Source organism: Carex rostrata, chromosome 4 (genome assembly GCF_964058835.1).
Source record: "Carex rostrata chromosome 4, lpCarRost1.2, whole genome shotgun sequence".
In the NCBI taxonomy this organism is placed as follows: Eukaryota; Viridiplantae; Streptophyta; class Magnoliopsida; order Poales; family Cyperaceae; genus Carex; species Carex rostrata.
The window spans coordinates 6,106,836-6,178,924 of NC_135921.1; the positions used below are offsets into that span (position 1 = coordinate 6,106,836).

At 33.1% G+C, this 72,089-nt stretch overlaps 4 protein-coding genes, 2 long non-coding RNA genes and 1 pseudogene across 7 annotated transcripts in view; 4 read left to right on the forward strand and 3 right to left on the reverse strand.

Moving 5' to 3' along the window:
* The first annotated feature begins 12,256 nt into the window (after positions 1 to 12,256).
* LOC144553194 (uncharacterized) lies at positions 12,257 to 12,808 on the forward strand. The gene has a single exon (XM_078301294.1). The coding sequence runs from the start codon at positions 12,257 to 12,259 to the stop codon at positions 12,806 to 12,808; it is 552 nt and encodes a 183-aa protein (XP_078157420.1).
* Positions 12,809 to 14,294: 1,486 nt separating this feature from the next.
* Positions 14,295 to 18,187, reverse strand: LOC144552938 (uncharacterized). The gene is made up of 3 exons (XR_013511275.1): positions 17,896 to 18,187; positions 15,883 to 15,992; positions 14,295 to 14,562 (listed from the first exon to the last, which is right to left on the reverse strand). It is a non-coding gene; the product is annotated as an uncharacterized LOC144552938 (long non-coding RNA).
* Positions 18,188 to 19,278: 1,091 nt separating this feature from the next.
* On the reverse strand, positions 19,279 to 19,611 carry LOC144553195 (uncharacterized). Its single transcript, XM_078301295.1, has one exon. It carries the CDS (start codon positions 19,609 to 19,611, stop codon positions 19,279 to 19,281), a length of 333 nt encoding a protein of 110 aa, XP_078157421.1.
* Positions 19,612 to 25,111: 5,500 nt separating this feature from the next.
* LOC144552760 (subtilisin-like protease 4 pseudogene) lies at positions 25,112 to 27,707 on the forward strand (annotated as a pseudogene).
* Positions 27,708 to 48,888: 21,181 nt separating this feature from the next.
* On the forward strand, positions 48,889 to 52,658 carry LOC144552940 (uncharacterized). 2 transcript variants are annotated; one of them, XR_013511277.1, is made up of 6 exons: positions 48,889 to 49,070; positions 49,500 to 49,595; positions 50,629 to 50,688; positions 51,077 to 51,284; positions 51,712 to 51,876; positions 52,305 to 52,658. It is a non-coding gene; the product is annotated as an uncharacterized LOC144552940 (long non-coding RNA). The 2 variants fall into 2 exon arrangements; XR_013511276.1 differs by lacking the exon at positions 48,889 to 49,070 and having other exon boundaries at positions 49,227 to 49,595.
* A 4,323-nt stretch (positions 52,659 to 56,981) lies between these two features.
* LOC144552604 (Tetratricopeptide repeat (TPR)-like superfamily protein) lies at positions 56,982 to 58,844 on the reverse strand. The gene has a single exon (XM_078300593.1). The coding sequence runs from the start codon at positions 58,686 to 58,688 to the stop codon at positions 57,135 to 57,137; it is 1,554 nt and encodes a 517-aa protein (XP_078156719.1). The 5' UTR covers positions 58,689 to 58,844; the 3' UTR covers positions 56,982 to 57,134.
* A 12,725-nt stretch (positions 58,845 to 71,569) lies between these two features.
* The window catches only part of CYCD6;1 (Cyclin D6;1), a 1,945-nt gene continuing 1,425 nt past the window's right edge, over positions 71,570 to 72,089 (forward strand). Inside the window, exons 1-2 of the mRNA XM_078300606.1 lie at positions 71,570 to 71,821; positions 71,926 to 72,012. Of these exons, the coding sequence (XP_078156732.1) occupies positions 71,645 to 71,821; positions 71,926 to 72,012 (264 nt within the window). The 5' untranslated portion in view covers positions 71,570 to 71,644. The remainder of the gene's footprint in view (positions 71,822 to 71,925; positions 72,013 to 72,089) is intronic.

Consider the following 72,089-nt stretch of genomic DNA (forward strand, 5'->3'; position numbering starts at 1 on the left):
TGGTACCAATGTGCCTCAGAAGCAACAATGACTAAAAAGTTTTAAAATCAAAATACAAGCATACTGTTCATAGTCTTCTCTATTTCATCAGGTGTTGTTAGCATCCAAGAATGGTATTATCCCCCACCAACCAGAAGTGTTACCACTGGTACACTTAGATAGTCCCAAGGTCCATGAATCATTCTGACAGGGGAGAGACTAGAGGAATCAAGTCCAGATCTTCTGGTAGCCACTTCTCAAATTGTACCTTAATTTGTTCCTTTACTGTCGGTCTGCCCCTGCCCAATAATTGACCAAATGACAAATAGTTAAATAGATGGTATAATCAGCCTCTGTCAAGAGTTTCAAAAAAATAGATGGTATAGTAGCTTGTACACCCAATCTCCCACTGTGAATTTCAGTTCTGTGTGATTAGAGTCTAAATACTTCTTCATTCTTTGTTATGTTTTTACCAAATTGGCCGTCAATTGTTTGAGAACTACAGTTTGTCGATCCACATTACTTTTGGGTAAGCTTCCTAGGGCTAATTGTGGAGGTGAGTACCCATACAGTGCTTGGAAGGGAGTAGTTTTGATTGCAAAATGTATCAAAATTGAAGGAAGTTGTTGGTTTCTTAGTTATAAGTATGAAAATGAGTATCCTATTTGCAATAATTGAAAACATCTGTGGCCCATACAATTATGTATCTCCATTGTGTACTTTCGAATCATTCCAGCCACCCATTGTTACTCACTAGTCAAAAGTGTGCTAGATCTACAAGAAAAACATTGTAATTTTGTCAATTACTCATTACATGTTAGCTAATTAGCTATGATTAATCTGTAAAATAAGTAATAAAAACCATTTTTATTACTTGGTTTTCTCAAATATCTTAACAAATTCACATTTTTTTTGCCACATATATTAAACTATTTCTGCCAAAAAGATTTAACATTAAATAACTTACAAAGACCTATATTAGTTTCTCAAATATATAGGATGGTCTGATTTAGGCATGCAAGAATCATCCCTCTTGAAATAATTATGATGAAAACCTAATGCATGCAAAATAAATTAATCTGGTACATCATGTTAATTTTTCCACATAACAAGCTGAAGCATTTAGTTCGCATGACTGAATTAAGCTACAACAAATGTTGACAACATAAGTATTGACGACATTTTTTTTTCAATTAAAATTATTGACGATATTTTATTGAAAGCAGTGTTTTAAATAATGGTATGCGGTTATCGGATGGATAAGATACCGCCAAGCGATTAATCATGAATAATCGGGAATAAACTGTCATATTTAGAAATAATCATTTGCATAGTCAGAAAATTCATGATGGTTTGGTCACCGCTAACTATTAATCGACATAAACGGATGTTTTTTACAACACTGATTGAAAGTAGTGACAATAACATTTCAATTGACATTCAACATAATTTCTATATGAAAATGTACCTGTAGAATAAATTTAATAGACAAATTAATGCACCAAAAATAATTCAATTGTTGATTTCTCCACATAGGTAGTTAGTGAGAAGCTTTCTGACTAGTGCCAAAAACAATATTATTTTGCAAACAAAACATTAATCACTTCGGATCCATATCCTCTGCATTAACGTAACTTTTGAGTTTAAGTATCTCCACCGTCCCATCATTTTTACGGTTCAGATTTAGGTAGTTCTGCCCGAGACCTGACCATAATAAAATACGTCGTTCCCAGCTTCCTTCTCTCCATTCCGTTAAAAAAAAACATAAAAAAGAAATCTCCATCCCGCCTACTGTGATGAAATCCAATTTATACCGCCTAATCTCTCTCACCTAATTTCTCAATTTCTACCGTCTAATCTCTCCGTCCTGCCAAATCTCCATTTCGCCAAATCAAACCTTCTCTTCTCTCCATCCCGCCAAATCTCTCTCGACGATAGCAACAATCAATTTGGGGACAGCGATGTAAGCTTGGACAAAACCCTAAATTATCAATTCATAAACTGCAAACAAAATAGCAAAATGAATTATAAAATTCAGCAACACAAACCTAAAGTAGCAAGAAGGAGAGATAAGGCAGCGAAGGGAGGAACTGGTGAACAAACGATGAAGACCTTTGTGTTTGTAGGAAGGGATGCAGCTTGGAGGAACTGGAGAGGGCAAGCGACGAAGGAGAAAAGAGCAATCTCCGTACGCGACTGGAGAAGGATAGAGGGTCTAACTTTGGACGGGGTCTTCGGGTAGGCTATTTTAAATCTGAACCGTAAAAACAATGGGACGGTGGAGATGCTTAAACTCAAAAGTTACGTTAATGCAGAGGATATGGATTCACAATCACTTCTACATTAAAAGTTACCTAAGTAACTAGGTGCCTAGGTTACACTACGTAATTTAGATCCCTGCAACAGTACATGTGCTCCATAGCTGCAACTCTATACTTAACCAAAGCGCGGCCCAGAAAATAAAACAACAGAAATTTTTAAAGGAAATGACTCAAGCCCATGTGGCCCAACTTCATCCATTCCAAACTCTGAGAAATTTCCGCAACCTGTAAATTTCCCATTTTTCATTAATATTTTCTCCACACAGTGACACAAAACGAGTAAAACAGGAAAAGAAATTGAGAGAGATCGGGAGACAAAAAACCATGTCATATCATTAAAAATGGACCGAACGGTATATAATCGAAGTTAATTTATTTAGACCGTCATATCAGAACCTGTGTTAACAGGTTTGTGCATGAGAGACCATCTAATAAAAAATGGTCTATACTATTTTAGAGAAGAGACATTTGGATACTTTTTGTCCCTTATTTGAATGTATTAGTGAAATATTCATCATGCAAATAGGTGCCTGGTTGGTCACTCGAGACACATATTTAAAACTCTGTGTAATACATAGTATGAGTTTCATGTGTATCTAATAATAACAACTAGCATTTTTGGGAAAAAAATGTTGGGCCCCAAAAACTGACAAGGTAATTTATCTTTTAGTTATCCAAGTTGAAAAAGATTGAAGTACAACCATAAGCCTCTGCAAATTAACCATAACATCAATGAATTGACTAAAGTGTTTAGTTCCGTTTCCAAATTCATAATTGTACAACAAGACAATTTCATGTAATTATAAACTTTGGTATTCTGTAAGACCTTATTTCATGTAAGCTTTAGGAAGACTGAACCAGGCACAAAAGTAGGGAAAATTCTTCAAATATGAGGAAAGAACTAAAATTATTGAATTTGGATCAACCTTATTTATACATTGATGACCATTAATTATTGTAGTTTGAATAGAATCTCAAGGCAACAAACCAAAGCTGATGTGAGTTTGCCGACAACAGAACATACATGTGTCTAATTTAATTCTTGACCATTGATTTTGATTTTCAACATAAATGTGTTGAGTATGTTTTAGAATACATAAACTATTTGATATTTGATCTTGTAGTCCTCCAAGTGAACCCTTTTAAGAATTGATTAGGGATTGTCAGATCAGAGTATCAGACCTACTGCGTCGTTATAATTTTTTATTTTTTGTCCTCTCAGTTTATAGGATAAATGTAATTATTTATTAAAAGAGCAACCAATCTCCAATCCCAAGAAATCTGAAATGATAGAAGTACAAGATAATCCAATCTCAAATTGAAAACAAGCTGATATGATAGAAGTTCAATTAGCCACAAGGAAATAGTGTCACTCAATCCGCTCAAGCTGATATCAAATTAATTGGCCTTAATCAATACTAATCTTGATATAGAACCACCTCCCTGCATTCTCTCATGGAACATATACATTTCTCATTTTTTAACCACCTAAATTATGGTATTGTTATTAGAAGGGTTGGTTTAACTTGCGGGGTAATCATCGAAATGACACTTCCTGTCCCTGAGTACTTGGCACCTTAATATACTTTTCTAAATTTGTGTCTATATACACACACACACATCTATATCCATTCTGAATATATTTGACTTATGTATGTCATCCAAAAATCTATTTCTGTGGTTCTGCACAGAAATGTTTCATACCCCTGTTCTGAATCATTATCATTTGATGTAAACATTTCGTAAAATATTTGAAATTTCTGTGATTGTAAAGCAAAAACTGGAAATGGAAACCTAAATGAGCCTTTTTAATGAATAGAAAGTTGTCACAGATTGGTTACGAACGTCATTTTCAGTTCGCAAATAATGTCTAAAGTTCAAACTCATTATCTTCCATATTGTTTATGGTGGGTTCGCAGACAATGTGTGCGAATCAAAAATTAGAGTGGAACTTTTCCTACTTCATAAATTTGCAACATCAGAATCAATTCTGTTAATTTTGCATTTTCTATTATCAAATTAAGAAATGCATAAATAGACAAGACACACTTCAACAACAATAATTAATCAAAATCCAAGATTAAAAATATCCATCATATTACTTAAACCAAAGTAGAGACACTTCATAACAAGGGAACCAGAGAGACAGCATAAACTGGAGCCTAGTTCCATAGACATCACTGAAGAATCACTAAATATTCCCTAAACAGCAAAGCAAATAACACCACAGACACGACATAACAATACTTAAAAGCAAATAAACCGTTCCAAATACTCGGAAGAAACAGAAAAGAAAATAACACTACCGACACAACTTAACAATACTAAAAGGGACACGAAACGAACACAACAAATGCCAACTTGAAGGTCTCCAAGAGGCTTACTGAAGCAAACATTACTAACAGAATTCTACCAACAAGCCTACTGCTCTGGCCCTTGCTTAGAGCTAGTTGCCTGATCCGGATTCATGTCCTCAGGATCAACACTGTTAGTCCCACCAGGACCAAGGAGTAAGTTGCTCATGCTAGGGTTGCTAGGACCAGCCTGGTCTTGAGCACCTGAACCTGAATCAAAACCCCCAAAATAATTCTGGCCCAAATTACCAGTTCCCCATGGAACAAACTGGCCTTGTGAGGTAGAACTGTAAGGCCCAACAAGGCCCTCTAGTGAATCAGATTCAAATTGGTTTGATCCAAGGTTGATTCCTCCAAGAGGATTATTAGGCTGGAGAATGTTTGAGTTGAAATTGTTTGACATTGGTTGGTTATTCATGCCATAGCTTTGACCAAATCCATTAGGGTCAATAAACAAATTACCAGTGTTTGTGCCATAACCAGCAGTACTAGGATTTTGAATGGCACTGTTGGATCCAAAACCAAATCCATACTGCACTGGCATTAAGGCATTGTTTACACCTCCAGAATTGGGAACTAAACCAGGAATTGTTTCAGGGGCAGCACCCAAACTCAGATCTAGCCCACCAACTCTTGGATTAATGCTGAGGTTAGGTTGTATAGAACCAAACATTCCCGGTTCAGTTGGCCCCACATTGGTTTGGTTTGTTTGGACTGAATGAGAACCATCAGCAAAGGACCTATTACCAATCATTGGACCCTGAGTTTGACCTGGATAATTGGCGACGTTAGCATGGGATGAAGATGCCGCTTGAGCTCGCAGTACCTCCTTTTGCCTTGCCACAATCCGTGCCTTGGTTTGACACAGAGCTTCAAAAATCCGATTCAACTCATCGATCTGGAGTTCATTGATTCTCTCGGACCAGTTACCTTGTGGTATTGCTTCTGCAGTCTGCTTTAGGCGTTCATTGAGCATTGCCCGTCGAAGATCTGAAGCATCTAACTGACCTTTGAGATCACTGTACTGCTGGTTCAGATCGTTGATCATTGCACGTTGGTACATGAGTTCATTTCCAACAAGGGCTTGATTGGGTTGGTTAGGTTTGTTGGAGAGAAACCGGTCAAAGACTGTATCAACGTTTGGACTACCAAAGGTATATGGCCTTCCAGCTGGTGAGTTGACGAGGATCCCCACTTCAGCACCACATAGAGTGGCGAGCTCACAAGCTTTTTTAAACAGGCCCTTGCGGCGCTTAGAGAAGGTCACTTGTCGAGCATCCTCATTTGCTATCCGCCTTAGATGTCGTTGTCGAGTGCGTGGACCATTACTTGGCTCACCCTGATCAGCCATCAGTTGATAGCAAAAAATATTTTTGGCTAAAGTTGAAATAAACAGAAAAAGCAGAAGGTATATGAGAACTTTACTCTCTTGTGAAAAGAAACAATGCACAAGGGTATAATATTTATAGGCCCGGAGGGTAAAAGGAGATTGATGTAGTAATTATTATATGGTTTAACCAAATAAGTAGAAACAATGAACAAAATATATTGTCATTCATCACAGTGAATATTGATTTTAAGCGAGAAAAGGATTTTTCTACGAGGGGCAGACAGCTGAAATTCAGATAAGCACATATGTCCAGTTGAAGTTAGTAATAGTCGTTATTCCAATCGAGAAAGTCGTTATGCTGATCGAGAAAGTCGTTATGACTTCCTATAACGGTATTACCGGTCAAACACCAGGTCCATGAACATTACATTTTCATTGATTAGCACATTTTTTAGATGTTTGGATCTCCTAGAACTTAATTATTTGTTGCCTTGGTGTGAATTAGATGATGCTAGTGTATAACAACAAAAATGTAGTGATATTCACTAAATAGAAAAAAAAAATGACAGACTTGAAGGCTAAAGTAGTGATATTCACTTGAATAAAAGAAAGTTTATTAGGTATTCAACATACAATGCACCTCTTAATGATTAATACCCAGTATATGACTTGTATATTTCAAGAGTAAGAAGGTTTATTAGGAAAGTAATAATAAGAGTACTAGGATGCTATATGATTTTCTATGCATGGTAATACGTTTCAATATTTCTGTTGTTATAGAGGTTGTTCCTGATGTCTTCTTTTCTCAGTTTAGAAATTTTTAGTTCTTTCTTTCTTTTTCTTCATCTACTAAAAAAATTGTATTGTGGCAAGTTCAGTGACATTGCCTGGCACCATATTTGTTTGCTACAACTATGAGAATAATCCCTGTACAATGTCTTAACTCCAAATTTCATGTTTTCCTTTCCTAAGTTATACTGTGTTTCACTTTATTCTGGATTGTGGGGTCCAATTCATTATAAATTTCCATGAAATAGCCCTTACAGTAAATATTCTTTATCTAACGTGGTGCTTGGAGGAACTGTAACTTCCTATTTTGATATTCCTGCCGATGTTTCTTTTAAGGTCAAAATTTAGAAAACATTTGTTAAATATGTTGGTTATTTGTAAAATTCATAAACTGGCTGCTGTAACAGAGCAAATGGAATAATTTTTATACTCAATTCCATTCCATCTCCTACGTGGCAAGAATTGTAATTATACCAGAAGCAGATTATTTTTTTACAGGTCACATACTTTTGTGGAATAATTTGCTTCCAATTGAGATTTTCTGAATAAGGACCTTAATTACCAGAAAAAGGTGAGCGACTAATGCTCAGCGCTAATTTGTAAGGCAGTATATCAACTAAATAGATCAGTTGTAGAGTGCCCTTAACTATGTTGAATGAGGTCTCATCCAGAATTAGCGGAGCGCAAAAGCCAAAAGATAATGATTGTCATTTGCCACATATCTGGTCCGATCCATCAATGATCCAGCTAGGGTATGCATACAATTATTACATGGTACTCTAATGGTCTAAATTTAAAGTATTGTTATACATATGAGCTAGGTAATATTGTTCAATTAGTTGAACCATATGAACATGTTGAAGATTTCGTATATAAGTGACTGTATGCTATAAACCTTTCTTTCGGTAAGTAATATAATTAGTTTTTGTTATAGTTGTTTGTGTAGCGCGCATTTGTAACATAACAAAATAGGCTGAGCTTAGGTAAGGCCATGATTGTTAGTTATTATTGTATTTTCCTTTCTCGTATTAGTTCAATATGAACTTTTGAAAATCACCCGATCCTGACTCAGATCACCCGAGGCGGAATGGAATCAGCTTGAAGCGAGGTGAGCTTCTAACAATTGCCTTGACAGGGTGATCTTTGGTTAGAAACTGGTCTGACTCGTTTTGAACCGGACGAGTAGCCCGAGTTTACCGATTTCAGCTTGAGTTTTACCAATTTCTTGGAGTAAAAACTGTTATACTATCGAGATGAATAATAAGAGAATGCAAGACTGGACGGGATAAAAAAAATTAATTCCAAATGAACTTGGTGCATATGATTTTGTATTGTACTGTTTAATCTGAACATAAAGATTCTTGTGTGCCTGACAAACCACTAATTACTCTTTGTTTGAACCTGATCTTATTTACTACTGTTGGTTTTCTGGGTTAATAATTTTTGTAGTCATGTATGACACGGGTTGGTTCGACTCATTTATACCAATTTGCTTTACTAACATATACACACAAGTACTTAGCATAGAATTAATTTCTATGTCAACTTGGATTGACAATTCGCGTATAGCCTGTACACCGAGAACTTGAGAAGTAGTTTTAATAATATAAGAAATATATATATAAAATAAAACTAATTTTTTTGTTAACAATACTTAAATTATCTATAAATATAATTGCTTAATTTATTTTGTCTATTCCACTTGTGGATAAACGGAAATGTTACAACTTTAACCTAAAGTTCGTGGAAACCCATTAAAAGCTTGGGGTCTATATATATATTAATATTTTGGTTTATGCTCACAGTTTCTCGTGATCCAGCCGCTTGTTTTATATTACTAGCGGCCGATGGGTGTACTAATTCGTTCACAGTATAATGTATTATAATATATATAATTTAACTTAGCAATATATGATGTTCAACAAAAATAACACGGAGGTAATTATATATTGAAGTGCATTCAACTTTTATTTTTACGAATCATAAATTCACATTTTTTACTTATTTAAAGCTCAATTGGACTGCAATTATCACTTTAGCTAGTAATAAATGCTGTTTAGTCAAATACCCGAATAAAATCTAATCAAGTCAATCCTCTTGTTACTTTTCTTCAAAATTCAAAATAAAAATAGGCGCGTTAATATCCTTTTAGCAAGAAATAACTCGAAATATATATTCAAATCTTAATTTGTTACATTGAATGTATTCTGCCCTGCAATTAATTCTTAGGTACGTACGTTAAATTTAACTTTATTGTCTTTAATTAGTACGAGCACTGAATATAGATTTTTTTATTATTCACTTGAACTCACGATATAAGTGTTATATATTCATGTTTATTTTTTGCTAAATATTTATTTGGTGTTCTATCTAGCAAGTAAAGTACAACAAGCATATTTGCCCCACGCAAATTACTTATTAGTGTTTATGGGTTTTAATTGTAAACTTGTAATAGCATGCTAGCTTTTAGATTTTTTTTTTTTTCATCAACATATCCAATTAGCATCAGACCACCACATTCTACTAATTGTTAGTGGATTGTTTGATGTAGCGAGCCATTATCGTCGCTTTTGCCACATGACGTGATACTGATATCTCACAAAGTTCAAGTCTATATAATAATGGATCAAGCTCAATAAGAATGTCCAGGAATTTTGGTTTTAGGGTTTTGGGTTAAGGGTTTATGGCATGTTAATTCATATCATCAAGGTATCTCAAATTTTGAGTTTGGATTCTGACTGTCCATTAGGAGTGTTCATTGGATCTGGTTTATCTGGTTTTCGACCAAATTGAAAAAACTAAATTAAATGATTCGGTTTTTGGATTTAAATGAATCTATTTGGTTGAATTTTTTAATTGCTTTGTTTATTTATATATAGTTCAATTTAGATTTTTCAATGGGTTTCTTTAACCACACTATGTGCAGCATGTAGCCCGAAATTTTTAAATATACCACTATTCAAAACAAAAGATAAATAAAAAATCACTGAATTTTGAAAATTTTAAATTTAACACATCCGCAATCTCAAATGGTGGACATCAAATGCCATTTGATGTCCACAATCTCAAGTGGCTGATAAAAAATGGGGTCTGCAACTCGAGGTTGCGGACGGTTTATTTAATTTTTATTTGACATCATGTCTGGAGCCAAAGTTCTTTTATTCATTTGTTAATTTTTAAAAATAGAAGGAGAAACTTATAATTTGAATATGTTAGAAGGAACATCAAACAAATTGGATAAAGTATATTATAATTTAGATGTACTAGAAGCACTATGAAATATTTTTCAGACAAGATTTTTTAATATATTTCTAAAATCTCTTCTAGAGAAATAGATGGAGTACTTTAGAATTGAAATATATTAGAAGAACCACAATAATATCTGTATATAGCCAGAAGTGAATTTTGAACCAGGATCAATAACTCAGATCCAAAATATTTTTATTTTTTCTAATAACACACCAAGAAATAGTTTAATCTTTTTACAGTCGGAAAAAATTCTACTTGAAAAATATTTCGTAGTGCTTCTAGTATATCTAAATTATAAGATACTTTATCTATTGTATTTGATATTCCTTCTAACATATTCTAACTATAAGTTGTTATTTCTATTTTGAAAATTAACAAATGGAATTAACCTTTTGGCTCCTGCCAGGATCGATGTCAAATAAATAAAAATGTCCACAACCTCAGATTGCGGACATCAAATTTTATCCGCCATCTGAGATTCTGAACAATCTTTTAGTGTCGTCTATTTGAGAAGAAAATAAATCTGCTGTAATTCTCGGGGAATTATAGGACACTGTAATTCCAATCCCAACCGTTGGTCTTTCTCGAGATGTGTACGTGAAAACATACTTTTTTGTAACGTTTTTGAGATCTACGCATGAAAAAAATTGAACGATTGATATTGGAATTTCAGGATCCTGTAATTCCTCCCGGAATTACAGCAGATTCGTACTCATTTGAGAATGCATGCTTCTCATAGTGAGAAAGATTTAAAATTATAATAGTACTCGTAGATCAAGTGCAATCCTCATCAGATGGACTGATGGAGTACTTCAAAAAAAAAAAAAAAAAGGCAAAGAAATAAATAAGTGAATCGAATAATTGAGGAGCGACGTCACTATAAAATAAAATTAATTGACAAGTGCTTCTTTTTTTTCTTTTTTTTTGCTTTGGGCCAACATTAATTATGTGAATTATATGAAGTCCACTTTGAAGGTGTTATGTTATTTCGGCTCATATGGTTCAGGTTGTACTAGTACTAACACATCTTAATCAATTACTTGATTCTAGAAGCATTAATTTAAAAATTAACCAAAGTGGTGTGCAAACTAAACTGTCTTTTTTCCTCTTTAATTATCATGGTTCTCTTGTGGAACTAACCGATGAGGTACTCTGTGTGGTCCAGTGGAGAGATCAGGAGACTCACAAACAAAAAATATACAATACCTTGAACTTTAACTTTAAGAATACAAGAATATATATGTTTTATTCACGAGAATAAAAAATTATTATTTTCAATAGTAACACCACATAAATTATTATTTTCAAGGATATAGTCATTACTAACGGAATTATCTGCGAAAGGACATAATATGTTAAGCACTTTCGTTGCGAATAATTAAAACATATTCTTGTAGGAAAGCATAGATTTGTTTTTCTTTTTCATCTTTTTCATATGGAAAACATGCATCATAAAAATTAACATTTGTTAATGTCACATAAGAACCAAAATGCTAGATCTTTCTGACTCAGACCATCATCAGTAGATTTTTTTTTTTTTTTTTCTTATTCTGTGGACACTTTTTTTTAAAAACTATTTAATTAACATATGCTTGATAGAAAAGAATTTGGAAATATACACTACGTATTTCAATTAATCGCAAAAGCATTGGATGTTTCGAAACTTGCTTTGTATCTATATATGTAATATGTCCCACAAATATATTGCTTTAAATATACCGATACTCATATGATCATTTAAAATCAAATTAAAGTATAAAACATTAATTTCATGTTATACAAGTAAAGGCTTCTGTGAATTTTAACATTAATTTTTCATGTTATACTCATATGATCATTGAGCGGGAATCAAATTCCAATTATTATTTCGACCAACAATTTCGCTATAGATTCCCGGTTCTAATCTCATAAAGTTTTTTTTTGAAAGTTAGATGGCTTGACGCCACTAAAAAATTGTATTAATAATCTAATTTAAATATTGCTTCTCTAAAAGCATGGGAAAATTCAGGTCGGCGATAAAAGGTGCCCATAGTTTTTTTTTTTTTTTTTGGTCACTACCCATAGTTTCATTCATATATAGCTTTCTTAGCCCACAGCATTAACTATCTAAAGCCGCTTTAAGTTACATACCTTAAACATATAAATATGCATGCCTATATACATGTTGTATCAATTAATTCTCCACAACAAACTCTATTTTATCTCTTTTAGTGCCACGCTCACCCCCACACACCATGCCTTACTCTTATCATCTCAAGTTTGACATCAAAGTTGTTAAGCTAGCAAATATAATTGATCAAGGACTAGAGGGGAAGCTCTTTATGCGGTACTACATCCCGACATTCAACAACAGACGGATTCAGGTCGACACGAGGGAGATCCAAAATTGGAAGATCGTTTTGTGGGATGAATATGCGTCTTTAGAATGTAATGCAAACTTGGATCAGATTGAGCAGGTAATGAAGTCGAGTCATATCACATTCGAACTAAGATGGAGGAGAACTAAGCAAGTTTTTATGGCGAGATCAAGGCTACTAGGGAGCGGTGAGATTTCATTCATGGAAGTGGTGAATTCAGAGGCAATGAAACTGAAGAAATGGGTTAATTTGAGTGCAGGAGTTGTGCAATTGGATGAGTCTAAGTTGCCAAATTTGCTTGTAGAGATGGAAGTTCAAGTAACAAAAGATGTAGGTCTAAATGAGAAGAAGTGTCGGTTTTCTGGTAATGATTGTGATTGCCTTGGATGTGAAATAGATATGTTTCATGTTGAAACATTGGTCGACTGATGGATAGATCAATATGTCACTCTTTTTGGTATGATAATTTTAATTACCTTGTAATTGCTAAAGTTTTATGAAAAATATTTACTGATGAATAAATTGATCGAGATTTTGTGATCATAAATTATATAGGTATTGGAAGTGTTACCATGTTTGCAATGACTGAAGAGTGGTCTAATCTTATAGGCTAAGATTTTTGGTGGAACCAGATTTTCAAACTATGAGGTTTAAACACACATTGCTGAGAATGGGATCAATTTTACAGTACTTGTGACATTTTACTATAAATTATATATAAAACCTAATATAAATTGAAAAAATTGAAATAAAAAATGGGAGTCAATTGCCGCCCCCCCCCCCCCCCCCCCCCCCCCCCCCCCCCCTTTCAATATTTACTTTGATCAGCTCCTGCTCCTCTAGGAGTGTCAATGATATTGTTTTACTCATTTAATCTATGAGTAAGGCTACGGTGAGTTGCGAAGTAAAGCGACTATTTTACTTCACGCAAATATTTTGTAATTTTAAAGTTCAAAACGTCGATCCGAACTGCTCAACATGATCTCCATATTGAAATGTTCTTGGAGACCAAATTTTATATTTTTTGGAATTTTTTTACTATTTATTAAGCCACTTTCAAAATCGCCGATCCAGTGGTCCAGAAATTTTTACTGTTCATCCGGATTTTAAGATTTTCAAAATGGCTTAATAAATAGTAAAAAATTTCAAAAAATGTAAAATTTAATTTCCAAGCATATTTAATATAGATTAAACATCTAACGGTTTGGATCGGCTATTTGAACTTTGAAAATAAAGATATTGCGTGAAGTAAAAACGTGTTTTACTTCGCAACTCACCGTAGCCCAACTTTTTAATCTATATATGTTATTTTTAATAAGACGGGTATGAATAAGATTTTTTTTTGTTAACATAATAAGTTAGGGTATAGATGAGAAAAACTTATAGTTAATTTCTTGAATAAGGGTATGGATAGAGTAAAAAAATATAACATCATTTATGATATTATTGGTTTGTATGTATAATTATATAAATTTAATTATTATAATTAAATTGATATATATGACATTTTATTTTGTTTTATTTAATTAATAATTTATATTATAGAAATAATGAGTTCAGTAATTATAATTTTTATATTTTATGATAATAAGGATATGATGTGTGAAATATATTTGTTTGATATAATTTGAATCACTATCATCAAACACAAATCTAATTTACTCTGGGATTATTGAGGCACAGTCTTGCTGGATGATAACTTTAATTATGTTTTCCTTTTCATGTGGTCTCATTTGGTTCGAGAATGTTATATTTAAGGATTATTTATTTTTGTTATAAGATATCTATCTGGGCTTTTCAGCTTGTAATTGTCACACCCCAAATCAGGAATTCTGGATTAAGGTGTGATCAACCTCGCCTCGTGCTTAATTAATCATTAAGCACGCAAGGCTAATCATAAATAATAAATCAAACAGCAGCAGAAGCAAAATAATATAAATGTCAAGCATCAGTCACATAGCAATAAATAAACATACACATACATAACATATAATTCGATCCATTTCGGATCCAAATAACACCATCTATAGAAGGGGATACATGATCTATCGAGCCCGTATATATAACACAGGAAATACGGGACTCGTAAACCTAATCAAAAGACTAACCCTAACTAGGTCAAGTGGTATGGCCCTCGGGGACAGCTCCTGACATCTCCTGCTGCGGACCGCCAGAACCTGTACCTAAAACCCACGAAACAACTTGTGGGTGAGCGACGAATCGCCCAGTATGTGACCCAGAACTATCCCCTCAGGGATCCTCTACGGTCAAAGCACTTTTATTTATAAAATGAATGCAATTAAAAATATGCACATGTGTGAACCTATATTAATAGCTAATAGAATTTACAATACTTTTGAATGATACCATGATGCGATTATTCTATTATGCCAACATGCGAAATAAACCCAAAATAAAATCAAAGTGTAATATCAGATATAAATCAAGTCGGAATCCAGTACTCCTTGCACTGTGTGTCCAAATACAATAATAATAATAATAATAATATGGATAAAGTAATCACCCCGTGCCGTGCCAATAGGATCAAAAGATCCAAACAATATAATCCAAGGACTATGATCAGTGCAATGATACACGTTGCCTAGTGACATCGAGCATTGCTCCACAAGATAATAGCACACTAGCCGATGGTTATATCAAAATCCGGTGTGTCATCTCGCCTAACGATTCATCACCCAAACATATCCAATAGGAGAAATCATACAATGCAAGTCGTAAAAAGTTAATCTCTTTCCTCATGAGCAGAAGAGAACTCTACCGTCCGGCCAGACCAATAGGACACCACACATGGATTCTACCCAAACCGGTGCTGGAACCTCGTACAAGATTCTACCCAACACTACCCGGCTTGGAATCCCGTTTTGGATTCTACCCAAACCGGTGCTGGAACCCCGTACAAGATTCTACCCAACACTACCCGGCTTGGAATCCCGTTCTAGGCAAAGTAGCTCCTAATGTAGGGAAGGAATAAATCCCGAATCGTATCGTGCCACAAAACTCGAGTCCGGAACTGCTCACGCCAAATAGTAAAATGATCGAAAATGATACATAATCAAGTTTATACATATAATATAAATCCTAAAGCCATCCAAGGATCAAGTGACCCTCAGCTCAGTGGTTGTCGGGCCGTCCCATGCCAAGTGACACCAAGACGGAACGAAGTCACTCGGCTCTGCTCAGCTCTCACCAATGCATGCGTATGCACGTAATATAATAATAATATATTGTCTCCACGAGAAGAAGACAAACTAGTATCCTAATATTCTAATAATATAAATATAGTATTATTTAATTACTCTACTCCTACAATACAGTAAATTCAGGTTTTTCGGGGCTTATGCAATTCTACCTATAGTGCAGAAAAGGATAAACATGCTCTACAGTTTTAATGCAACTACTTAAAATAAAGTGCGAATGTCAGGTCAGATGGATCGACTGGTAAGAGTACGCCCACGAAAGAAAATAATTCAGATATCCCACACCTGAGGGGGCTGGAGTCTCTGTCGCTAGTAATCAGCGTGCTCCGCGTATGCTCCGGACTGCGGGTCAGTCGGATCGGTCCACGGGTCGGACTCGTACGGAGTTGACTGATCTGTGATCACGTAATTTAAACTAATTAAAATCTATGCTAATTTTATTCTAACCCTTGTCCCACTTAATGTGTAAGTCAACTTCTCGATTATTTCAATTTTATAAAATTACCGATTCAGTCAGTCTGACTGATCCGATTAGGCGTATATTAATTAATTAATTTCATGTCATCGAGCTTAGGATAAATCTTAATTTATAAGTTCGTCGACTATTGATCATTCACTTTGGTCTAATTTAATCTAATTTAATCCTAATTAAATTTATATTCTAATGATTTAATTTGAAGATATCTTGCTTGTGTAAACTCAAATGTCGAATTATTCGTAATAAAATAATTGTTCAAGAGTTACGGTAAGTTAACGGGTTTTACTTAACTAATATATTCTAATTGCCTATCTACTTTGATTTATTTTAAACGGACTACAATTAATTTTAATTGATCAAAATTCGGTTTCGAAAGTAAATTTATAATCAAAAATCTCTAATGCGAATATTTTAATAAAAATATATTGATTGTATGATCATTGCAATTTTTATAATCCGTTTTAATATAGTTTAGTCATTTTATATTCTAGATGTATAATTCTTTTATAAAATTTTAAAAACGAAACCTTTAATTATTGTACGCGTTTTCTAATTAATTTATTCCTAAGTCGAGCAATTCGTTATTTTTATAACTAAATTAATTTCTACGTTTAATTAGTCGTTTCGAATCTATGTCCAATAAATACTCTCTGTTGCTAAATGAATTGGTCCTTTAATAATTAACAACTAATTTTCGTACAACTTCGAAAAATGTTTAAAAGAATTATTTTAACTTTAAAAAAAATTTATAAAACTTTTATTTTAGTTTAATGTGTTGGGTGTTTTAATTTGGTTTGTTTCGGGGTCATACAGTTGTTCAATCGGGTTATTTTAGTATCTGCTCAAATTATGTTATGAGTCATCATCGAGGCATCAGACCCTAGACGGTATAATCATCTCCCCAGCTATTTAGGTCTACGTAAGCTTCCGATTTTCTTTTATTCGATTCCTTATCTAAAATCTAAATTTTATTGCCACGTTTTAAATCCGACTAATTACGCATCTTGGTAAGCCAAATTCCGTAATTTTATTTCCAATGCCAAAGTCCAATTTCAATTTATTTTATATTCCAAAATTGGGCCCAAATATTCATATATACACATCATGTCATTAATCAAATCAATTCGAAGGCCCAATCATTTAAATCCATTTATTCACAAGCCCAATTCATTAAGGCTCAAGCCTTCTTCTATTTTATTTATTATTCAAGGCCCAAGCCCAAATAATTATACATCAATTCAAAGCCGAATTCATACTTAATTTTTTTCAGATTTTGCATAGAGGCGCCTCTACTTACTTTAATTACACATTCAAGGGTTTTCTTACATTAAGCCCCTCCATCTTAATTTAATGATTATAAGGGCTGATTTCTTACACAGTCAACCCTCAATTCTACTTAAATTACTTATAGGTCCCTGCCAATTCAAGTTTTGGTAAATATACCAGTCAACCATATCTCAGCAACACTAGAGTCGCAACATCACACATAGACAGAGAATTCGGCCAAGTAACTAAACAAGCAAAATCACATGAACAAAGGCATCACACAAGGGTTGTAACAACCAACAAGGAAAAATTATAGCAATGGTCCAGATCAGAATCAAAACAAGGCACAAGCCGGTACTATATCAATTATCGTATCGAACGCTCAAATTCCATAAAAAGGCCGGTACCGATTCAATATAGGAGCACAAACGTCACAACAACAGTTCAAGGGTGTACCGGCCTCGATCAATCCACTGGTCGGCCGGGAAAATCAACAACCCGAGCCGACCTTCAATTCAACTACGCAAACCAGAATTAAGAGGTGTTAGACTAACCGAGAGAGGCCAATTCACACAAGAGGAAGTCACAAGCAAGCCGGTGCCAAGAGGGGGTCTTGTTTCACAGCTCCTCAAATCCGACAAATCAACGAGTCTCAAACACCTCTAGAAATTAGCAAAGACAGCACCACGAGTAACAAGAACACACTCACAATCAATCAACGAAAACCCCAAATTTCCAGGGTTTTCAGATTCTCAGATCAGAGGCAAAAATTGAGAGAGAGAGAGACTTGTCTCAACACATGAGAAAATAGAGAGAGAGCAACCAATAACACAAGAGGAGAGGGGAGCATATATACCCGAAATATGAGAGACACCACACGCACAGGGGCAGAAGGGAGTACGGCCAAGCTCAGAGAGTAGGCACGTACGGATGGCACGAATCCTCCACTGGGCAGGTGAAAATCGCGCACAAGTCAAAGCACTCGAGTGGGAGAGGGATGGGTTTTCTGACAGCCGACGGGACGGCACAAGAGAGCGAGAAATCACTTCGGTTCCTTCTCCTTGAAGGAACCAGAAAGAGAGAGGATCTCAGCGGTGGGGGCCGTAGCTCAGAGAGTGAAGAGAGAGCCGAACTAGGGTTTTCAACGGAGAGGAAAGAGATGGCAGAAAGAGAGACGGAGGGATTCGCGTGGGGTTAGGCTGTAAGCGAGAGAGAGAGAACGAGAAACTGGAGGGGAAAAAGAAAAGAAAGAAGAAAGGGGTCCGGACCCGACCCAATTATCAAAGGGGGTTAAATCCCATCAATTCAAAATGGAAGGTTTAGATGGTCTTCAAGATGCGTGCTAGATTACTAGATCAACGGTTCCAAAAATTCCGAAATTTAAATAACTTGATTGTTTGATCTAAAATTACGTTTCCATTGTAAATTCGAATCAAGATTACATAATATATTTTTATAAGGTCGTATGAATATTTTCAAGTATTTAATATTGAATTTTAGAGTCCGAATTATTTGATATTAATTAGTATATATATATACTTATCCAACTCAATTCTATGTATTTAACGAACGAGGCTTGTAACGTTTATATAATGTTATTTGTACAAACATTTGTGTATTTATTCTCTTAATTGGAACTTGACATATTTATTTATTTACATGAACCGATAAAATTTGGTTTACTTTCTTTCTTAAGTTTTGCGATGGTAATGAATTTTTAAATTCATGAATTACTCGCATAATTACCATTAATTTATAAAAATTTTATTTTGAAATTTTAGTTTCGTTTTAAATAACCAGATTAATCGAATCGATTTTTAATTTAGTTAAGGACTTTTATTTACTGTAAACATAAATTTAGCAATTAATCGTGTTTTAAAATTTCGGAATATAACAACCTCCCCCCCAAATAAAAAGTTCGTCCCGAACGTCTGGGACTACTCTGTCGGTGCGAATAACTGCGGGTAGCGCTCTTGCATCTCATCCTCGAGCTCCCAAGTTGTCTCACGTGGAGTGTGATACTCCCACTGCACTAGTACACGACGAATAATTTGCCTCCGTAGCTGTGTATCATGCGCGTCCAAAATGCGTATCGGACATGCCTCGTAGGTTAGATCCTGTGCTACCTGTAGCGACTCGTACTCTAGAACATGCGACTCGCTCCTCAGGTAGCGTCGCAGCTGAGATACATGAAAGACATCATGTACACCAGCAAGAGACGAAGGTAGTGCAAGTCGGTACGCAGTACTACCGACTCGTTCAAGAATCATATAGGAAGTCCTTTGATCTAATGGAATGAGAGGGATTTGAATCTAATTGATCAATAGATCAATTTGGTTAGTTATGTGAGATTAGGAACAATCCATCAAGTTCAATTTATTTTGGAAAATTTGATTTAAATTTGATTTAGAAAACTCTTAATGGTCAAGTTGATCTGGAAGAATTGAAACTGGTTAGAAATCACACGATCTAATAGTACAAGGAGTTTCATTGAGTTGATAACGAGGAGGGTCTGACATAATAGGATTGGTATATGTTGAAATTAGATAACGGATTAGAAATTAAAATGATTAGATGGAGTTACTCAGCGTCAAACCGATAATAAATTCCACTTGGATTCTACTGCGAGAAGGTCCCTCGAAAATTTTGGAAAAAGGTTTAAAGTTCATAACCAAAGTGATATATAACTGACTTGTTAGTGTCTTAGAGTTTCGAAAAGGATTCAATATTAAACAATAATTAAAATACAAGTGATATGATTTTTATTTATTTATTTATTTAATTATCTTTATAATTTCCTTACTTATGTAATTAAGGAAAATCCATCACAATACAATTAACAAAGGTTGCAATTACAGTAGCAGACTATTAATCAAATAATCATGCGAAATTTTCTAATTACAACACAGTAATAATTTCATTTGAGGTATCTTTAATAGGAGGTTGTTGACAACTTTGAGAAGATTCAGGGTTGATATATAACCGGGATATAAGTGATTTGAAAATTTCCAGGACATTAGAATAAGAACTTTATAATAGTACATAGCTTTATAAGTATGATGTCGCTGTATATATCTGTATTACAAATTTAAAATTTAAGATGAGTCAAGGGTTGATATACAAGAAACAAATTTTTAAATTAGAAATGAAGTGCTATGATTATGACTGTATTAAAGGGATATTGTTTGACAATCGGTAGGAGATTCAATTACAAATATAGAGATCACATTTTAAGAAATGACAAGGATTCGAGTCAAATTGGACTAATTCAAGTAGAATAGCGTGAGAGATATCTAAGATGTGATCAGTCAGCTAGTAGTTAATTTGGGGGATTAGAATCCAAATTCATGAAGAACACATTTCAGTGGATATATTGAGCAAGGCGGATGAACAATGAAATTTGAGTTCAATAGGCGGGATAACAATATAGTTCAACCCTAAATTAACAATATAGTTCAACCCAAATCAGCAAGCTAGAAAGACAATTGATAAACCATAACAATCAAGCATAATGAAATATCAAGCCTAAAAATAAAATCATAATATGCAATGCTCGTGTCCAATAGACTTAAAAGTTCAATCCAAATTCAGTTATGCATCCCAGTCATATAATCATGCTTTATTAACAAACAATTATATTAAGTGCAATACAATTCATACATAGTTACAATGGTAAGGGTAATACCATAGTATGATGGGGCAATTCACACAGAGCGCTCTATGCCTCGATCATGCGCTACACATAACAGCGCCTACATGACCCGATCGCTCGCTACACATAACAGCGCCTACACGATCGACTGAAACTCATTTTTGGTTTTAAGTCATGCTCTACACGTAACAGCGCCTACATGACCTCAATCACGCGCTACACATAACAGCGCCTACGTGATCGGCATATTTCAGAATTGAGTTCAAGCATGCGCTACACATAACAGCGCCTACATGCTTAAAGAATTGCCCACCATACTAACCGTTTTGGCCTATATTTTATGAATGCAACATTATATCAAAATTCATTTGGTTCAGACATAGTTCATTTATAACAACACAATCATGCGCTACAAGTTTAGCACCTACATAACAGAAATTACACGCGTACCCCGAATAGGGTGCCTACATGATCGTCAGGTTTCAGACATTTGGTTCTTTAACACAGTTATCATGCGTTACAAATCATTCATTTCAAATCATTCATTTCCAAATCATGTCATGTTTTAGTTTCAAAATATGCTTCATAAAAATATGCTCATGCATGCATCATTTTGACTCAACTAATAAATAAAATGCATAATATAATTCACACAAGTCAATTCAAGCAGACCAAGTACAAAAAACAATAAAATATGTCTCACATGCAAATTTATGCATTCATGTCATGCATTTGTGAAAATTACTACACATCCATATCATGCTAAGGTTCATTTAAATCAAACTCATGCTTAGTGGGGTTGCTTTGTATCATGTCATGCACTAGCTTACGGAAAATAAGATCATGTGAACATTTCAAGCATTCATAGCATGTAATTTTGAAAACCATAATAAGTACCGAACTATAATCCAATAAACAAACATGAGGCCAACCAGAAATAATAATTGAAAATAGCCATCAAGCAAACCAAATTATTTTTAAAATAGTGTTAACCAAATAATTAAAATCATGACAAGCTCTAGTCTCAAGGACTGACACGGAACCATCAAATACCGAACTTAAGTTCTAAGTCTATAGTTTGTGACCATACCAACTGGTTTGATTAACGAATTAACGAGGCTGTTATTAAAACATCTACTAACTCTAGTGCAATCCCTTTATATTTGGTCAATATCCATGTGCTATTCTAATTATGCATGCCTCATAAACATGAACCATTACCCAATAATTGAACAATACTTGCTCTATAACAATCAAGCAATCCAAATCAACAATTATAAGCATGCAATAAAAATTAAGCAAACCAAAATCAACAATCAAGCAACTAAATTAACAATCAATAAAATTAGTTGGAAGGAGCTAGGAATAACTCGAAACCCGCACCTTGGCAATTTCGGGATGATATAATCAGCGTGTTGCTACCGTATGGACATGTCCGACTATACTTCTTGATCCATCCATGCAAGGTCTATGCCTATGCCGATTTAATGAGATCAATTCGGTAGCTCAATAAAGCCATCTCTCGATTTAGTTAACAATTACCGACAGAACTTGCGAAATTCCATGAACAAGAAATAAGTGACAAGGATTCTTGAGCACACATCTCCTTAACATGATTTGATTGAGCTGGAGCCACCTTGCCTTATTCCCAATTTCTAGCATTGACTCCAAGGTAGAAAGATGGTGATGAGACCGAGATGGAATGGCAGCCATTGATGAATATAATTATCGAACTCAACAATAGAAATTATTGGAAGTAAAGAAAGTAGGAGTTCAATTGGTAGGAAAAAGGAATAACATGAGTAGAAATGGACACGGGATAGGAATTTGGAGTTAGATGAGTGGCAAATATGTTAATTTAGGTAATTAAGATGAAGGTGACAAGTGGCAACCATATGTCTCACATGCATTCATTTACAAAATTTATTATATAAATGATTTAATAATTTACTTTATGCTTTAATTTAGGTAATTAAGATGAAGGTGACAAGTGGCGACCATGTGTCTCACATGCATTCATTTACATCATTTATTATATAAATGATTGAATAATTTACTCTATGCTCCCTATTATTAAACGTATTCAACTTGATTAATAAAATACCAAAGTTTTATGCAACATGTCTTTAAATAATTATAAATAGAAATTCAAGACCAATAGAAAATCTACGTAATCACTTGTATGACCATACAATTAGATAATTTACAATCAAATGTTTTCAAATTTTATATTTTCAAATAATCAAAAAACCAGGATGTTACAGCAAGCTAGACTTGTGAATGCTTTAATTGCATAGCCCGGATGCAAATTTTGCAAATTCTACCCGTTTCTTCTTTTGACAGTTTCTGGGACCAAGTCATTATATCTCTTTCTATTTTAAGATAAATAATTTGTAACGGCTCTATAGTTTTGACCTTTTGTAATGTATATATATAACCCTCTGTAAACATTGTAAAGGTATGAAATGATAATTTGTTGAGAATAAAAAAAAGTAATTAGGGATTAAAATAGAAATAAAGATTAAAATAAGAAATAATGTAAAATAGGAAAAAGTAGAATTGTACTCTTTTACTGTTTTAGGAAAGTTACCGTTGGTACTAAATATTAGGTACCAACGGTAGAATAGGCTTAGATAGTATTTATACCCCCCCCCCCCCCCCCCCCCCCCCCCCCCCCCCCCCCTCGCTCAATTGTAAAATAAAACATATACTCAATACAATAGAAAAATAGAAGTACTCATTCTCATTAATTTTCATAATTCAATAGAGAAATAATTTAATTCAGTTAATTAAATTAATACAATGAAATGGCATTTAAGGATTTTATGTGCAACAAAAATTGTATATCAACGGAATACCTAAATTTATAATCTTTTAACATCACTGATCCTATGATTGATGTCAAAGAATAACTGAAATTTCAAAATAACGCGGAGCTGGTTATTATCTATTGAATACATTCTTCTTCTTCTTTTTGAGAGAGAGATTGATAGTAGCTAATCAATCGATACACATTCGTTTATTTTTTTACCAATTACAATATTACATCATTTACTCAATTAATGCTCAATTGCTATATATAAATTGAGGGAACATTGCAATTGATTTTGAACCAAATTCAACCTTATCAAGTCAATCCTCTAATCACTTGTTCAAAATTCAAAATAAATATGTATAGGCCCGTTAATCCCCTTTTAGCAACAAATAATTCGGAATATATCCAAAATTTTGGTAAAGTAAAATCTAGTCCTCCCTCTAATCACTTGTATTTAAAGTATGCACACTGATTAGAAATATGTTCTCTTGAACTCCCAATATAAGTGTGATTGATGCATGTTAATAGTCGTTGTATCGCATATATTTTTTATATTTTTATTTGATGTTGTATCAAGCAAGTAACAAGCTATTTTTTACTGCTTGATCATTGTATTTAACCAATTATTTCATAACTTTTGAATGTAAATACATCACTTGAGAAATAAATCGATTTTAACAGTTTGAATATAATTCAATCCGATTAAAACCACCCTATTTTTGCTCATGTATCATTGGTTTAATTAATATTGAACAAATTAATTCGTGGTCTATGCAATTTTTTTTTTTTTTAGTAAAGATTGAAGATCAAGCCACCTAACTATTTAATATCCTTGTTATTATAACAAATAAACTCATAACCTCTCACATAAAGAACATGTGTCTTTGTCATAAGATCAAAGGCTATTTCTTTGTAATCTATACAACTTATCTTTCTTTTTTTAAATAAATAAAGGCCACGTAAAATTACCAACTTACATTTAGATCACTCTTGCACTATTGCAGTATTTTACATGTATCTGTTTGTAGAGAGGTGAAGCCTCTCAAGATACGCGCTGAGCTTCCGTTTTTTTTCCTATTTTCATGCAGGAATTAAACTATTTTTGTCGTTGTGAGCTGCATAGATGTTTGACAATCGTTAGTGCATTTTCAAAATTCATGCAACCAAAGCGACCTGGAGAGATCTAAAATTAGACCAGGTATATTCCAATTTTAGTAGGAGGTGACCAAAGCAACCTTCGTTAAATCTCTCAAGAGATATATATAAACACTTCTTCTGTCCCAAAAATTCTTGGGCTATCCCATTCTATCCCAATGAATCTCTATGAAATTTCTCTTATATTATTATTTCTATTTTTCTCATTTTCTTCCCATGTAGTAGCAAATGATGAACAAGAGCTCAAACAATTTATAATTTTGAATAGAGCACAAGATGACGTTGACATTTCGACACATGAAAATGCAAAGGCTTTGCACAAGACCATGTTATCAAATGTCGTCAAAGATGTTGACTCCCGACATCTCTACTCGTATAACAAAGCTACCAATGGTTTCGCTGCGAGGCTATCTGAAAAGGAGCTAAAGGCTTTGGAAAAGAACCCGTTATTTGTACGTGCCATCCCTGCTGACGTGCCGTACAAATTGTTGACGACACATACACCGGAATTCCTTCAATTGCGTGGTACTAACGGCCTTTGGGAAAAAACAAAAAACAAGGGCGAGGGCATTATCGTCGGTATTCTAGACACTGGCATCTCACCTGGCCACCCGTCCCTTGATGACACAGGCATGGGGCCCATACCTACTAAGTGGAAAGGCCACTGCGACTTCAATCATACTGTTTGCAACAAAAAACTAATTGGTGCCAAGTCATTCCTTAAAGCAGGTCTTGACGAATTAAAACACATACCGCCATTTGATAACGATGAGCATGGCACCCATACCGCAAGTACTGCTGTTGGAGCACCTGTTAAGGACGTAAGTATGCTTGGAACTGCCATGGGTGAGACATCTGGTGTTGCACCACGTGCGCACCTAGCTGTTTATAGGGTATGTACTGAAGCTGGTTGTGCATCTCCAGATATTGTCAAAGGGATTGAAGAGGCTGTAAATGACGGATGCGATGTGATTTCGCTCTCGTTGGGAGGTGGAGGAGCACAACCATTTTATGAAGATGCAGTTGCTTTGGGTGCTTTTTATGCTATCTTTAAAGGAGTCTTTGTTAGCACTGCCGGAGGAAATGAAGGACCTGGTCCAAGCACACTTACTAACATTGCTCCATGGCTCCTTACAGTGGCTGCCGGCACCACAGACCGACAAATTACATCCACAGTTAAGTTGGGCAGTGCACTTGAGTTGAATGGAGAGTCGATTTATCAACCTAAGAATTGGACGAGCAAAATGCTGCCACTAGTGTATTTTGAAGGGAAAGGCTCTCATGCCAATGCTAGCAAATGTATGAATGATACTCTAGACAGTAAGCAGGTACGTGGGAAGATCGTTCTGTGTGATCGTGGTATTAATGGACGAGTTGAGAAAGGTCAGAATGTACTCAAAGCCGGAGGTGCCGGCATGATCCTTGCAAATCAAGAACCTGATGCTTTTAGCACTAGTGCTGATCTCCATGTCATCCCGGCCTCCCACGTCTCTTATGCTGATGCCATGAAGATAAAGGCTTACATTCACACGACAAAACAACCTGTCGCCACGTTCCTCTTCAAGGGAGTTACATTTCATGCTCCCTTTTCTCCGTCGGTCGGTTCATTCTCATCTCGCGGACCTAGTTTAGTAAGTCCATTGATTTTGAAACCTGATATTATGGGTCCTGGAGTTTCAATATTGGCTGCGGTACCACCTAAATTTTCTCCACGAACTAAGACGGAAGTACTATTTAATTTCCTGTCTGGCACCTCCATGGCAACCCCACACCTATCTGGAGTCGCTGCACTAATAAGAAAAGAACATCCAAATTGGTCTCCTGCCGCAATTAAGTCTGCTATGATGACGACAGCTGACGTGACATCGATGGATGGAAAACCAATCGTTGATGAGACAGGTCGTCCAGCTGGCATCTTTTCTATGGGTGCTGGCCATGTCGACCCACATAAAGCCATGGATCCGGGGTTAGTTTACGACCTTACTCCAGAAGATTATATCAATTATTTATGCGGTTTAGGCTACAACGACACGGATGTTAACGCTGTCATCTTTCCTGCACCACCAGTGAAGTGTGCAAAACTGAAGCCAGTATCTGAAGATAATTTGAATGTACCTTCAATTGGAGTATCTCTCCATGATAAGAATACTAAGACTATTTCCCGTACCGTGACTAATGTTGGTCAAGCAAAGGATTCATACAAGGCGATGATCACAGTGCCAAAAGGGACATCGATGAAGGTTGAGCCATCAGTGTTGGACTTCAACAGTTTGAATGAGAAGAAAACTTTCACGATCACCTTTCAACGGTCGGGAAGGGGTCCCGCGGTGCCGACGGGAGAATTGAAGTGGGTCTCGAGCAAGTATGTTGTCCGCAGCCCAATAGCAATCAGCAATTAATGTATCTGATCGATTATGATGATTCTTTCATTAACCACAAATAATGTTTCAAAAATTAATTAATATTTTATTTGTTGGGCTTCTATTATGTCATGATTTATAGACAGCAATTAAGAATTTATTTACGTGCTTTCTGTGTAATATACAAGAGTTTGTAGTTTCACATAGGTTTTTCAAAAAACCGCTATAGATCTTAGCAAAAGGGCACCAACCAACAGAGCGTGCTCCAGTTGATAATTTTGTTAAATTAGAGGTGTTTATGTTTTGTATATTTGTGGGTACAGAATTGTAATATATTTTTTATTATATACAGTGATATAATGTTTATCAAATTCGGTGGTTATCTTAATTTTAATGTTTATGTTATCACCGTACGTGAAGACAGATTAATTCCCAGCATCATGCTTTTCATAACTTGTATTTAGTGTTTATGTTAGCTTTACAAAATTATTAATGTCGGGAATTAATCTGTGACTTCACAGGGATTTTGGGTGTGATTGCATGCCAAATCATTTTTTTTTTTTTTGTTCATGTGAACACATTTTTTTCCTAGTTAGAGTATATTTTGATAATTGTATTTGTAGGTGTATGTGTGATAAAATGAACATTATTATTTCTGAATTGGATTGCAATAATATTTTTGTGTTTTTGTACTTTTGTTATCTCCATTCTATTATTAAGCACGTTGGGTATCCGATCCGCCAACGACTACGATTGAAAGATGAAATTTCCGATTTAATCTCAGTCCTCCGATCAAATAATATGTCTTTTTTGATTAAATGCATCTTTTTTACGTGTAGAAGTCTAAATTTAATTAGAGATATACTCGCCACACATACTGCCACACGGTATGTTACTATTAAAATTGAATAAAGAATAAAATTGAAGAGACAATCAATTTATTTATTTCCTTATTTCTCCTCTCTAGCTATTCTAAAAGTACAAATTGTAACTTTCTAAAACGATAATTCTTCGTTTATATCAAATTTATCCTTAATTAATATTGTTCGGTTTAATTTAACATTGAAAATGTTGTTATCAATGGAAACATTTAATGCAATATAAAAAATGTTCTACTCCTTGATTTACGTAAAGACCACAATTAAGAAAAGAGAAATTTTGTTGCTATATTAGCCATATGTATATACATAATTTACCAACAAAAATTTGACAATTTTTTATATTGACAATATTTACTTTATTTTATTAATTTTCTATTACAGTATAGAATGCTTTGACAATTTTACATATTATGTAAAATATAAGAACAAATTGAATTACTGTGTATAATCATACTATATGGATATAATTACTCAAATAAGTTAAATAGTTTCAGTAGCCAAAAAAAAATAGTTCTAAGTACTGCAATGTTTTTTCTTGAAAGTGAAATGTAATTTAGAACATGTTGAGAGGAAATTTTGTAGTTATTGGATCTATGTAAATGTCTTTCTTTTCGTAATGTGATAATGTATTTTATTAATTAGATTGATCAATAAATCATGATCGAAACATTATTTAATATTTATCCATTTGATCAAATAAATGTTAGTAAAATAAAAAATAAAGATGGCGAAATTTTTGCAAGTTTAGTATGTGCAATTTCATACTTGTGCTGCTATTTTTTAATAATTATAATTATTAATTTTTTTACATCCGGATAAAAGAGTTTTCAAATGTATGATTCATCATTTACATAAATATCTCCCCTTAATTAGTTGACGGTGATTTAAATTATTTGGTTATGCACCATAATCTAACATAAAAAGAAGATCATTGAATAGGTCATAGGGGTATATCTGGCATGATAAACAAAAATCTCTTCTTGCCCTCAACGTTGTACTAGATGAGAGCTGAATATAGCACTGGCCTTCATTATTTTCTTATTTAAAAATTATGATGAATGATCAATTTACTTTTAAGAATATCAAAAGTTGATATCTTTTAAAAATATTTTATCAGTATTTGATATTTTATCAAATTATTTAATATCTCCAAATTTAATACATTATTCAATTTTATTTCTTTAATTTTGATAAGATAAAATATTCTTTTTTATTAGTATGTTTATGTTTGTTCTTAGTTTCAGTTGTTAATTATATGAAGAACATATATTGAGGAGGGGTTTTAATATTTTTTGTCATTTTGGCTTTTGCCTATGAGATGTATATATTTCTACAAGTCATTTGTCTTTTTTTTTGTATCAAATCTCTTTACTTGCATCAAAGTTTGAAATTCAAATTGTAAATCAAGCTCTTGATTTTCTTCATTATATAATATATTTCCGTTGCAACGCACGGGTACGATACTAGTCTGATAATTAATGGTGTTGTTTTCCTGGCCTGTTGTGATGTAAAAAGTTGGTTTTTTATTGTCAAAGTGAAACCGCATGGGTGTTGTTAAACTGTTGCATAATCTGATATTTATGTGATTATATTTGTTTATTAAGTTTCCCAGACATGTCAACTAATGCTGACAGAAGCACAATTTCACATCATCTGAATCTTGTAGACTTGATAGTCATCTTTGACTTAGATAGTTAGATTGCCCGATGGAGGCTCTTCCTCTTCCTCCCACAGGCCACAGCAACCCAAAGCTCACCCCATATGGGCCTGATTATGGCCCAGTTAACTAACAGTGTCGGCCCATTTATCTGATCCGTTTCAAAGTAGGCCACAGGACTCTGGTCTTCTACTGTTCTACACAGTGGTAAATTCGGCTTGTTAATTAGTACTCGATTTACAGGACTCATCAAGCTTGTTCTTAATTATTCTAATTTTTTAAGTTAAAATGATTAAAGAAATAAAAAATGTTTTTTTCAAAAATCAATGGTCCGTAACCTTGCATAACAGTAATGGCTACATATGCATCCGACATTACCATATTCCTTTTATTAAATCTATATATTGACCATGTCAACTGCAATAATGTCAACTTTTGTTCACATAAAGTTCATAAAAACTTGAATTATTGATTAAAGGAATTTTTTTCCAATATTTTCCTTGAAAGCACACGAAATAAGAATTTTTTTTCCTAGTTTTGTAACAAATTTTATTTTTCCTCTCTTTACAGGACTTATCAGGTTTGATTATTCTTCCTTTTAGAAAAAAAAAAAAAATAGAGATCTAACTTTTCAAATTCAGATATTTATAAATGATTTTCTATTCGGATTTTGAAACCACAACCTCTCATGGAGAAAGTTGTCTTTTGCCACAAAACTAAAGGCTAATTCATTCTTTGAAGTTAATTTGTTCTCTAAGAATTGAGTTTGTATTAGCGAATTTATCGACCATTAAATAATATTAGAAGTATCAGGTTTGTATTTTGACCTTTATTTTTCCTAACTTTTTAAATAAAAAAGATCAAGCAATAGAAATTGTTTTTGGAATTAATGGTCGATAAATCTGATCATACGAATAGTCATTAATTACTATATTGTATAATTTAAATATATTTTTACCAAGCCAATTGAAACAAAGTACTTTTGTTCATATAAAGTTTATAACTTAAAACTATTGATAAAATGTTAACCGGCTGTTCCTAAATAAATCGATCTTGATAAATAAACTAAAATTATACGACCGATGAACATTAACAAAATAACATAACATGCTCATAAAAAAAAAATCCGAAATGTTTTGATCCTAATGCTAGCAAGTTGTAAATGTTGTGACAATAAGCGGATAAAATTGTAACGTGGATTGGATGTCAATGTACATCTCTACTCTTTCTTTTTTTTTTTAGAATAAGTCCTTAGGCATGGTCTTGGCAAGGATCTTAAAGGTCTATGAAGAACTATCAGGATTGAAAATAAACAAACACAAAAGTACCTTTGTCCCGATTGCCACCCCCCAAAATAGAATACCACTAATCCAAAATATCCTAGATTGCCAACCCTCCCAATTACCACTTAGATATCTGGGATTACCACTAACGATTCAGAAGCCAAGGAAAGCAGACCTTCAACCAATGATTAGTGCGGTACAACGATGTCTGGAAGGATGGAAGTCCAACCTGTTGTCGTATGGAGGGAGGGTCACCCTAGTGAAAGCGGTGTTGTCAGCCATGCCTCTACACTATATGCAGGTACTCACCATTCCAAAAGGAGTACTCAAGCATATTGATCAAATGAGAAGGAACTTCCTATGGAAGGGCAATGAGACTTGTCGAGGAATCAACTGTCTGGTTAACTGGGAAACGGTGTGTACCCTGGCTAAAAATGGAGGAATGGGTATTATTGATCTAGCCATACAGAACGAGGCGCTACTCATCAAATGGATTTTGAAGTTGGATAAAAATCCTACCAGTCAATGGGCACAGACAATACAGAAAATATATGGCATAGGGGGCGCTTTTTGGGAAGTTGAAAGTCGATCTTTCTTCGCTAAGGATCTTGAGAGAAGCCTAAACTTTTACCAAGTCTCAACGGATCAGGATCTAGTGAACGGGAGTAAATTGTGGAGATGGTCACGAGACGGACAATACTCATGTGCATCGTCCTATCGGGCCCTGCATGACAGGGGCATCAGATGCCTGTATGCCAAAAGGTTGTGGAAATTGAGAATACCAACCAAGGTCAGGATCTTCATCTGGTTAGTTTCTCAAAATAAGTTACTAACACAGGAGGTCCTGATAACAAGAGGGTGCAACGTGGCGCAAGGGTGTGCACTATGTGGCTCCAGTACGATTGAAACCTGTGGGCACATGCTCTGGGAATGTCGGTATGCGAGAGCCTTCTGGAAGGGAATCATGGGGGAATTCAACATCAGATTTCGAATAGCGAGTAATAAGTCGTTGCCGGATATATGGCTCCAAATCAGATCAGATCTGAATGGTCGGCAGAAGAGCCAATGGGATACAATATGGGCGGCGGAAATTTGGGCACTATGGAAAGAAAGGAACAGAAGACTGTTTACTCAGAAGAGCAGGCCTGTGGGAATGGTCATAGCGAGCACGGTATTTGAAATCAATGATTGGTTCCAAAATGCATAAAAATCGGGAAACAAAGGGGCGGGGTAGGAACAGGGGACATGCGAGTGCCTATAGCATTATGCTACAGGCAAAATTTAACAAATAGCAAGGGGCAGCAAGGCAGGGTAGATGACCTAAAAAGGTCAATGTAAATAATTAAGGCTTGTAATTAAACTTTTCCTATAATACATTTGTTAGCTTGGCACTTTGCCAACTAACCTTCAAAAAAAAAAAAAGTCCTTAGGCATGCCTGTGTTAAATTTCAACATGAGTTTAAATAGTTACACAGGCTGCTACTTAATTACTAGTAAAAAAAAAATCTGGAAGTTGAAAGCTTAAATGTAAACCTGTACATTACACCTAAAACAATAATTAAAAAATTAACCACTATCCTGTGTTACAAAGTAAATGCAAATCTTCATAACATTTCAAGGCACCCATTTCTGTCTTCGGTCTTGTCTATCTATTTTTCAATCCGGCCCACAAAATTATATTATTGTAATTTTATCACTCCTATTGTCCAAATATTTCATAATTGTTTCCTATATATGCTGCCACATTTTGAGCAGATATCTCGCAGTGTAATTCACATGTGAAATATACATTCTTATCAAGATTTTGGTAATGTAAAAATGACTGATTTTCAACACGACACGAACACGTCTAGGCACACAACACGTACAAACTCATGTGCCATGTTGTGACATATTGACAGATGTGCATGCTGTTGCTGATCTTTTACATGCAGGCAGTATTTTTATTATTCGCTAGCCCCATATCATTCTAATTAGTTGATTTTCTCAAATATCCTAATAAAAAGAAATCTTATTTGAAACAACAAGACCTATTGATATAATAATTAAGTTGCTCTGGTGTATAAGTTGTATATATAACCCTAATAGGAATGGAGTCGCACAGTTTCTTTGTTGTTCACCTAAATAAATTGAAATATTTAATTCATGACTAAACTAATATACATGCCAAAGTTGTCATTTCCAACCACAAAAAAATGCATATCTTCACGACTAGGTCATGCTTATATCATTTTTTTTTTATATATTTCTTCCAAATGTATAACATGATGGTAGTAAATTGTTCATTAAATTATAATACACACAAGTATATATTGAAACCAATTAAAAAAAATCAGCTTTGTTCACAGTTTACAAGGAAAAAATGAAAAGAAACAAAAAAGATCAAATTAAAATACAAATAACGCACAAATATTTGGTGTGAAAATTTCGGAACATTGCAATGTCTACAGACGGTTGCCACTAACGACGAAGCCCGAAAAAATTATAAAGAAGAGGCCACTTTAATTATAACAACACTAACATGATAATATCTCATACAATTTAACATCTAAAAATAATTTATTTGTCAGAGGAAAAATGACAGTGGCATTTCACTAATAATTAACTAGTTTGTAATAGAGAAAATTTATCGTTTGCTTAAGCACTAAAATCTAAAATATTTAAGATAATTTAGAATAGCACCACATAATTTTATAAGATGAAATTTGACATAATTGAACTTTATAAAATATTTTACAAATATTTAAATTTTTTGTACTTGAAATCTTTAATTAACTTAGATAAAAGCAAAAGGGGACAAACAGAAATATATACCTTATAAAATATCAAATTTGAGGTCTTAGAAGTACGAGAGCATTATGCAACAACTAATTTGGAGGCGATCAAATTTGAGGTCTTAGAAGATCTCATATAAACCTTATAAAAGATAACAATTATGTTCTCTGATGGAACATTAATTCTAATTAATCTTCCTTCCAGATAATAATTTTCTTAATTAATCTTAAAATCAGTGGGCACATCAAAGGGTTTTATTTAAATATTTGTTGGAACGAGGCAGTCCCTAAATACAGCAATTAACAATTATTTATTTATTATCAGGGTTTCAGAAAAAAAAAAAACAATTATTTATTTAAGTTATAATAAGGCTCACATATCCCTCGTTACATTTGTGCCATTGAAAGCTTGTACCCACACATCATAAAAAAAAAGTCGTTCTAATAACATTGAATTTCCTCCACTAATTGGATTTCATAAGATTTTAAATATTTGTCAAGGTGAGAAAGAAAAAATCCACATCAGCAGAGTATCTCACTTTCCTCTTTAAAATATGCGACTTGCTTCTAATGCTTTAATAGAAAATTACGAAATTATCCTTACAATTTCAAGAATTATAGCTAGTGTTTGTAGGGACTTATGGATAAACTTTTTAATGACTTTTAACGGTCCATTCTAACACAGTTTATCTTTTGTACATGAATACAAGAAATATTTTGATAGAATATTTTCGGATATATCAAACTAACTTCTACTTCTTCAAATTAAGGACACGACTTGCAAACGATAATAGTTCAACTTTTTTTTTTTTAAATGCCCGTACGCCCCCTATTACCAGTTACTACAGAATCAGGAGCTCCCTATTACACATTGTATAAAACAATCCCTTCTCCTAATTCCTCGCACTAATAATGGGAGCCTGATTGATCCAACTGAATTCATCTTCCCAACTCGAGCCTGATTGATCAGTTCTTTGGTTTTCCTCTCTTGCTATATATGCACAGCTAAATAGGTGACTGTTTGCCAGTAAATTTGCTATTTGAACCAATTCAGGGTATACTCTCCAATCCGCTGCCTCGACCTGCTGCAGACGCTTCCCTAGCCTGAAGGGATAATAGTTCAACTTCATTGTCAGAACTTGTAAAGACTCAACGGGATCGGTCGATCCTAGTCACTTATTGAAAATTATATAAAATACTATAAATTTTTGGAGAAATTTTATAAACCTCTTTAAAGCTGACTTCATTGGAGATATGTTGTTCATTCATAATTCCTCTGTTTTCTCTTCTTATCATAACGTATTGTTTTAGCATGCCATAATGTAAATAGTTCAACATACTTACAAAGTATTTTCGCGGATGAAATTATTTTCAATTTTGCTAACTCATAATTTTAAATTTTTATGAGTAAGCCACCCGAAAAGTTTGATTTTCTCAAATATCTGTACAAATGGGACTTATATATTTGATGAAGTCTATATATATATTATCAATTAAACGTTAAGCGCCACTAAAACTTAAGAAGCAGCTAAGACCTTAATAGATAACATGCTCAGATGCAAGCATGTATATATGCATTCTTATGGAAAATTATAGTTGCAAAGGAATCAGAAAAAGATTGCCCTCCCACGGTACTTTCTTTTTCACCTAATTAACTAAATTTAACATGTATTTCGCATGACTTAATCAATTTCCATGCATGAAAATGTTGTCAATTCTATCACAAATAAATGCTTATTTTCACGAGGTCATGCTTAATAATCAAAGTTATTTTATTTCCATCACCAACTTTCTGGATCCGATTGCAACTCGATCGTTTGTTCTTGCGATTAATAAATGATTACAGCAATATAATTCGGAAGATGGTTTTGCTATGATATTGCCTATTGAACAATTATGAAAGTAATTGTAATTAATGCCAGCAATTCTGAATATCTACGTGATGTTAGAATTAGTGGATGCAACTGCATTGATATTTGACATGTACAACCTTTTGCATATTTGACAACTAATGCTGACAGAAGCCGCACATTTTTCTTTATGGTTGTCGGTATATTGATTAAAAAAAAATAATAAATAAGGTAACGTCCCCCGGGTTACAGTTCCCTGAAAAATTCCCGTGTATAAAAGTTTTTCCTTTTTAGCTTAATTCTGACACGCTTTCAACTGCCACAACTGTCATAATTTCAAGTACAATATGTATGTTTACAGGATAATATGTGTATGTTTACAGGATAATATGTGTATGTTCACAGGATACTATGTGTATGTTCACAGAACGTGATCCCCAACAGCTGTCACGCGTTTTCAACAGCTGTCACGCGGTTTCATCTGTAGAACATCCATTGAACTTGTTTATATGATTGTTTTCATAGTATTACAGGATCTAATGAACTTGTTTATAAGATTAGTGTAAAAAGTCCAGGGATTTTCAGGGGACTGTTAGCTGCTTCCAAAAAAAAAGGTTTATTTACATAATCGTGTGTGTGTGTGTGTGTGTGTGTGTGTGTGTGTGTGTGTAATATATACAAGTTATCACTCCCACGCCTATATCAAATGAACTAACAGCTGTATTACAGTATTAGCCGTTGTAATTTCTAATTAAAGAATATCCAAATAGGAAAACAAGCAACGATATAGGAAATTAATTTAAGAAAGTAACAATAAATTATACTTAGGCATAGCAGAGTGCAACCATGTAAAACTAAGATCAAAATTCAATCAAATAATTCTCATTTTTATTCAATTCTCAACATTCTCAAAACAATAATTAAGTTGATTCAAAAAAATTGATCTGACTACTTTATATATTAAATTAAGCTCAAGCTAGAAATTTAACACATCGTCTTATATATATGTTTAATTCCACCAAATTAATTTCTGAAAGATACTATGTTTTATTATTGTAAATTTGACTACAAGAATACCTTTTGGTGGAATACGTATCCTATAAATCAAACAAATCTATTTAGAAGAAATGTTTGAGTTAGATACAAACTTTGCTTTGAAATTGAACATAACCTCGATTAGTTGAATGTGTTTTAAACAAAAATAAATTATGGTATGGTACAGGCTTTTATCAAAATGTTCAGTTCAAATTTCCATTATTTCGGCAAATCATAATATAATCATACATATATGTAATGTTTATTTATGTCAAAAATGCATTAATTCAATTTCCGAGAAGTTAACATGTAAAATAGTTTTCAACTTTTGTACGCTTTAATCATATATCTTAATGCGGCAACAGATAAATTTTTTGTTTTCACCAATATCTTAAAAAAATATTAGATATGTCTATTGTGGTATATTTTATTCAACCTTAAGCACCTCCAAAACTAAATATCAACCCCCCCCCCCCCCCCCCCCCCCCCCCCCATAACCTTTGGATTTATTAATTAAATTAGTTGCTCGGTTCCATGTATGTATTGTTCAAGGAGAATTATTATTGCAAACAAATGAAAATGGGATGCGTGTATTTAATTTTTAAGAGAAAGTATATAATTGCAAATTACGAATGAGAAAACAATGCTCCATCAACATGATATCTTTATTTTCCAACTAACTAAGATTGAAACATATTAATTGTATGACTAAAATAATTACAAAGCATGTAAAAATTCTCGTTTTCATGCATGAGGTCCTTAACTGTACAAAATATTCAAAAATTATTGCGTAAATGTATAAAAGATATTTAAATATAATAACATAATTTCTCCCGAGCTTTCAAAATTATATTAGTAAATGGGCCATTAAATTCCATACATGCATGTATCAGTTAATATATTTTGTTTTAATCATACAATGTACAATATTATTTTTACATCATTGATACACTTACATACATACAACTATATCACAATGTTAAAATAATTTAAAATCCAACTGGTCAATAATTTTAATATATGTAAAAAAAAAAAAATTGACACTTTTAAACTTATAAACTATAGCAATTTCAATAAGAAATTCAATTATTATATAAATCAGACCGGACAGGTGGACCTAATTATTCAAAGTTCATACTCAATTGGAGCCGAATTTTTTATTAATATCCAAATTTAATATTAAATTTCAAAAAATAACCGCATCAGCAACGTTTCTCGAAATATACCCTTTCCGGAAAAAAAATTTCCGGAAATAGAGGCTACTTCCGGAAAAAAAATTTCCGGAAACGGGCTATTTCCAGAAAATTTTTTTACGGAAACAAGCTCTTTCCGGAAAATTTTTTTACGGAAACAGAGCTGGACTACAAAGGGCGCTGGCTCCACCCGTCCCCATCAGCCATCAGCGTTTTTTGAAGGTAATTTTTTTTTTATTTAATTTATTTAATTTATTTAATTTATTTAATTTATTTAATTTATTTAATTTATTTAATTTTAAATGGTTTAAAATAATGTCCAAATAATTTAGGAAATACCAAATGGTCTATAATTGTTTAGAAATTACCGAAATAGTCTAGAATTGTTTAGAAATTACCGAAATGGTGTAGAATAATTTAAAAAATACCGAAATGGTGTAGAATAATTTAGAAAAATACCCAAATAGTGTAGAATAATTTTGAGAAATACCAAAATAGTGTAGAATAATTTAGAAAATACCGAAATAGTCTAGAATTGTTTAGAAATTACCGAAATGGTGTAGAATTCTTTAGAAATTACCAAAATGGTGTAGAATAATTTAGGAAAATACCCAAATAGTGTAGAATAATTTTGAGAAATACCAAAATAGTGTAGAATAATTTAGAAAATACCGAAATAGTCTAGAATTATTTAGAAAATACCGAAATGGTGTAGAATAATTTAAAAAATACCAACATAGTCTAGAATAATTTAGAAAATACCAAATGGTGTAGAAAATTACCTTAGTAATATAGAAAATTGTCCGATTAATTTAATTTTTTTTTAGGAATCTCTTTTCCTTTCGGGTACCTTTCGGAGCTCGATTGTCTGATCGATCGGATCTGCGATTCAGGTTTTTACATTTGAATTTTTTTTATTTTAATTTAAAATATAATTAATGAGTTCATTTTAATGGTTTAGAATATTGTCTGATTAATTTAGAAAATACCAAAATGATGTACAATAATTTACAAAAATACCAAAATGATGTAGAATAATTTGAAAAAATTTAAGGTGATTTACAATATTGTTCGAATTTTGTAGTATGGCAGACCCAGTACTTAAGCATAGATTTAGCCCCCTGTTGTGGATAGTTCACGGTAATCACAGGATATCTGAGGCGTCTAAGGAGGTAAACATTTACTTATTTCGTTTTTCATAACTCTGTAAGTAATCAAATAAATATTGTAATTAATTTTTTTTCTTATTTTAGAGTAAATAGATTTTAAACGTGAGACATTATCGGCACAAATGCGAGTATAATGAGAGGTACGCACCATTTTTAATTCGAATGGGCTTATATCAGCTCGCGACATTGCCCGATATCGCCCTCGATGCGGCCCTCATTCATGGACTTGTCGAGCGGTGGCGTCCGGAGACGCACACTTTTCATCTTCCATTCGGAGAGATGACAGGTATTAACTAATTTAAATATTTTTTTTTTGATTCCTTACTGACAAGTCAAATATATTACAGTTTCTCTGGAGGATGTGAGTTGTCTATGGGGTTTGCCTATTACGGGGGAGCCGATAACGGGATTTACAAACTCGGCGAGTTTTCAAGGCCGACTGTATGAGTTGCTGGGGGTGAAAGATGATGAAGTGAAGGGGTTCATGAAGAAGAGGGGAAATGATACGTACGACATGCTTATCGCCAAAAAAGCTGTCCGTGAGCGCTTCAAAACATTACCAACAGATTCGAACGAAGAACAATTGAAATGGTTAGTATTTTTTTATTTACAACCTTATTCGTATTTTATATTTTTTAATAATGTACTCACATTTTAAAATTGACGGTTAGGTATGTCCGTGGATTTCTCCTCGACATGCTAGGGAATACAATGTTTGCTGACAGTAGCGGGGACGGAATACCGCTGTGGTATCTCGGCATGATTGAAAACTTGGACGAGCTGAGAAAGTACAACTGGGGCGGAGCTGTTCTCGCTTATTTATATAGAAATCTATGCCTCGCATCCAGTCCTTCATGCAAAAGCATGAATGGTCCCACCATGCTTCTGCAACACTGGTCGTGGACCCGATTTCAAATTCATCGGCCGTTACCGGGATCTCAACCGAATTGGGGCGCAGAAACAGAAGATACATGTCCATCATTTGCTGACATGTGGAAAGGCCCACACAATTGGGAAAACTCGTCCCACGGTGCAACCTCCGGTCCAAGTATCCCTCGCGACCAGATTCAGAAACTGACGGATAATATGGTCAATTGGCAGCCATACGCATCTGTTTACCACAACCTTTCGAGAACAACCCGGGCGGATCAGGTACATTGTAGTAAAGTCATATTATTTCTTTCGAGAACAACCCGGGCAGATCCAGTGACGGGCTGGTTATATGATGGCTCACAATGGAGGGATTACATCCGTCCGGGAGAGTTCCCAGGGCATACTCTATCATCACGTGCCAATGCGCGCCAGGTATGAATTCAACTTACAAGCTAATTTAAAATTTAATTTGTAGATAAGAAAAATTATGTATGAATTGCAGGAGCAGACTCATGAGCATACTCAGGAGCAGACTGATGAGCAGAGTCATGAGCAGGCATATGAGCAGACGCATGAGCAGGGGCAGGAGCAGGATATGAGTCATGCTGAATGGATGAATGTACTATTCGGCGATGAAGGCGGCCCGGTATGTAATACTTTGATTGAGGTAATTTTATTTTTTAATTTACAATCAACAAGTAATAAAAAATTTCTTATGAAATGCAGATGTCTCAGGATCAAGCGGGTTATTATTACTATCAAGGACTGTCTCAGGAGCAGGCGAACGAGATGGAGCAAATACAATTTGACCAGGCAAGGCACGAATCAATGATGGCTCATATGGAGGCGCCTCCGACTCCATTCTTCAACCACGCATTCGGTGATCCCGAGGTGTCGTCTTCTTATGATGCAAGTGATCCTGGGGCGTCGTCTTCTTATCCACCTCCTGCAGAGGATCCGTCTCAGACACCACATGCAGTGGATCCCACTGACGCACCGCGACGTTCACAGCGTGCTAGGGTTGACGCTTCTCGCTTCTCACATTCGCAGTATCCGGACCACCATGTACATGCACAGCGTCGCCAGTAGGATTTATGGATTTTATCTTGTTATTTGCGTTATATGTTGTTATTTTTATTATCTTGTAGGACTCCTCGTATATTTTTTATTTATAGATTTGTGTTATATTTTGTTATTTTTGATTTATCTTGTCTTGTGTGTTGCATCGAAACCATATCCTATAACCTAACAAAATAAAATAGTTCTCAACACATACAAATAAAATAATTGTCGACACGTACTTAATTAAATAGTTCTCAGCACATACATAATAAAATAGTTCTCATCACATACAAATAAAATAAGTCTCAACACATACAAATGCTAGCCTGAAATGCTAGCCAGACTTTTTTATGTCTCCCAGACGACGTGCTAGCCAGGCTTTTTTATCTACAAAATCATCATCAGATATTTCAACTCGTAAATATTCCTTTATCTGCACACATCTCGGACAGTCCTGTTCATCTCTTCCACAGAATTGACAAATTTTTTTATTTTCCCCGGTCTTTTCTCGATTGTTACTGTCCATCTTGGTGGTCTACAATTTCATAATCAGCAACATTATTACAGAATAAAATAGTTCTCATAACATTATTACAGAATAAAAAACACACATGTTAATTTCTACGACGCAGACTGAAATGTTGTCCGAGGGTGCGCCAAACGGTTGTACTTGTTCTTGCTGGTTGCTCTGCCGCTGCTTGCGCCTGTCTTGCTGCCTCCTCTACATGTAGTGTAGAGCATGCATTAGATTGTGAATTTAGTTAAAAAAAATTAACAACAGTTGGTTTCTCAGTTATACCTGCAGCATTTCGATCATAATTTGTTGTACTTGGGGGTTACCTTATCATATTTCATCATAACGATATCTCGAATATGATTTATAGAAGAACACACGTCCCTTCTAATGGTCTTATCAATCGCAAGGGCAACCATCTCTGCTGTAAGCTGACAATGATCAGTACGTGTTGCCGATACTGTGCACGTATGGGGAAGTGCTTGTTTGGTAATAATCCAAGATTCTGAAAGACCGTTCTGCTTTGCGGACACCTTAAATTTACAAAAAACATCTCTGCACCCCACCTCGTAACGTCTAAGTTCGCACCTAATAACCCTGCACTCACAATTATTTTCAAGATGAAACTCATTGATTGCTATCTTTAGAGCCGTTTTCGACTCAAAAAATACACCTTTAGCCAATGGATTATCTGTCATTTTTTTTGAGCTGCCGAAAAAATCGACATCCGCAGGCCGAAAACCGGATATGTCATTGAAACTGTCAACCGGATGTGTCATATTTTCCCGACCAGTAATCGGGTACTGTGATTGACGGGACTGTGGTTGTGAATGATTGGGCTGTCCGATATCATCATCGGAACCCAACGGCTCACCGGAGAGCATCTCATCTCCACTTGCCAAACTATCAGAATCAATTGCATCCATAGGTACATGCGAATAATCGCGTACATGTCTGCGGACCGCACTGGAACTGGGTCGGGATCTCATTGGTATATCCACAGAGTGCCGACCGGTACTAGGTCGGGATCTAACTGGTATTGGGTCTTGATCCACATGATTATGACTGCTACTGGGTCGGGATATAACTGGTTGATCCACAGAGTTGCTACCGGTACTGGGTCCGGGTCTCATTCTTACATCCACAGAGTACCGACCGGTGCTAGGTCGGGATCTAACTGGTATTGGGTCGGGTTCCATAGGATTCTGACTGGTACTGGATCGGGATCGAGGTTCAGGAATCTAACTAGTACATTTCGGTTCCAATTCTACATATAACTCCATAATCTGGAACCTTTGTGAAAAAGACGACACAATTCCTAAAATCATTTCGAATGATTGTTGGTCCATTACCGGTACTAATTGATAGTCACGTTGTCCATCGGTGGACATATTAAACCTGGCTTGAATTTCCAGATTTGCTTGACTAGCATTGTACCCAACAAATTTATAAATCTCATTCTGAAGATAATCAAAATTGTGGTTCACGGTTATCGGTAATGAGTATTTAGCTCGGGTACTGTAATAGACCCCCTCATCATTATATTGGATTTCCCCTCCAGTATAAATTTTCGCACAAATAGTTGTCATTTTTAATTTCGATTGGTCTGACAATTTCAAAAATAACAACATATAATTAATTAAAAATTGTGTTGGCATTGGTAAAAATATTCTGGACAATTTTCAATAATTATTCTACACTATTTTCGAATTTCATAAATTAATAGGGCAACATTCTAAACTATATTGGAATTTCTAAAATTATTATAAACCATTTTGGAAGGTTGTAAACAATTCTAAATTTTCTGGACAATATTATAAAAAATAAAAAATATTTTGGAATGAAGTAATTAATTATAAATTAAATTAAATTAAAAATAACATAAAGAAAATATAATTACCTCAATCGAAAACCGGTCGATCTGACTGTCAGAGCTCCGTAAGGAATCCGAAAAGCAAAAAGTTTTCCTAAAACAATTCTAAATCATTTCAGAATTAATCATAATTATTTCAGAATTAATAAAATTATTTTAGAATTAATAAAAATTTTAAAATTATTCTCCACCATTTTTAATTTTTTTCAATTAATATGACAATATTCAGAATTTAAATAATTTCAAATTAAATAGTTACATATTTAAATAATTACAAATTAAATACTTCTAAATTTAAATTATAAATAAAATAAATTTAAATTAAATTTAAATTATAAATAAATGAAATTAATATTATAAATTAATGAAATTAAAATTATATATTACTTAAATTTAAAATATAAATAATAAATTAATAAAATTCGAAATATAAATAAATTAAAACTTACTGTGAGAGAGCGGATGAAATGAAAGCGACGACATTCTGCGAATTTATAAACTGCATTTCCGGAAAAAAAATTTCCGGAAATTCCGTCTATTTCCGGAAAAAAAATTTACGGAAACAGGGACAATTTCCGGAAAAAAAATTTCTGGATTTATCCAGTTTCCGGAAAAAAATTTTCCGGAAATTCGGTCTATTTCCGGAAAAATTTATTCCAGAAAGGGTATATGTCGAAAAACATGGCTGATACGGTTATTTTTTGAAATTTAATATTAAATTTGGATATTAATAAAAAATTCGGCAATTGGAGCCATTAATAAATCGGATCCGTATCCTCTCAGGTATCTGACTCAACATAATTGAAAAGGACGGCTCACATTTAATTTCATCCAGTTTTTGCTTGGCTTGACTGAAGAAGCAGCATTATTTGAGCTTTGAGATTCGTGCCTAGTTAAAAAGAACAATTCTTGACCACCCGATTCAATTGTACTTAATCCGGTAACCTGATAGGATGTGAATTCTAATAAATCTGACCTGGCACGACCTATTGAATTAGGGCCACAACTTGTAAAAAAAAAAGTTGAACATAATAGCTGATAGCAGATTGACAAAAGTTTCTTTTTGCACGATATATACTCTCTTATCTCTTACGTGCCATGGACGACTGCTTTAAAATCTCAGTAATTCTCGTTACTTCAATAGTTCAACTTCAATGATAGAGCTTGAAATTACTCAACGAGATCAATTAACCTTGCTAATTCACTTACTTAATGAAAATTATATTAAATACTATGAATTTTAGATAATTTTTTTACAAATATTATAAACCTCTTTGATGATTTTTCATCCCTCCAGCATTCTACAGTTCTCCTTTCTTATCAACGTACATGAATTGTTTTCGCATGTTATGAAATTAATAATTTAACATGCCCGAAAGAATACTTGACTTGTCAGCCATTCAAAAAGTTTGGTTTTCTATACAAATGGGACCTATATATTTAATGAAGTGTATATTATCTAACTTTAAGTGCCTCTAATTAAACTTAAGAAGCAGCAAGAACTTTTGATAGTGTAGTTTTCAGATGCATATAAATAAATTCGAAACTTAAATTTTTTTATATGGAAACGAAGCTCTCGTTAAGGACATTGGTTTGAACGGTTTAGATTTGTCATTTGAAGCCGATTCGATAGATTTTAGAGACCGGAAGCATATTGTTAATATACTAGAGGAAGCGCGTTAGCCGTACTCTATATATATATATATATATATATATATATATATATGAGTAAGGCTACGGTGAGTTGCGAAGTAAAACACGTTTTTACTTCACGCAATATCTTTATTTTCAAAGTTCAAATAGCCGATTCAAACCGTTAGATGTTTAATTTATATTAAAATATGCTTGGAAACTAAATTTTACATTTTTTGAAATTTTTTTACTATTTATTAAGCCACTTTGAAAATCTGAAAATCCGGGTAAACAGTAAAAACAGTAAAAATTTCTGGACCGCTAGATCGGCGATTTTCAAAGTGGCTTAATAAATAGTAAAAAAATTCTAAAAAATGTAAAATTTGGTCTCCAAACACATTTCAATATGGAGATCATGTTGAGCGGTTCGGATCAACATTTTGAATTTCAAAATCGCAAAATATGAGCGTGAAGTAAAATAGTTGCTTTACTTCGCAACTCACCGTAGCCCATCTCATATACGAAAACACATTAGCCTCTCTCTCTTTCTCTCTCTCTCTATATATATATAGTAAGGCTACGCTACTTCAATAATTAAACGGGCTATTTTAACTATTTTAATTCGCGCTCATATCTCTAGTTTTGAAGTTCGAATAGCCGATCCAAACCGTTAAATGTTTAATCTATATTAAAATGTGCTTGGAGACGAAATTTTACATTTTTTGAAATTTTTTTACTATTTATTAAGATGGTTTGAAAATCGCTGTTTTTTAATGGTGTAGAATTTTAATAAAAACAGCGATTTTCAAACCATCTTAATAAATAGTAAAAAAATTCCAAAAAATGTAAAATTTCATCTCCAAGCACATTTTAATATAGATTAAACATCGAACAGTTTGGATCGGCTATTTGGACTCCGATACTAGATATATGAGCGCGAATTAAAACAACCCGTTTTAATTCGCGAAGTAGCGTAGCCTTACTCTATATATATATATATATTTACCGCTAGATTAAAGACTAATTTTTTTTTTTTAATTGTTAGCAGTAGACATGGACTCTCTCATTGAAAATATGTGAAATAGAATTTTTTTTTTCTTGTCTGTCGGCACTCCTAAATGAAGTTAAAACTTAAGTCTATGAACACACACAATTCAACCACCCCCCACCCCCTCTTTTTCTCATATCTGAAACCCAAATTGGAGTTAAGAGAACGATCCTCTAATTTATACGTGGTTTAATTGTTCTCTTTATGTAGTTATTTTTTTTTTCTAAATAAAAAAATGTTTCGGAAATTAAATTGTCGGTGACCTTTCCTAAAGGGGTTTTTGCTATGAATATGATATTCCCCATTGAACAACTATAGAAAGTGTCTTTGAGCCCAAAAAAAAAAAATTGCGTCATTAATGTAAGTAATTCTCTTTTGAATATCTACGACTACATAATGGTACAATTTAGTGGATTAATTGAAGTTGAACAGCTGCATCTTAATTCAGCCATAGCTGCATTCAAAACTCGAATTTGTAAAGGTGATCAACATATAAAACACTAAAAATAACTAATTATTACGGATGTAGATTTAGGCGTGATCAAAGGGAATCAGGAGCAGTCTAATGTCTGATCGAAGTCGTTTGATCAAAGGGAATCGGAACAGTTTTTAGATTCGTATAGATTAAGTATACATGAATCTCGATGCTGATGATCAAATAGTTCCGATCAAGCATTAGACAAAATATCCATTGGGCATGCGGTTCATGCGAATTTTCACTAGTTGCTCTCAAATCCGAAAAGGGTCCAGAAAAAAAATTGTATTGGGGGAGCCTTCAACCAATGACCTATGAGAGTGGTAAAAGAATAAAACACCATTGAGTTATATATATATTAGTTTTATTTTATCTATATTGTTTTAACAAATTATAGTAAACCGCAAATGTACTTTCACATTAAAATTTTCATATGCACAACAAAACCGGATTTAAAAATACTGATTACAAATAAGGAACAGAAAGCATCACTGCCATTCATCAAGCATCGGATGATCAAATCAATTAACATTTGTATTAATTAGCCGTTGTACTTTCTAATTTAGAGATTATCAAAATAAAAAAAACAAGCAACAGTATAAGAATTTAATTTAGGGAAAAAAAGCAATAAATACTTTATCATAGCAGAGTGCAACCTTGTAAAACCAATATCAAAATTTAATCAAATAATTATTTTTTTCATTCAATTCTCAATATTCTCAAAACAATAAGTTGATTCAGAAAAAAATGATCTGGCTACTTGAAATATTAAATTAAGCCCAACTAAATATTTGACGCTTATATTTAATTAGTATAGTTAATCCCACCAACTTAATTAATATGTGAAAGATAATATGTTTTACATATTATATAATTAATTAAGTCATACAAGAAAACCTTTTGGTGGAATATTTACCCTATAAATCAAACAAATTCATTTCAAAGCAATATTTGAATTAGATACAAACATTGCTTTGAAATTGAACATAACATGCTCTTACCAAAATGTCCACATTGAATGTCCATTATTTTGGCCAATAATCATCGTCTGTTATCGACATGTAATATTTATTTGTGTTAAAAAGTTAATTAATATAATTTACAAAAGGTTAGCATTTAAAAATATATTCAACTTCTGAACCCCATAATCATATATCTTGGTGAGGTAACAACTTAGTTTTTTTAGCTTTCACCAAAATCTTAAAAATAAAAAGTAGATATATTTGATGTGGTAAATTGTATCCAACCTTAAGCACCTCCAAAACTAAAGAAGCCCCATCACCTAGCCTATTGATTTATGAAATAAATAAGTTGCTCGGTTTGCATGTATGTATTCTTCAAGGAGAATTATAATAACAAACAAATGAAAATGGGCCGATTTTTTTATTTATATCCAAAAAATAAATCAAATTACAAAAAATAACCACTTCGGCGTTGAATTTTGAAAACTACCCAATCCGGTTACTAGATAACCGGATTTTTTTTTTCCGGTTACCCAATTCCCAGATTAGTGAAATGGGTCCGGTTATTGGATAACCAGAAATGTGAAATGGGTCCGGTTATTGGTTAACCGGAAATGAGCAAAATATTTGGTATGGTATATGTCCGGTTAATGGTGCACCGGTTTTGTTTTTTTTTTTTTTTTTTAAAACAGAAATTTTTTATTTTTTTTTTTTTTTTGTATTAAAATATTAGAAATGTTGAATATATTTCTTTGAAAATAGATGGAATACAATATAATTTGATTTATTAGAAAGACTGTAACAAATAACCCGGATCAATATTTTTTAGATCGGATTTTTCGCGGCTGTAAGAAAAATTAATATATTTCTTTATGTGTTATTGGAAAAAAAAAATGTTTAGATTCCGAGTTATTGATCCCGGTTCAAAAGTCACTTCTATGTAATCTAGAAAATATTATGATCTTTCTAGTACATTTAATTTATTAAAAGTTGTATCTATTTTGAGAATTGTTTTTGAATAACAATCATTAAATAAATTAAAGTTTTTGTTTTTTTTTTTCAAAATAGATATAACTTTTAATAAATTAAATGTAATATTTTCGACGGTTGATGATTTCACCAGCATTTTCCTCTATGGAATGACGCGTGTCTTTCATTACTTCTCCATTTCATTGACGCGTGTCTTTCATTATTTCTTCATTCATTGACAAGTGGGCAACTTCTCTCTACTGTAATTAGTTTCTTCTGGTTTTTTACATAACTCCCCACTGTCTTCTCCATCTTTGGCTGCTCACCCAAAAATTGTCCCTTTTCCCTCCGCTAAAAATAGATTTCTCTTTCTCCGTCTCTCTTCTCTATTTTGCTCGCCGTCAACCATCTCCGCTGAACTTTCTTCTTCCGTCGCCGCTTGCTTTTGCCGCTCTTTTCGGTCTACGTGTCATGAGGAGTTTCTCTGGAAGAAGAAGGTTACTTTTCTTTGGCGTTCTCCCTTTCTTTACAAGACAGATTTGATTGCTTTCGTTGCTTTAGTTAGTTCGTTTGCTTAAAAATCATTTGATGTCTGTTAATCTTTTGTTCTAATTTTTTTTTGAATGAATTATTGCCTCATTCATATCTATCGGAGAGCGGCCATACATTTTCCCCGTTCTATTTTGTGTTTTTTTCCCTGCACAATTCGACTCTCAATGAATAATCTAATCACACGAAGAAAAAACCTACATAGTGACGATCTGGTGAAATTAACGGAGAAAGTCTTTTATCGGAAAGGGGAAGGGGTGCCGTGCCGTTCACTCTATTTTCGAAATTTGTTTTCCATAAATTTATAATGTAAAATTATTTTCTGCAATTTTATCCTAATTTCTTCCTTTCTATGTTCAATGTGCATTATCTCATAGGATCTAGGCTAAAAAAGATGGCGCCAAATCCTTCCATTAAGAGATAATTCAAAGAAGTTGAAACTACAATCCTACCCCTAATTTCCATTTCTCGAGGTAACCAAACTATTCAAATTCTCAGGTTTTGTATCATATTGTGACATGCATGCATGTGTTGTTACTAATTAATTTGGTACCAATTGCATCAATATGCATTAACAAGAAGTTTTGTACCATACTGTGACAACTCCTAAAAAATTGCATCAATATGCATCAATACACTTTACATTTTTTGTTCCTCGGTTTCTGAAGTTGTTATTCTTACCTACACATTGATGCAATTTTTTTGTTAAAGGGTATTGTACATTATTTATTGAGCTGTTACAAATTGAAATGAGAAGGCTACCTAGGGGTTGAATCATATAGATCATGACTTGCTGAACATTTTCATATAAAGAACACAAAATTTGGTGTAGCCAGTTAGCGGAAACTGATGTTCAAAGTTTAGAAGTTCAGAAAAACAGAAAAAATTGCAATTTGCTTTTACCAGAAAATCGAGTCAACTTGATGTTTTGAAACGTTGATGAAATCCTGTAGGTTATGCCTTAAATCCTCAAAATTTATATCCTATAGAACAAACAACAAAGAATAATCTGGATAAACTTCAAATTCAAATGACAACCCGCCGGTAAAGAGAAATTCAAATCCCTAAGTGGTACCCGACATTGATCCTGAACTGCTGTGCTGATGATACGAAGTTGGATGGAAATCAGTGAAATAAAATTCCTAAAAATATGATTTTAGATCACCCGTTAACATTCAAGAAATCAAAGAATAAGAAATGACAAAGCAAGACCACCAAAATCCATAGTATAGAGAACCAACTGTGTTATGGATTGAAACAGGCATTTTCCCTTTGATCCAGAACCTAAAATTTGACATAAACACTCAAGAACCAATGTACTACAAGCCTATGAACATAAAATGATAGGTTGTGTAAAAGAAATTTGAAGAAATTGTGAAAAAAGAGTATCAGCCTGATGACCGCATAAAAGCCAAAACAAACCGATATTAATCCTTATTGACTTCATAAAAATTCCTCTTTATGCACTCACATTTTTTAATTCTTTGTTTTTTCCTTCTTCTGCAGCTTAACATCTGTCTTTGCCAATACATATGCAACACCTTCGCTTTGTCTACACCTATTAAGGTCTCTTTCTAACCTTTTTTTATTTCAGAAAATATGTTATCGAAACTAATAAGAAAGCTTAGTGTCGTTTTCCAAAACTGTTGCAAATGCTCATTTATATATATCTTTATGAAGTTATAATATATTTTTTTAGCAATCCATTAAATATTGCTGTAGTTAGAGATGAGAACTATAGTTTATTTCATGGATTTCAGTTACTGCTGACCTAGGTTATTATCAATCCCTTTAAAAAATATAGCTCTTTAGTTAGTAATGAGTTCCTCAAATTATTTTCTCAATTTTACTTACGCTGATTTAGGCTATTACCAATTTTTATTGACATTATAATTTTTTAGTTACAAATCAGCACATCACTTAATTTGTTGAGTCTTACTTGACACCAGTCTAGGTTATGAGTGAAAAGGATAGAAACGAGTTTAAAAAGGTTGACATAAGGAGAGGAAAAAGAGTATGCCGAAACTCTCTGGCTAGGCCAAGAAGATGTGTGGAAGCACATTCATCATGCTCTTTCAGTCACGACATAGAACAATCATACGCCGTTCTTGATTAATTAGGAATGCCATAACAAAGATCTATATCAAGACAACTTCTGATAGGTAATGTTACAATTTATTATAAATTAAAACACTAAGAACACAACAACCTTTGTATTTCAATGTAACCCAATAGGGCTTCTTCTCCATATGGATTCTTCGACAAAAATAATGTTATAGTTCAATATTTTAGAATGTTCAAAGAGCACTTATTGAAGTAACTATAAGAATCCAAGTGCGACTATCTATGTGGATTCTTTTAGCATACCCCACAATCCCTCATGAACGAAAAAGGGTATCAAAAACAGTGACCAAATAAAAATAAAATTATTAGAACTTTAGCATCATTATAGAATAACAAACAGATTCATGTCCAAAAGTATTGTACTTCTAATTTTGTTCCAAAATGAACTGAACTTGGTTCACATTATTTGTTGTTATATTTTACTGTTGTTTGTTTTTCTAATTGATTATTTATTTGTTCAAACAGGAGATTAAGCGATGCTTCAATTATCACTGTTTCTTGCAATAAAGGTATCCACAATGCTTAAATGATTAAAGTTTTATTTGAGGTTTTAAAGGTCAGATACCTGACACCTCGCCAATTTGTGAAGAAACTATCCCAAGAGCTTAGAGTTAAGTGATGTTGTTGCAGGTACCGGCTCATTTTCTCTTTATATCTCTTTACAACTGGTACATTAGATTTTTCCGTACCAGCAATATGTTTTATTATGGTATCAACATCATTTGTTAATTAATACATATCTTTAAATTACTTCTCAAATAATAATGAAAATGAATGGATATAAATTCATTATTAAAATTGTTTTTTCTTATTCACAACATTTCAATTATACATCAATCTTTCTTTATTTGATTTTTTTTGCCTTCTTTATTTGCTTTGTTCACTCATATATCTATCCAATTAGAAACAAATAACTGCAATATGGTCCTAATTGGCAGAACTGATTTACCTACTGACTGACAGTCTTAGCTCTCAGGGCTCATTTAACAAAGCATCAAGTAATGAGATCAGCATAGTGTTATGATTTAACAATTTTCTTTTAATAATAACATTTTCAGTGATGTCTATTGAGCTGGTCATTGGAGCTATTGTTGCTGGTAATATTGTTGTACTGAAACTATCAGAGATTGCTCCTGCTACGTCAGAAGTGATAGATGTTGTATATAAGTTTTACCAGAGTATGTGAATAGCTGTTGCATAAAAGCAGTATAAGGGGGGTGTGCCTGAAACTAAAACACTCATGGAATAGAAGTGGGATCTTATACCCACTTAAGACTACAAATTGTACAGCTCTTGTAGCATCCAAACAGAACTATGTCACATCTATGTAATTTATTAACTTTTGTTGTACAATTTTTATTATGCATGTTTTATAACAACTCATTCATTATTATTATGCATAAAAAATATTTTATACACTTTTGACTCCGTATTGGAAAAAATTACCGAAGCGTAGCGAGGCCTCTGGCTAGTTGTTTATAATGTTATTAATAAATCCGTTGAATGCGGTCGTTACTGTGGATCCATAAATATATTCACATTGACAGAAACTTGTCAATTATATTGAGGAGTTAGGCCGGGGTGCTATGGATAGCATAGTGGCCTCTATGCTACGGCTCAATATTCGAGTTTTCAAAATCCAAACGGTCGATCCGAACCGTTCATCTTATTCTCCATATTAATATTTGCTTGGAGACCAAATTTTATAATTTTCTGAATTTTTTTACTATTTATTAAGCCACTTTGAAAATCACTAATCCAACGGTTTTACTGTTTTGTGCAGCCACCGTTGGATCAACAATTTTGTAAAATACTTAATAAATAGTAAAAAAAATTCAGAAAAATGTAAAATTTGGTCTCCAAGCAGATATTAATATGGAGAATAAGATGAACGGTTCAGATCGACCGTTTGGATTTTGAAAACTCGAATATTGAGCCGTAGCATAGAGGCCACTATGCTATCCATAGCACCCCAGCCTAACTCTTATATTGAGATTCCTAATATATTGGAGAGGGATAAGAGTACATGCACTTAGTCCATTTGACAATGATTTGTGTGTTTGAAAACTCCACATGGAGCAAACCCGCAGTACAGTTGGTACTTCGGTACTAATGCTAATTCCCTTCTAAAAGTACCACTTCAAGTTTTCAACTAATTTTTTTTTTTTTTTGCCCCTGTACAGTGTACTACTAACCCTTCGTGTAGTACGGCTTTAATCTACTACAAAAATTTCCCACACTATAAGGAGATGCACGTCAGAAACAGGCAAGCCAAATTAACAAACAATCGAAAGCTAAGAAATTGGCAGCGGAGGTTTTTTTTTTTTTTTTTTTATTTTCCTTTTCAACAAATAACAGCCCTTTGTTTGAACATACTTGTGTACCAGTTTAGTTCAATTTGTGGGGCGATGGTTAGAGAGGCGACAATGATGGTACCGGTAGAGGTGGAAGGGGCATGCAGAGGAGTGCATATTTTGTGCAATTTTAAGAAAGCACTTGAATCTATGCTCCTATGTTTGCCCCCTCCACTCTTGCCGCTACACTTCTCCTTAGCAATTGCATTTGGATCTAACGGTAAGATTTTATCTCTCTACTTAACAATTGAACACGTCAATCAATGGATAATTGATTTGGAAATATTACGTTTTGTATATTCATTGTTATTTTATGTATTGCGATGAAATAAGTAATTCATTTTGTCGCGTATATAATTAGCGCTTTCGTTTCCTAGCTGCAATGCTGGATCTCGTAAATTTAAACCATAAATCTTTAAAAATATATATATATATATATATATATATATATATAGCGGGACGCCATACTGGCGTTCCACTTAACTCTTTTTTTTTCTTACTTTTTTTCGATTTTCTAGATGGTATGGCATCTCACTTTATGTCTTTATTTTTGTGGGGGCTGGATATGGTATGACACTCCGCAGAGACACCATATCATATATTTATTTTCTCATTTTTGAAATTTCTTCATGTCTTTTTTCATTTAAATTTTTTTTTCTATTTATCATGAATAAAAATTCCCCTTTTTTTAAGATTAGTGGCTTTAATGCCTACTAACAATTTGATTGATAAAAAATATAATTATAACGGGTCAAATGACTCTAATTCCTAGATATGCTTCTTTATTTTCTCGAAATCGTCTAATTTACTCTAATCGTCCTTAATTACCCTTTAAATTCCTAAATCTACCTTTTTACTATATCTACTCTTCTAATTCTATATACATACACTCATAATCACTCTAATACCATAATCTCCATCTCGCTCCACGACCAGATCTGCTTTTTCAACTAATAGTATTGGAAAGTATAAGTCAAAATATTATTTTTTATCAAGTATCCAATTAGTCAATGGGTTTAATTATAATTAACTATTTAAATCTGATTCGATGTTTTTCTGCCCCTCTAACGAAAATTCTTAATCCACTTCTGAATAATATGCTTCGAAAATGTTTTCTTTAATAGAAAACATTAAAAGCAATCTTCTTTTTCCTGGTTATTAATTTTAATAATCATGAAAAATAACTATAGATTATAAAGAGCAAGAAAGCATATTAATTATTATACACTATTTCATATGAATAGCAAACATGTAAATATAAAAATAAAAAAATATTCAATGATCTCATTATTAGAAAAATATCAATCACTAATTAAACCATATCAAGTGTCATGTTGTGTAAAATTGTTTGACCGAAATTAGTTCTAACTAACTAAATTACAATCTCACATAAGTACATAACAACATTGAATCCTAAATTAGTTCTAATTGACTATATTACAAATTGTTTGACCAAGTCAGAGATGATTATCCAAAATTTATTTGTCTGCTCTATGCAGTGTTTTAATATTCGGTTTATATGCGATATGCAGAAAGTCACTGTATATGCGGATTTTTATGCGAACTAATATATGCGGATTTTAAATGAGAATTTATATATATATAAACAAGTATACGGTAATATGTGGTATAAACCATTGTTAATATATTCTAAACTTGTATTTTTATCACTGTTAATATACTCTAAACCGATAATATGTGGTATAAATTGTTGTTAATATACTCTAAACCGGTAATATGCTCTAAACCACATATTCGGACAGAATATAAATTTTCTATTCGAATTGCAACTGAATAGGAATATTCAACTAAATATTCGACCGAATAAACCGAATATTACTACACTAGCTCTATGTATCCCTACAATCTCATTATTCTTCAAATTTATAAGATAAATAATTTTTATCCAGAACAACTCTATAATAACAAAATTCAATAGTATCTTTCAAGCAAGGTTTATGCTCTTTCATTTAAAACACCTCTCGGACATGTTCAAAACTTCAAATTTCTACATAATAAGATACATCATATTAATCATATTACAAATTTCAGTTTAAACTCGAGATAGAAACTGTTAGTTTACAATGATACATTATCTTGTTTATCCACTTACACAGATTTAATGGAGCTTCAATTTAAATATTATCTTTCTCCAAATCTACAGACACCCCACAATTTCCTCTCCAGATTTGTCTCGTCTCAAATGAAATGGCACATAATGGAATCACTAATTGCAATTACTTGGAAGTTATACTATACAAGTAGCTTAATTATTTTCTTATGCTAGTGAGCAATGTTGACCGATAATATAGTTTTGCAATGACGCAAACTTTTGGTTTTCTCAAATATCCTAATTAATTAATGAAAATATATTTGCTATAATCTATATTACCCACTTGTAAATGCCTTCTAAAAATTTAGGTAGCAATAAAACCTATTGATCGAGTTATGTCTGCGTATAAAACCCACTACTATTTAAGGTGCAATAGAAAGAAAAGAAAAAAAAAAAGGCAGAGTAACATGATATCTCTATTTTTCACCTAATAACCAAATTGAAACTTTTAGTTCGCATGACCAAATTAACTTGCATGTAAATGTTATCAATCCTCAACACAAATGGATGCATGTATATCATGACGAAGTCATGGTTAATTATACAAAATATTTATATATTTCCACCTGATTCATGGTTAATTACAAAAAAAATTTCAACATTTCTCACAATTATTAACCCAAAATTTTTATAGTTAGCACCCCAATAATTCGAAATTAAACAACCACCATCCAAAACCTCAAATTTCAGTTATTACCACCCACGCGCCCTCAGTCCGCGAACTAAATTTTTTGGTGCGCGTACTGGGGAAGCGCACCAAATTTTTTTGTTTTTTTATTTTTTATTTTTTTGGTGCGCACCCTCAGGTAGTGTACTTTTTCAGTTCTGTTATGAATTGTTTGAAAGTTTTAGACAAAAAAATTTTATGTTCTGTGTATAACTTGTAGTATAAAACGTTCATCGAATTGGGCGTATAATTTGTAGCACTTTGTGCACCAACTTATTTAGTACAAAACACTGCTCGGATTGTGTGTATAATTTGTAGTAATTTTTAGTTCAAATTTAGTCCAAAATTTTATTTGTTAAACAAGTGCGTTTTATTTTCTACAATTTCACCGTCAAATTTTGTGTATATATAATTATAAATACCACATAACAAAATAGAATAGAACAGAAAAAAAATATTTAGTTCAAAAATTTCAAATAATTCATAACATAACTAAAAAAAAAAAAAATTGGGTGCGCACCGTGGGTTTTGAGTGTTTTGAGTGGTGGTTGTTTAATTTGGATTAATTGAGGTGCTAACTAAAAAATTTTGGATTATTAACTATTGCAAAGTTGAATCACTAGAACGTCAGTTTCAAATAAAAATATACATACAAATGACTAAAAATAAAATATTAGAAACAATAAAAGGATCAACATAGAGAAGAAGGTTTGCAATTAAACAAAATGCTGGTAATTGAAAGTAAAGAACAATATCATGACCAAACTTCACTGCTCGCTGCATTTTTCGCCACTCCTCTCTGGTTCATCAACTCATGCACCTGATAAACCCCATCCCATTTACCAGCTTCTGCGAGACTATTAGAAAATGCCATATATGCCCCCGGCCTCTTATTTTTGCTCAACCTAAGAACCTCTCTAGCCGCTAATTTCGCCATTTCAACATCACCATGTATCCTACATGCACTAAGTAATGCTGCCCATACATCAATGCCAGGTTTCATTTCCATCCCTTTAATGAGATCATAAGCTTCGTTTAATGACCCGTTTCGACCTAACATATCTACCATGCATGAGTAATGTTCCATTTTGGGTTTAAGAGAGTATCTTTGCTCCATGTTTTCGAAAATTTCTCGTCCTTTTGATACTAGCCCATTGTGACCACAAGCTGATAAAACAGTTAATAGTGTAGTGTGGTTTGGCTGCACGTGCACATCTGTAGTCATTTTATCGAACAGGTTAAGGGCATCATATGGTTGCCCGTTTCGGCCATATCCATCTATCATCGAAGTCCACGAAATCACATTTTTGCCCCTCAATCTGTCGAATATTTTTCTTGCTTCTTCTACACTCCCACACTTGGAATAGAAGTCTATGAGTGCACTTGCCACTTTCACTTGAGAAAATAAATTCTCTTTAATAATTTGGCAATGCACTTGAGATCCAAAATCCAAATCTGACAAGAGAGAACAAGCACCTAAAACACTAACAAAACTCGCAATATTTGGTCTAAAACCAACACTCTGCATGCTTTTGTATATTTTCAGTGAATTCTCAGCTCTTTCGGTCAACTTGCTGTAGCCTTCAATCATGGCGTTATAAATAATTACATCTTTCTCTGTTATTTCATCAAACAACTCTTGTGCATGTTCATATAACCCTTCGTTCAGATAACCCACAATAAGTGAAGTAGCAAACACTACACTCCTGGTAGGCGCAGTATCAAACAGGAACCGTGCATAATTTGTTTTACCAAACTTCACATAAGAGTCTAGTAATGCCAATAGAAGCACATCATCTGGTTCAAAATGAAATTTGACCATGTGTGCATGCACTTGTCGCGTGAAATTTAACAAATTCAATAGACTAGACATTTTAATAACCATTGATAAAGTGAACCGGTCTGGCCTCTGGTTAGAAAACGTAAGCCTCCTTACGAGCTCTAATGATTCATTAACTAGACCTTGCTTGGAATAACCAGAAATTAGATAGCTGAACGCTGCAATAGTTGGTTCAGGCATTCTATCAAGCACCTTGCGGGCATTGTACAAGGATCCCGATTTGATATGCAAAACTAGGAGCTTTATAAATAATGTGGTGTTGGGTTTCAATCCCGATTTAACAATCTGAGAATGGATGGTTTGTGCTGATTTGGGGGAATTTGAATTGATGTAGTATTGAAGAATCGAAGCAAGGAGACCTTGATTGGAGAAAACGAAGCAAGAAGCAAGGAGACCTTGCATTGGCTGTTGTGGTTTTGTTGGAGAAAACGAAGAACAATAATACCTTGATTGCATAATCCGAGCCATGTATCATTTCCTTGATCCTTTGAGAGATCTATATTTTCTTTGATTTATAGCAGTTTTGAATAAGTTGGATTTGAATATGTAAATTAGTATGAAACAGAACCTTATTAGTAAGATGGCTTTCGGCGGGTAAAGGTTTTAACAGAGTAGGTTTGCCTTCAAGCAGGGCATAAACCATCTACAGCGCTCTTTACATTCTATAGTTCGTGCGCTGCATGAAGCTAAAACTACTCCGTTAAATTCTTTACCCGCTTCCAGGGCTGTGTAACGCCGCTTGGAATTGAAGATTCAAGCCTAGATATTGGGCTAAATAAGTATGGCCCAAATTCAGTTACTGGGCCTGATTTGTAATTGAAACTTTGGACAAAAAGATAACTCTTTAGCCTTTTATATATCTCAACTCGGTTAATACTTAATAATATGAATTTAGATCCGCTGCAATACCCGACCGTGTAGATGAGATCTGAGCCGTCCATTTTATTTCGACACAAATCTTAAATAGATAATTGATTTCGTCTGGCTATGAGTATTCTATACAAACAGGGAATTTAAGAGTTTGAGATCAAAATGAGTTTTATGTCTGATCGAAACCGTTTGATGACTTTCATACCAAACATCAATTGTACAAAACATTATAAAGAATAATAGCAATTTTGGTCAAAGAAATAAATCTTTAGCCTTTCAATCTCAACTGGGTTAAAAAATAAAGAAATACATTATGAAAAAAAATATCCATTTCGAATGTTTTCCTAATTGATATTATCAAGTTTAATAATATTCAACACCTCTTAGGAAATTAAACGATATCACTCATATTATTGTGTGGGTCTAATGTAGAAAACATTAATTTTTTTTTAAAAAAATCAATAATAAATTGATGCAAAAAAGTTATGTTTGGTTGGTCTTCCTGTTATTATATTTCAGTTATTGTGAATTTCCCAACACCCTTCCCAAAAAAGAAAGAATCAAATACCTAATAAAAATGAATAAATAATTTAAGGGGGACAAAAAGAGATATGGTGCTGAAAAGGTAGCATAGAATAATTATTTTGTTATCTGCATGGGAGAATGGCGTGGAGAGCATACAAGATATTGCACTCATATCATATATGTGCCATCTCTTCTAAATTAACTGTGCATTAAATTTGACTATACAAATTCAAAATTCCCTACATGCAATAGCAATTATTAAATGGCAGTGCTACACTACACACCACTATCACTACTACTCTTTTCTTTTCTTTCTCCAATCGCCATGTATTATTATTCTCAGCGTGCAGAGCAGAGGTAACTTTTTTTTTACCTTTTGACTGACATTACCTGTCTGCCAGTTTTTTACACTGCCATGGCATTACTGGTAAAGTAGTGCAAAATACAGATGGTGCAGATCATATATGATCTGTTTGTAAATCTGTATAATATCCAACTGTCTCTAGCGCTTATTCAAATCGGTGAAATTGATTCTATCTGGTTATACATGATCAGGTTAGACAGCATTTTGTAAGAAATTAATAAAGCATTTTGTGTAATACATAAATCACACATGTGAATGAAAAGCTAGAGGCAATTATAGCATCAATTCAAGTAAATATATTAGTACAATTAAAGCCAATTGACCCCAATATTAATATATGAGGAGGGTTCCAATTACATCTTTTTTTGGTGACACCAAATTACACTTTTGATTTTCAAAGTTTTCAAAGTTTAAATAGTCAATTCAAACGTTCAACATAATGGATATATTAAAATGTGCTTGCATATCAAATTTTACATTTTTTGGAATTTTTTTACTATTTATTTAGAAAATATAAAATATAAAATATAATTTGGTGTCACCAAAATAGAGTGTAATTCGATCCCTCCTCTTAATATATTAGTAAATGATAATATACAAGGTATATATAGAAAACCTTTAAAATTATGCCTCCATTTGAAAGGAATTCTAAGCATGATCTGGTCACAGTTAACATTTTTCCCAAAGAACTAGACAGTTAATCTTAGATTATAGGGACAACTATATAGGGACAGGTCATGTGTTATTTGATCAAATAAACAAAAAACACAAATTAATAAAAAATAAATGAAGAGAGAAAGAGAAAGGAGAGAGAGAAAAGGAAGAAAAGGCAGAAGGAGCACTAGATGTTCACATCCCAATGTGAGAAGAAAAAAATAGAAGAATGCATTAGCATAGCCAGGCTTTTTTGTCATAGAGACCACAATTGGCTTTGCCTTTAAAACCTTTCTCTTGCATCAATGCATAAATAAATGCATGCAGAGAGAGAAAATTATATTTAATATGTTCTGAATTTAATTCCATCATTCTTTTTATATTTGCATCCTTTGTTTTCTTTTTACATTTTTTTTCATGAGAAAAATTTATATCACTATGTTGTTCTAAAAAAAATAAGAAAAGATTGAAGATGGTACATTTTATGTACAAATTGTGATGCCCGGTTAATCGAAGGGCCCACCAATTGTAATGCGCCACGTCACTTCACTTAAAAATTGTGAATTATGTTCAAAATTTCAATTATTCATGGTTCACCATTTGTCTTACATTATACACGCTATCACAAGAGAATTGATGGGCAAATATAACAAATTAAAAAAAATTGTTTCCCTAGAAATTATCAATCTTTTGACATGCTTAGCACACAAAAAATGGTTGTGAAAGACTTGTTGCATCTTGTACAGTTTTTGCTTTGTAAAAAGAGTAAGAGCAAAGTCAGAAACCATGTGACTTAATCCAATACCAGATCCAAAAAGGAGAAGAAAAAGGCCTTTGGAAGATTCTATGGGCCTTTAATGTCGGCCCTTCAGGACTTTAGCTAATAATATCTGAATTTAAAGTAAGATGTTAATTAATTATGCAGTATATATTGGTCTTAAAAAGTTACAAAAGATGCTAGGCAGGGATTCTATTAGAAAAATAACTCAGATTAAGTTTTTTTTTTTTTTGTTAACTAAAGTTTGAGGTCAAGAAACCAACTGTCTTAGTATCTAAAGGAATCTCCATTTAAGTTTCGAGCTTGTGACTTCATACACGAAAAGTATTGTTTTTGCTACTAAATTAAAAACGTCACCTGATCAAAGTTTTAGTAGAAATTTTCATATTTTTGTTTGAACTAGAACATCTACTTTTTATATATCTCTTGATACATCACCGTAATGTTAGGTCTGCATTTAAAATTTAGCAGTGCATCATAAAAAAAAAAAATTGCTAATTTTTTCTTTACTCTTTAGAATTGACTTGTGATGATCCAAGAAAATAAATGCATTTGAGTATATTCATGCCATGAATATTGTGATTTTTTAGCAATTTATTTTTGGGTATAGTGGATTATCAAATCAAAAATACATAAAACTGCTAAACTGAAGCATCAGATCCTTCAGTTCAAAATGCATTAATACTTATTTTGACCAAAATATGTTAGCAACTTATTTTTTTCTTAAAATAGATTACCAAATACATTATAAAAGCAACTCAAACAAGATGAAAAATATTATTTTGATTTAAAAAAAATATCACCAATTAGGGACCAATTGGTCCCAATTAGGCACCCTCCAATCTTTTTCTTTTTTTCTTTTTTTTATGCACCTTACACAAGAGAGAGGCCTTTGCCATGTGTACCCTTTTGTAGTTCATTTGTACCGAATGAACAAACACATCAATTGTTCACCTCATGCCTGCAGCAAAATGCCAAGATTTTCATCTGTTGGATATTAGATAAGGTAAAGCTAGTGCAATTGCTTTCTCTGATTTTGCACTTTGGTCCCTTCAATTTTCTGTAATTAATACACTAATGCCAATCATAAATGAATGGGAGAAATTATACCAATCATTGCCAGTGGCATGGAGTCTGAGAATAAAACATTGGCAAATTAAAATATATTAAGAATAAAATATTGGCAAATTAATATATTGGAGAATCAATCAATGCAAATTTGGGAGAAAAGTGGTACTCCCATGCAAATCTACAAACACTTTATTTCTTCATTCTTAAAATATCTATTCCAATAAATTGTAACTCCTGAACAATTGATAAATTGGTTGTGGTGCAAAATCTCTAATACATGTGAAGTCATTTAAACATTCTTAATCATTGGCATTTGTGACATATCTCTCCTACAGTAAATTTTTTGTGCTCAAATTAAGAAAGAACTGGATAGAGATTGTAAAATTAGAAGAAGAAAAAAAATGTATTGTATTACCTACTAACTTGTAAACGAAAAAAAAAAAATGGAGAATTCACAGATAAAAATGGTGATTTCACCAAGCCATATTGATATCTGGATCTATTTTGGATGGAATTAATTGAGGTCCTCATATCCCTTCTGGTTGAGTATATTTATTTTGCATTAATTTGTATTGAGAATAACAATGACACTAATTTTAACGCAAATCAGAAGTTAGGTAGCATATCTCCCTCAGCAATATATATAAGAAACAGCTGATTAAACACAATTTTGATCATTCACGTGCAATGATGATTCAAAGCATCATACATAAGTACGCAAAGAATAACTTGAATATAAAATTCAAATATCAAAATAAAACTGTTATACATAATGGATATCATTTTCTCTATTCACATACAAAACTTAAAGATATTTTTATTTTACTTTAATTATTATCAAGATTTTGCAAAAATAGACACTCATATGAAGGGGCGGACCCAGTATAGAAGCAGCCCCCCCCCGGGAATGTTTAATTTGTAATTTGGGTTAAATTTAGTATTAAAATCAAAATAAATTTCTTGAATTATGATTGGTAATTAGAATTATAAGTTAAAGCATCAAAAATTATAAGTCAAAGCATTATTTTTTTTTATTAAGTATCTAATTAGTTAATGGGTTTAAATTTGATAAGCTATTTAAACCTGATTCGATATTATTTTGCACCCCCCCAACGAGGGTCCGTCCCTGCTCACATGGATAATTTGTGGACATTTTTTTCTTTTAACTTATTAATTCATATAAATAAAATCAAAAGGTGATAATATTTTTTTGTACATAGAGATAAATTACTATAAATTACATCTAAGGTTTTATTTTTAACATTTATAACTGCTAAAATTTTGTTATTCAAAAATGTAAAATGAAGACAAAAAATAAGGAAATTTAAACCTTCCTCGTAACTTAATTAGAGATTGCAATAACCAATCTCTGATAATAAATGAAGGTGATTCCATCTTACAATAATAAATATTCGAACTCTGAGAAAACAGAAGCATACTGATATAAACATTCTGATGTAATTTGACATGAGAGTACAATGTAAAAGAAAAAGTAACAAGTCAACAATAATAAATTAATTAAAAAACAAAAGCAGAAAGACATCAAAGGCAAAGAGGGGGAAGGATCATGACAAAGGAAAGTGTGTCCACTAGTGTGTCATGACAGTCTTTGCTTCCATCTCTATTCATAAATCATCATCTCATCTCATCTCATCTCTCTTTCTCTCTCTCTCTCTTACAAGGAACTACTGAGCAGTGATCCGTGCCAGACTGCATTCAGTGACTGAGTGGATTCAGTAACAAGGAAACAAAAAAGATGGTGGTGTTACTTATTTGGAATTCTTATCACCTAAGGTAACAAAATATTTCTGTTTAGATCCGGGCAATCCAATCAGAATCTGCAAGAAATAAAGGTTGCATTGAGAACCAGTCTTTAATCTAGTAGCAAAGATATATAGCTCATATAAAGAAGGTCATGAGTTCAAAACACATCAGGTGAGGAAATCATCTTTAATATACACAGGAGTTTGAAGAAAGCTAATAGGTTAGACTTCCACTTTTTATTTTAAAAAAAAAAAGTTGCATTCCACCTCAGATCATATTGGTCTAAATTTCAATCGGACGGTTCGAATCTAAACATATATATTTTATTATCTCAGAGGAATGAACACTTCATTGATAACTTGATACATTCTTGCTTTTTTCTTGTTTCTTTTTTGATAAAAACTTGATGGAGTGGTGGCTGCAGCCGGGCGGTTTGATGGGCATCCAATCAAATTCAGTTTAATGTCTGATCGGAGGCATTCAAATCGTGTTCGTGTACTTGATTCATACGAATATTAAATTCTCATGTACGAATCTTGATCTAAATATCGAACAGCTCTGATCAAATATCAAATATCAAATTGAATTTGATCTGATGTCCATCCAATCGCTCCCGATTCCAAACTTGATACATCTTTTATTTAAAAAATAAAAAAATGATAATAATTAATACATTTATTGATTGCATATGTATCAGATACAGATGCAATACCCTACAATACACCTTTTGCTGCTTTGCATCTCTCCATGACACTGTTAATGTTCTGTGTCATGCCATGTGCAATTGTGCATTTTTTCTTGTCCTTGGCAATGTTAAAGTTTATTGTGTAGTCTAATCGTTCCTAGCTGATTCTATGATGTCAATTCCAGATATTAATTGGTGGCTCATCTGAGTGACATTTTATTGTAAATTAATTAATTTTCATGACTCAATTTCTCAAATTAGTCATGTTAATTAATAGCAAATTAGTGGCTAAAACAGTTTGACATATAGCAGAAAAATGCCAAAAATTTAAGGGTAAAACCTTTTCTAATATGGGACTATATCTAAGAAGGAATATTTAGTACATTTTCAAATTTATTATATGTGACTATGTGATCAGGTTGACACATATTTTGCATATAGTAGATTCATGACGCCTCTGTTGATGAACAATCCAGAATGAACGAGTCAATTGCTGGCATCAGTGTTGTAAATAACAGTATGTACTCGTCGGACGGATAGAGTACCATCAAACGATTATTCGGGAATAATAGAATATAATCAGAAATAATCGGCCGATTATTCGAAAAAATCTGTGACGGTTTGATCACCGCTAATGACTAATCATACAATTAATCAGTCTAAATAGACATTAATCGAAGCCGTTCGATGCACAACAAAACTTGTGTTGACTGATTTCAGATTTACTCATAAATTAAATTAAAAATACAAATCAATAGTTTGATGTGATGTTCGGTCGGAACCGTTCGATGCACAATTTGTGTTGAATGCTTTCAGATTTATGCAGAAAAAACAAGATGGATTTCTTTTTTTCTCGAATAGAGCCGAATCAATAATTCAATTCCTAAAAAAAACCAAATCAATTGTTCAGCTCTATTAATATTCATAATTTATCTCATCATAAATCACACAATGTGAAAAATTAATGCATGTGCATAGACATATCTACAAGTAACATTCGATTTTAAAATACATTCAATGCAGCATGTGAAGTCTCATGTATTATGTATACATCCTCCCCCACCCCTAGCTGAAATATAATTATATTTGATATAAGAATCATATATATGTGATGCAATTTTTACTATGTATGCATTTTATAATTACCTCGGTCGAACCAAGTTTGGGAGAATCAAATATGCGATATTAAGCAAGAAGCAAGCATATATATATATAACAACATTGGCCCATGAAACCTGCCTATATAAATATGCAAATTGCTAATTATTTTGACCATCTTTTTTTGTATTTTGTTATGGAATGAGATTAGCTCGAAATTAGCACGCAAATTAACATTAGCACACTGGTCGGAGAGAGCACACAATTATTTTGTTATGCTGTGAGAATTGAGAAATGGATGTAACAATTTTATGATTTGCATCTCCAAACTTCTACCCAAATTCTTAATTATATCTAAAATTTAACAAAGATACGCTGTGCTATCACAAAAGGAGAGGATTAAAATATATTTAATTATGGGGTACCAATTCAAAAAATGAAGTAATTTGACAAAACATTTAAAATCCTAATAAGTAGCTTTCAACTTAAAATTTGATCGACAATATATGTATATCATCCACGTAAAATAATAATTTGCTAGATGTTTGACTGTTGATCAAACAACTTAAATTTTACAATGACTAGTAAGTAATGGTCATTTACTGAATATCAAATGATACTCCAATTGCATGAAATTTAATACACAACAAATAAATTTAAGTCAACAGTATTTCTAAAAAAAATTCTGTTTTATCGGAAAAAAAAATTTTAGGTTGATTTGAATTATATTGTCAATAAATTTAAATCCATATTATATAAGCTAAAGATATTCATGAAAATATATATTACATATTCGGCCTCTGTGTATTGCTATTTGGAGTAAAAATAACACGAAAAACTCATATCTTGAAAGAAAATTAGAAATTCGAAAGTTCACAAATTGATGTGAATTAAACATGTTAAAAATTCGAAACTGCGTAATTTATTTCTCTTAGAGCATCTACATCCCTAAAACTCAAAAGAATTTCTAAATAACTGTTAACTACTTTTTAGAAATTATGGCCTTTAAATTTTCTAACTCTCACATCTATGAAACTCATTTTAGAGTTTCTATTAAGCCACGTCAGTAACAAATTAAAAAGGAGAAACAATTTGAGCCAATCATTTGGCCAACATAGAGTTTATAAACAGTTTCTTCATAAGAAACTTTTCTGCATAGTTTCTAAATAAGAAACTCTCCCACATCCCTGAAACTAGATTAGAAACTGCCACGTCAGATTAGAAACTCTAATAGTTTCAGGGATGTAGATGCTCTTAGAATTTGCATTAGTTGGGTTAATTTTTCTCTCAATATATTGCTACCAACTTTGTTTGGTACAATATGTATAGCATTTATGGAGATGCTGTAGAAATTGAGAAAAATGAACACAACGTGCTCCAGCAGTTACCACCCAGATTAGAAAAAAAAAATGCACAGAGACTAAGGCCAATGTTATCAAGACCAAGGTTCTGTAAAACATAAACTAATATACTACTCTAATATACCCTCCATACATAGCCTTATATTACCTTAACAGATGTGGTACAATTAATGTCCACTAGTTGGTTGTGCTTCATCAAATGCTACCTTACACATCCCCCTATTTGCTAACATAATTTTATGCTCTTTATTTTTCTCCTTTGTATTATTGTGAATTCGATAGTAAGGTAAAATTTTGAGTAAATCTAGCACCGATTAAAGTTTTTCCTTGTACATTCAATTTTAATATACATCTTCTTTCAACAAAAAAAAAATTAACATACATATTATTGTTAAGATTTAAACTTAATTTATTTATTAATTTTATATTTTATTGAACAGAAGAGTATTTGTATTTTTTAACTGATCATATGTAAGGAAAATAAAAAACCTTGAACATGATTTAAAGACCAAGTTTATGGGCTGTTTAATACAACTTAATGTTCCTTAATAATAATAATAATAATAATAATAATAATAATAATAATAATAATAATAATAATAATAATAATAATAATAATAACGACGACGACGACAATAATAATAACAATAACAACAATAACAACAACAATAATAACAATAATAATAATTATTATTATCCAGAATTGGATTGCGGATTATAATAATGTTAATTTTAATTGTGAGTCCTTAGATGACTTATGGCTTCTTGATGCAACTACACCTTTAAAAGATAGATTATTAGTGGAATTATTGAAAGAGCTATACTGTGAACTATTTGGTTAGAGAAAAATAAAATCTGTTTTAATGATCTCATCCCCTCTCTGTTAAGACTATTGGATCGAAGGTTATTTTTTTAGCTACTTTTTAGTGTCAATCTAAATCAGATAATTATTTAATTAAATCAAGTCTAATGCTCTTCTTTGATGTTAAGGATCTTTGAGACCTCATTCTAGAGGAAGAGGACAGCAGCCAGGACACAGCTCAAGTAGTGGATCTTCCCACAGAGGAGTCCAGCGAGGAGATAACTACTCAGGTTTCTTAAGCTGGCAGCCTCCAAAATCCAATGTCTGCAGAAGAGTTGGTAGAAAAGGATCAAGTTAATTGAGAAGAATTGGCTTAATTGTTGTCTTTGAAAAGTTATATTTTGTTAGGTTGATGTTTTGTTTGTTTGTGGTATTTATTTTGTTTGATATAGAATGTTTATTTGGAGTGTTGGATACTGTTATGAACTTAAGTTATTTGAACAACTGTATGACTTACTGTATTTGATTTTGATATCTATTTTGAGTATCATATCATATATATTTTATTTCAATATAAAATTGGTGAAAATCTTCACTATTTAAAAAATAATAATAATAATAAGGTGGAACAGGCTTTTTGGCTATATATACTTTTTCTACTAACGTAGGTGGAAAATGTTTTTTTTTATTTTTTATTTGAAGGTGGAAAATGTAAGTATGTGCTTGTACACCCACAATTTTATAACTCTGCACAGAAGTACCCACTACATATGCCTCCTAGCTGTGCGGCTGGGTCTTTCTCATGACTTGTTGGGTGGGACCCCAACACTGATCACATGATGAAAGAGAAAGGAGGAATTTCTATGTACATCCCTGATTTTATAACTAATTAAAACATTCCTTGTATCAGAAATATGAACATTTTTCTAAAACTGGATAAGAATTATAAATACATCATAATTAAAATACTTTTAAACGATTCAGATTTCATATTTCTATTTTGTAAATCAGGGTTAAATTTAAAAATTCTTCTGCAAGGAGGTGCATAGGTCATTTCAAGTATCCTTGGATAATAAATAAAATAAACTTCTAGGGGGTATATTTAGTATTTTTCTTTTTGCAGTAGGGGTATTTTAGTAAATGGTAGTTTGAATGGTACTGTTGACCAGTGTCTGGGACTGGGTACCGTACCTGAAATTGGGAACCACTGCGAAGTCAAAAACGGAATGTGCTGTTTTCTCGTAACGGAGTTCAATTTCTCGCGATAAATTCACGTTGCGAGATATTTAGTCATTTGCCCGGATGTGACCAATTATACATGGGGTTATTGATACATGTCTCCACCCTTTGCATTTCAAACATACATCACCAGGAAATTGGGGACAAGGTGGGTACCATTCTAAATTATAATATTGAAATTTTATTGATACAGCTAAAGACATACAAATAGTATTTGTATAATATTTTATTGATACAGCTATATATATGTGTGTGTATGTTTTCTAATTAATAAATATTAGGTGAAGGGTCTTTGAAAAGTTCATTAATTAAAAGAATGAGTTTACAAAAAGAGTCATAGGAAATCGAATGATTTCACATAAAAAAGAAAGAGAGACATTGAAATCATATTTAAATATAGTGCAAATATACTTTTTTAAATAATAATGTGTTCTTAAATTATAAAAATAAATTATGAAAATAGTGATATTGTATCACTTAGGAATAATGAACTCACTAGTCACTAGTATCTCGATTGTAATATATATCAGAAAAATATGATAAATTCACGAGATCATAAATATGTTTGATAAAATTTTAAATTATTAGTGTCAACGTCGTATCACAAGTGCACTAGAACTGCAAAATGCAAAGGATAACATAATTAAAGAGGAGAGCTATTAACTTTAGATAATTTGACAACTTGTGCGATCACCAAATAATAAAAAAGTATGAGTTGTGACATGCTTAATATGGACATAATTACTTCTCAATTTGGTAAATTTAGAATTCATCTTCATTTTTCTTCTCTCTCTCTCTTTTTCTATCTCTCTCTCTCTCTGTAATATCCGGAATAACACCAGTAGCTAAACTGATGTCCTTAATAATTTTAATGAATTTGGTTTGCTAATAGACTCACTTTTCTAAATAGAAAATTTAAATACAAAATAAATGAACTAAGAGTACAAATAGACTATTGGGCTAATCACATCAACGAGGGTAGAACTAGAAAGGAGTAGCAATATATTCCTCGTGAAATTGAGAGTTGGGTCCCACAATTCTTTCATGAGATACATATTTCGAATAAGTAAGTTTTCATAAATAGAACAATAGTTAGACATACGCTGACACAAATGAAAACAAGACTAACACTTGAAATCATGTATACAGATTTTTCATTAAATATTACATTATAATTTATTTATTACATTGTATTTGTTAGCTAAAATAATTGCACATTTGGAATGATGCCTCTGGCTACCTAGCGGGGTTTTGGGGGGAGGATTTGGAGAGATCTTGCAGCCTTGTTTTAATCTTTTTTCAATTCTCGTGCAAGATTCAGAATAAATAAGCGGAACACTCGCAGAGATTCTCGCCACCATTTGACAGAGACACCTGATTTTTCCTTCCCGACATGCTTCTTTTGACCTTTTTAACATGGGCTCAGCGTATGACCGTATTCAAACACCACCGAATCGGTCGGCCCACATCACGCTAAAAACTTCGTGCACCATGTTCACATCTTTACCAAGCAACAAATAATTATCATTACTATAAAGGGCACCGCCCGTAATCATGCTTTCGGTACTAACAGAAAATCTCATTAGAAGTCCAAGTTCGCCATCTTCAACATTCAGCTAGACCTTGTTCACTTCAGAAATTTTGAGACACTAAAACTGACAATTATGGCCTACTTGATCTATAGGGACGTGAAAGTGTCAGAACAAACATTGATCCAGGTGTAGAGAAGATGTCAGCATTTCACTTATCGCCTTCTTACAAAAGACCTCTGTGCTTATGTCGAGCGAAAGCCACACTCCTCTGATAAGAGGAAGAGAGAGAGAGAGAGTACTCCACAAAAAAAAAAAAACAGAGAGAGAGAGTTAAGTGGGAGTACTGACCTCTGAATTAACTTAAATTTTGAGTTTAAATATGGACCGTTCCATGAGAATCCGGGCCAATCCCGCTCGAGGTCGAATGCACTGTGACCCTTTTATATTCGTGTCAAAGTAGATTGGACGGTCCGGATCTAACCTCAAACTTCGTATTACCTCAGGAAAGATGAATTCGAGAAGTGGAGTCAAGTAGAAGTATCTCCTCTCTCCTCCTTTTAAAGCCAATCCATTCCCTTTCCTTCTCATCTCTCCCTCCCTCCCTCTCTCTCTCTCTCTCTCTCTCTCTCTCTCTCTCTCTCTCTCCCCCTCCCCCTCCCTTTCGCTCTACTAACATTAGAAATGGAGTTTGATCTGGAAAATCCGTTCACGTGCTCCGACGAGGAGGAATCGCCATCTGAGATGTACGGCACCGCTACCTCCGCCTCTGTTGAGTCACTTTTTGCGGCGGAATCCGATCACTCGCCGGCAGCCGGGGATAACTCTGTCCGACGCTCGGCAGTTTCTTTCATTTTTCAGGTAGTATAACGCTGGACCAAAGCTTAATTTGTCTGATAATTTACTGATGTTTAAGTCAGAATGTGAAAAATGCTGATAACTCTCTGCTCTTGGAATTAATTTAGGCACAATTTAGCTGTGGATTTGATCAGCACATTGCATATCTTGCCATTAATTACGTTGATCGATTCCTCTCCAAGCGTGAGATCCCGGTACAGTTTTTGAGCAAAGTAGAAGAGAAATTTACAACAAGAGATTGAATTTTTTTTGTGAATGAGATCACTAATAG

Coding starts and splice junctions, on each gene's coding strand:
- LOC144553194 (XM_078301294.1), top strand. CDS start 12,257: ATGCCTTACTCTTATCATCTCAAGTTTGACATCAAAGTTGTTAAGCTA.
- LOC144553195 (XM_078301295.1), bottom strand. CDS start 19,611: ATGATTCTTGAACGAGTCGGTAGTACTGCGTACCGACTTGCACTACCT.
- LOC144552604 (XM_078300593.1), bottom strand. CDS start 58,688: ATGGCTCGGATTATGCAATCAAGGTATTATTGTTCTTCGTTTTCTCCA.